The 60,948-nt window shown below is 37.9% G+C and overlaps 5 protein-coding genes across 7 annotated transcripts in view; 4 read left to right on the top strand and 1 right to left on the bottom strand.

The window, feature by feature from the left end:
- LOC149078134 (uncharacterized) overlaps window positions 1–663 on the top strand; it is a 60,413-nt gene extending 59,750 nt beyond the window's left edge. For both annotated transcript variants that reach the window (XM_089241719.1, XM_089241720.1), the window contains exon 19: window positions 1–663. This exon is cut by the window's left edge and continues 3,913 nt beyond it. In XM_089241719.1, the coding sequence (XP_089097845.1) occupies window positions 1–84 (84 nt within the window). In that variant the 3' untranslated portion in view covers window positions 85–663.
- Window positions 664–11,161: 10,498 nt separating this feature from the next.
- Window positions 11,162–12,854, top strand: LOC149078135 (uncharacterized). The gene has a single exon (XM_089241721.1). The coding sequence runs from the start codon at window positions 11,307–11,309 to the stop codon at window positions 12,420–12,422; it is 1,116 nt and encodes a 371-aa protein (XP_089097847.1). The 5' UTR covers window positions 11,162–11,306; the 3' UTR covers window positions 12,423–12,854.
- Window positions 12,855–23,168: 10,314 nt separating this feature from the next.
- LOC149078136 (pre-mRNA-splicing factor syf2) lies at window positions 23,169–25,903 on the top strand. Its single transcript, XM_089241722.1, has one exon. The coding sequence runs from the start codon at window positions 23,278–23,280 to the stop codon at window positions 23,947–23,949; it is 672 nt and encodes a 223-aa protein (XP_089097848.1). The 5' UTR covers window positions 23,169–23,277; the 3' UTR covers window positions 23,950–25,903.
- Window positions 25,904–30,983: 5,080 nt separating this feature from the next.
- Srp68 (signal recognition particle 68) lies at window positions 30,984–53,239 on the bottom strand. 2 transcript variants are annotated; one of them, XM_089241724.1, is made up of 13 exons: window positions 53,046–53,239; window positions 52,816–52,932; window positions 49,110–49,176; window positions 48,410–48,523; window positions 44,926–45,121; window positions 43,131–43,213; window positions 40,122–40,317; window positions 39,121–39,360; window positions 35,673–35,885; window positions 35,456–35,550; window positions 35,171–35,291; window positions 32,677–32,805; window positions 30,984–31,290 (listed from the first exon to the last, which is right to left on the bottom strand). In XM_089241724.1, the coding sequence occupies exons 2-13, from the start codon at window positions 52,916–52,918 to the stop codon at window positions 31,063–31,065; spliced, it is 1,785 nt and encodes a 594-aa protein (XP_089097850.1). In that variant the 5' UTR covers window positions 52,919–52,932; window positions 53,046–53,239; the 3' UTR covers window positions 30,984–31,062. The 2 variants fall into 2 exon arrangements, with proteins under 2 accessions (XP_089097850.1, XP_089097849.1); XM_089241723.1 differs by having other exon boundaries at window positions 53,033–53,092.
- Window positions 53,240–53,770: 531 nt separating this feature from the next.
- On the top strand, window positions 53,771–60,602 carry RpS2 (ribosomal protein S2). Its single transcript, XM_089241725.1, has 4 exons — window positions 53,771–53,996; window positions 57,328–57,609; window positions 60,105–60,264; window positions 60,395–60,602. The coding sequence occupies exons 1-4, from the start codon at window positions 53,772–53,774 to the stop codon at window positions 60,556–60,558; spliced, it is 831 nt and encodes a 276-aa protein (XP_089097851.1). The 5' UTR covers window position 53,771; the 3' UTR covers window positions 60,559–60,602.
- The last annotated feature ends 346 nt before the right edge of the window (window positions 60,603–60,948 follow it).

The raw sequence follows: 60,948 nt of genomic DNA on the forward strand, positions 1-60,948 counted from the left end.
AATAATGACCTCATGGGTCTCGGTGTCAAGCAAGCCGGACACAGACTGAACATGGAGAGATCTATCAAATGGTACCTGAAATGATTCACTTTTCCGTTGTTATTTTCTGTTTCTAGCCTCACTGCCAAAAATGGGGATATGATAATAATAACAGTAATAATAATAATCATCAATAACAACACGACAGGACATCAAATCACGACACCAGTAGTGTTGAGCAGCAGAAAACAAAGAGAAGGCAAATCCTCTTACTCCGTTGGAATTATCCGTATTTAGTAAAATGGTGCGTCTATTTCTTACCGTCTCTAAGAGCTTCTTATTCTGTACCCGGCAGTGCCAAGCCAATCGCATGAACTAAAACTACCCCCCCCCCCTATCGCTTGTTTGTTATTACCATTAGTAATGATCTCGAACATGTGCAGCGACGTCGACGCAACACCAAGCGAAAAAATTTAGGACTCGAACACCCCCCCCCCCCGTGTTGCCAAAATTTCCCCCCCCCCTCCATATTGGAAATTTTTCCTTCTCTTTTTTATATCATTGAAGAAGAAAAAAAAGGACACTGTTTACGCCACTGTTACGCTTTTTAAAAATGGTTTCACCATTAGCGTTTGTTTTGTTTCTACGATCCACGGAAGCACTCCTTCCTCCCCCCCCCCCCACCCGCCCACGGGCTGTATCTAGACGACATTTTTGTCAGCGGCTGGTCTTTGTAATGATGTTTATAATTGGAAGAAAAAAAACTGAAGTAGGTTTTTTTAATATTGAAAATGTATGATTTGTCCTTGAACTTTGAAAATGTTTAAAAAAAAGAGTGTATAGAGAGAAAGGGTATCAGAGAGAGAACGATTAGGAAATGAAGTGTTGCTTGAATGGTCATCATGGCATACGCATTACTTCGCATGCGTAACAGATTGTTCGGTGCCCTGTGATTTCATTCCTCACGGTATTTTATGTTTTTGGAAAAGTGGGGAAGTCTCCAAAAACCTGCTCCAATATCATTACAGCACGAAGCTACACCATCCAACACCGTCATTAACACAGCAGCGCCATATTTAACAAAGCTATCTCCTCTCCGGTGAAAACGATGACAGTGATGCGAAGCGGATACCCGCCACACAGTTGCCCCCCCCCCCCCACCCCAACACCAGACGGGTACGACACCAACTGCCATACCCTGCCTCATCCGGGAGCTAGGATGGTCATGCTACCGGTCAGCCGCACCACCAGACCCAACAACCGATGCCTCAGCAGCAGTAGCAGCAGCAAATTCTCCCAAACAGCAATATCCCTCATCCGAGACCATCCCAGCACCTGTTCTCTCACCACGGACGAAATGTCAGGGACGACCCCCCCCCCCCCCACACACACACACATGCTCGTGAACATACCACCGCAGAAGGAGTTCCGCAAATAATACCTCCTCTTGGAACATGAAGGACGCATCAGCCACGCTACCAGACCAAACAACCATATCATTGCACATTAACGTTGCAAGTAGTAAATTTTGACTTTTAAATCGATTCTGGGGGTGCTCGGACACACTCCACAGATATCCGTGGGTGCTTGAGCACCCACAACAATCTCGGCTCTGACACCACTGGGCAGGGATTCTTGAGCTATCTATTCTTTCTTATGGGTCACAACTCAAACTTGATTCTCTTAGGCTTCAGGGATGGGTCGTACAGATCCACTTACAGCTAGGAATTCTTAAGCTATGTGTTACAACATAAACTTGATTCACAGCGACTTCCTGGATGAGTCGGACAAATCCACACACAGTTCTGTTGTGTATTTACACAACAGAACTGTTGCGCTTATTGCACTAATTTCGAAAGACAAATAGTCTCATGGGGGTCACGAAATTGATCTTGTCCACGGCTGGAAAAAGGTTAAGAACCCCTGGTGTATGGCAACCAACAAGCATTTCTGCAATTTTCATACGAGAGTTACTTTGGCAGGGATATACTAGTTTTGATGTTTCCAAACCATCTGGTTAGAATAATTCTTTTCGCTACTTTACACTTGATACAGATGTCGTGTCATCGAGTGTTCTGTTGCGCTGCGCATTAATGCTTTGATGTCGTTTGATCTCACAAATACGGTATATGGGTCTAGAAAAAAAAGAAGAGAATGATTTTATTACTTGCAAACTATCAGCTATTAACCCAGCTTCAAGGTCCCCATTTATTCACACATGTGTGTCTGCCATTTTTCGAAGACATGCTGGAACCCGTCTTTTGACATCGATTTTGGAAATTGTCGCTTTCAGAACCACCGTTGATGAGAGAAATGCTTTTAACCCCTATTAGCTCCGATTTCATTCCAATCATAAGATGCAGTCAAATCCATTGTCAGTGCGCAGTGCAAAGTCCTCATTGACTTACACGCTCTTAGCCCAGCGTATCCACGTTATTTCAAGGACTTTCTGGAACTCGCGTGTGATGATTCCACTTGAAGTTGTGTGAGTCCCTTTTTATTTATTCTTTTTTTTTTCTAAGTGGTCGTCGTCGTCGTCCCCATCTAAGCCTACATGTCTGCCATTCTTCGAAAGCATGCTGGAATCCGTCATTTGACATCGATTTTGGAAATTCTCTTAGGTCTTTATTCAGGACCAGATGTGATGAGAGAAATCATTGCTCCCCTACTCTCCTCCTTGGCTCCAATTTTCAATCCAGTGATAAGGTGCGAAGTCAAATCTGTTTTTATTCAATACACAGTGCAAGGTCCCCATTGACTTGCACCCTCTTAGCCCAGAATGTCCACCGTCCACCATTTTGTAAGGACTTGCTGAACTGGTTAACTTCATTTTCGAAATCTTCTACGTATTAACCAGATCATGAGCAAAATTTCGCTGACTAGATCAAGTTTGTATGGTCAGTGCAGCATACATTATACAACCTCTCCCCGACTTACGGACTTTTCAACGAACCGATAGATTTGGCGAATTATAGATTGACCTTGGCGGTATTTGGAAAAAATATTTCAACCAGACCTGCATCCCTCGTATATGTTTCTGATGCCGAATTATCGAATCGGTGTCAAAGTGACATGATTGCGACTTGCTAGGGAAATTCTGAGAAAGTATCGTGTTCGTAAGTCGAGGAGTGACTGTTGGTGGATGTTTTGTCCAGGCGAAATTGTAGTAGAGATAACAAAGCAACATGAAGAGATATGACAATTTCACTATTTCGGATTTTGAAAAAGATAGAGGTGATTTGGGTAACGATGTCTACAAGATGGGAGGTTCCAACATGTCTTCCAAGTGACTGACAACCTGAGCAAGGGCATATAAGCCAATTGGGAGTAATGCATCGGGAAAATCCAGCCTTCCACGTCATAACGTTGTTTATTCATTGTAATGAAAATGGAACTAAGAGACTAGCAATTCCACTCATCAACGGCGGAATCGAAGAAGATGAATTTGAAAGTGATGTCAAAAGACGGGTTTCAGTGTGTCTGTCGGTAATGGCAGACGAGCTGGGCCTCAGATATCGCTCATCAACGGTGGTTCTGAAGAAGACGAAGGCAATGTAGAAAGTGATGTCAAAAGACGGGTTCCAGTGTATTTATTAGTAATGGCAGACACGCTGGCCCACCAATTCTACAATTACACATCAACAACGGTTTCGAAGAAAGGGATTTCGCAAGTGGTGTCAAAAGACGGGTCCTAGGGTATCTATCAGTGATGGCAGACACGCTGGGCCACCGATATCAACGGTGGTTATAAAGAAGACGTAGAAAATTTCGAAAGTGATGTCTTTTGACAGGTTCCAACATGTCTATCAGTGATAGCAGACAAGCTGGGCCACCGATTCCGCTCATCAACGGTGGCTCCACAGAAAACGAAGGTGATTTCGAAAGTGATGTCAAAAGACGTGTTCCAGTGTGTTTATCGGTGATGGCAGACGAGCTGGGCCTCAGATATCGCTCATCAACGGTGGCTCCACAGAAGACGAAGGTGATTTCGAAAGTGATGTCAAAAGACGGGTTCCAGTCTGTTTATCATATGCTGGGCCATCGATTCTGCTCATCAACAACTATCTCGAAAAAGGCAATTTCGAAGGTGATGTCGAAAGACGAGTTCCACGCAACAATAACGGACACGCTGGGCTAAGTGCATACAAGTCGATGGAGGTCAACTCAAAGCGTATCATCATGTTAGACTTAAATTTGAAGTTTGTTGAGCAATAGAATCGTTCTCTTTCCTTTTTTAGACTGGTCGTCGTCGTAAATGGGAACGTTATCGCGAAATTGGCTAAATAATCCCCTACTTCTCCCCCCCCCTTTTCAGTACAATACTGTAAATAACAAAGACGCTGATGATCCATGTAATTAATTAATTAATTGCGTAATTATGTAATCGAGTCTGGTGCTTGATTTTGTTTGTTGTTGTTGTTGTTCCGTTTACGATCTTGTTTTGTTTCTCTTTTTTTTTTTGTCTTTTTTTTGCCGGCGGTTTTCGACTGTAAATTTGTAGCCTAAGCGAGTACATAATGTATGAAACACAAAAAAAAACGCCGTTGTATGTTTGTTGTCTGTATATGTAGCTTTTCTCACACACACACACAATACTGTCAATGTTTTATTGTTCCGTTTTTCGCCTGTTTATTTTGCTATCGTCGTATATTTGGACTGTACAGTGAATGAATGTTTGAAGCGTTTTATTCCGAATAAATGAGAAATTTGTGGGAGAAAAAAAAAAACTACTATTCTCCAGAAAAGAAGAAAAGAACTATTAAAAAGAAATCTGCTTTAGACACTTTTATATACTTTGTCTCATGAATCATGACACTGAACAACAGTGAAACTGTATCATTCTGAATGGTTTTCACCTGCTGAACATGAAATATCACCATGAAAAAGCTTTATTGGCTCGTATTCTGAGATATATATATCATTGTGTTATTCATTATTACTATAGCGCTGTAAAACAGTGTTCTTCAACCTTTTTTCTACTTGCGGGAAGATTAGGTGAACAATTTCGCGGACCGGGATAAACGGGGGAAATAATTTGCGAACTAGCGGGGGAAAAAAGGTAATAAGAAGGGAAAATTTATTAACCTTATAATTTTGTTTATCTTACCAAACGAGAAGCTTAGTGGAACTGAAACCCACGCTGCCACCTATCAAATAAAAACGAAACTATTTGTAATTTCTTCAAGTAAATTTGTTGTTGCTCTAAACCAGCGTGCGGTATGACAATAATCTATATCGACATATTGTACTTGCATGTACTACACTTTGGTGTAAATTTTATGCGACATAATACCGGTTGCTATGTTTATAAGTTTATCAGAAAATAATTTTAGTGGCGCATAAGATTTACATCGGGAAATGGACAACGTATGGTATCGTATATTGGTATTGTATGGTATTGTTCATTTTCATGCTGCTGCGCACCTGTGTAAAACCAACGGTCAATTTTTCCTTGAAGAAATGTGACAAATAGTTCTTTTCTTATTTGATTGATGGCAGCAGGGGTTCCAACACAAAGCATCTATATTTAAATCAATATTTATGCATATTTCTCTTTCAACCCGAATTGATACTGTACAGCCACATAAGAATTAGATCTGAAATTTCAGAAAAAAAACCGTAGCCAACTCAGCTTCTTTATGGTCAAATTTGTATTCAGCACGCCAAGTTGCACATGAGAAATGACTTTTACCTTCGAATGCAGAAACTTTGTCAACATTCGTCGTCTAGCGTAATTATTCGAGACATAATCCTTCGGCACTATAAACAAGGAACCAACGATAAACGCAAATATCAAGGGCAAAACCATAAATTTCCCAACGCGTTTTCGACACATTATGGGTGGCCGTATTCAAAGGAAACACAGGGTGCCTCGGAACTCTACAGCCAAAATTATAGTGGGGCTGATAACACACGTTAAGAAAAAAGATTTTCAATGGAGAATAATAAGTTCTGACCCACTTATTCGGAGAATGCGTTCATTGTCCCACTTCCTCAATAACCAAAATATATCAGCCATGATGATGGCAATTAACTCCTTTACGATCACTTCAGACGAAATATTTCGTCGGAACCCCTGTAGAATAAATTCTCTGCGTTTGTTTTCTCACCATCGCGAACGAAGCTTTATTGTAAGCATATGAACGAAAGTTGTGCTTTTTTTTCCCCTCTTCCAGTTTTTTCTATACTCCTGTTAGTGATTTCTTCCCTCTCCCCCACATAAAAGGAATCTTCCTGCTATATGCATGTAAGAGCGAAAGAGAACGCATACGGTGGGTGAAGGTGAAAAAAGAAATCTACTGTATAGTCTATTAGTCTACTTATCTCTCTACACCGGTTTTTTCTTCTTTTTCTCTATTTATTTGTTTTTTCCTTCCTTTTCATCTATTTTTCTTTAGCCCTTCTTCTTCCTTTTTTTCCCCTTTTCGAACGTGTGTTTAAGTTTGGAGAAAAGGTTACCAGGTTTATCACCAATTCGTCAAATAGAAATGTTCCAAATTTGTTGCCAAAAAAAGCATGTACGTGAAGGGGTTAAAAATGTCAATCATGAGAAGCGACAGGAGAATTAATTTTTTCCAGTCACGAGAAATTACAGAAGGAAAAAAAATATCGTCCCTTTTTCACATGGAAAATTTTCCTTTCCCCTCTCACTCTCAGCATTTCCGCCAGTGGCATATTGTTTTCCCTTTCCTAAAATACGCTGAACATGAAAGTCAATTGCGACCCTAGGTTCCATCGCAAAGTAGTAATTGTTCGTCTTGAAGTGTGGTATCATCCCCTTTCGTTCTGGGTGGATTACTTAAGTGACCCGGAGCCCATTAACAGATCACTTAAGGAACCTGTTGCACTGTTCCAGACCACTTAACACTTTAAGCGTAGCAGCAGAAATCCCTAAACCCTTTTCGAAATTAAAATTTTTTTTTTAATTAAGTAGGTTTCTTTCTCCGATTTTCAACAGGTGCAAACTAGGGGGTAGAGGAAAGAGGGTTTCATTGAGAAAAATCAACTTTACAAAATATCTAAGCTTGTCATTGCTAAAATAAGAGGCTTTTAAGGAGGTGAAATATATCGTCAATGCCGCTTTAAGAGTTAATTAATTGGCCCGCGTGACACGTTTTTAAATCCATGAAGTGGCCCGAACTCTCGTAAAAAAAATTTTGAACACCCTGGATTTAGCACAAGGGTGCTCAACCTTTAGGAGAGCGCGAGTCACTTCATTGATTACTACTACTAAACCAGACATGCACCTCGTTCATATTCGTCTGCGGAACTTCTAACGAATTGGTACATATTGGAATGTGTGTGTACCTATAGTGAACCTTCCGTGAAGTTTGTTTCTGTGTAATGCTTGTTATGTGTAGTGCTGCCATCTGCAATCAATTTTTTTTTAAACTATGAGTTTTTTTTCTAAATTCATAGTGATTGAAGTGTAACGAATGAATAATTGTAACGTTGTTGGCCTGTTGCTCTCTGCAAGGAGACTTTTTAACGGGGGGGGGAGTCACTTCATTGATTGGAAAATGTGTGACAGGCCACTTATTTAAGTGATCTGTAAGTGTTCCGCGGGCCACTTAAATGGTCTTTTAATCTTACCATCTTACCGCGTAAGTGATCTGGAAATGTGCCGTTGCTGCAGTTATCTGGAAATATGACACGTGACACTTGAGTGACCTGAAATATGTCACGGGCCACTCTAGTGATGTGTAAATGTGCCTGTTGGTTCATTTTCTATCAAAAGTAGGTTCGACCTCACGGGCCTCATCAGATGCCACACGAGTGATTTAGTAGCTGTGGTGTAACGCATCCTTCAACGAAGTCGAAAGCGAACCATTGACTAAAAGATCAACGTTTCCGTTCGATACAAATACTGTAATATCGGAAGATTGTGAGTGTTTCTGGGGTGTGTTCCGTTTACGGAACGTCAATCAAACTCACCGTGCTTGTAGGAACCTAAATAAGGAAATTGTTGTTTCTTTTGGGGGGAGGGAAGGAAAAAATACATTCTTCTTGAATTGGTTCGTGGTACATAGGGGGATACAGATCGATCGATCGTTGGAAATATATATATATATATTTTTTTTGCTTTGAGGGCCCAAATGACAGAGAAAGAAAGTCCGGAATCTAATAACACGCACACACAAGCACAGGGGACTGGCATTAGTATAGGTGCTATTTATGTAGGTAACGTGATGGATTTCGCGTCGAAAAATCACAGGATCGATCACCTGCGCTGTTGTCTTCAGACACACGCGTGTAGAAGTAGTGGTGGTAATAATCTGACTCATCTGTGTATGTTAAGGGGTTCTTTCAAGTGACTGGTATGACCAGGAGATCGATTTATGGTTCGCCTCCAATAGACTATAGAAATGTTGTCGTTCTTTACCAATTCTAGTTTAATTTCCTTGACTACTCATTCCTCGAATTTTCCGCCTTTGGCTATAGCCCCCCCCCCCCCCCGTAAATATGCTTCTGTCTCAAAGTCATTCCTCTGGTCACTCATACGCTTTCACACCCTCTAGGTCACTCTTTCACATCCCTTGCTCAATAGTGTACTCTCATGCTTACCTACGACCATAGCCTACCCCCTACAGGTAGGGCTGGGAGGGTCCATGCCCCTGTAGTTCTTGAATTTTTCTTGTTTTCTCACACTAAAAATTTACCATTCAGAGGCCCGTGAAAGATCTGTACTAAGACCCACAAAAGATCCAGCCTGAGCAGCCCTGCTATAGAACGTAGGGGGGGGGGGCATATTCATGCATACGACTTTTCTAGGTAATCACCTCTAGGTGACCTGACTGTTTTAGTCGTTCACTGACGCGATTCCTCTTCTTCTAGGGCAGCGGTTTCTTAATACTTTTAGTCATGGACCCCCAAAATACCTTCGTGTCTGTGCCAGGGACCTCTACTTTTGGATGTGGACCCTCAGAACTCTTGGTGTCTGAGCCCTCTCCCCCCCCCCCCTCCCCATTTATAGAAGCAGGAACTATAGCCATCTATGATCGAGGAGGTTTTTGAACAATGGGAGGACATTCTATCCAGTACTAGTAAATGAGATGCGATATCAATGTCATCAAAGGCAGGGCGCGATACGGCAAGTGACGCAGGATGCATCTCGATGCGGATTGGTTAAAAACCTGAATTTCAAGTTTTTCAACCAATCCACGTCGAGCTGAATTGCTTGCCTTAGCAAACGAACTTAACGTTTCATACGCCTATCGAGAAATGTCACCACAAGTGCAACTTTTGTCAAATCGTAGCAATATACAAATACAAATACAAATACGACACCACAACAGGCAATTGCCCAACGAGGTGGCTGACTTAAGAACATCATGGATCCCCGAGCCATTTTTTGGAGGCCCTACCGACTACTGCTACACCACATTCTCTCATCTTTGGGACATTGTTATCCAAAAATATAATTTTGAAGAGTACAGTCATTTCACTTCCTTCTAAAATTTTTAAAGTAAGTGTGTGTGTGTGTGCGCGCGTGCGTGCGTGCGTGCGTGTTCAATGTTAGAGTCGTATTTTTTTCAATCAGTATAAGTAATAATTCTATTTAAGAAAATTACCTAAAATTTGAAACGGTATTTTCGCTCCCCAACGAAATTTGGAGGAGGAATTCCGATGAGAGTACCACGCATCTAGCTTAGGCTGACCATATTTCCTTTAACAAAACACGAGAAAATATTGGACATCGCTAATTACCACTAAAAATGATCCCAAAGGTGAGCAAAGTTGCCAAATATTGCATGAATCACTGAAAAATTGCCAGTGGCGGGAAATGATGCACTACTGAAAATCGCAGTAGATTAAAATGAATTCCACGAAATAAAACGTTAACCATGACAAATAATATGTGAGATTTACATTCTTATTTATACAGTAGAACCTCTCTTAATGGACACTCCCCGTTAGCGGACACCTCCCATTAATGGACACTTTTCGGATTCCCGGTCCTGTGAGATAGGACTTTAATGTAGGCTATTCCACTCCCCGTCTGCGGACACGCTCGATAACGAACAGTAAAATCAGACAAACTTAGCATAAATCGAGAATTTATCATAATCAACGGTGATTATGAATAATTCCAAGCATTTATCGGTAAATATGACAATTCCTCAATTAATTACCTGATTAACTTAACATAACTATGGTCCGGGATGCTGATTCCGAATGGTAATGTTGCTTTTGTTTGCACATGTTGATATGTGTGAAGAAAGCCAACATAACTGATAATGTTATGAACGTTTATTCCTTCTTGACACTTATTTTAATTTAATTTTTATTGCAAAATATGTGTACTGCACATACCATGTAAGGGTAAAAATAATTAATGGATTTAATGAAGACAAGAAAGATTATAATTTTTTACATATTTATCAGACTTTATTTGGAAATTATGCATAATCACTGTGTATGACATACAGTTACGTATAGGAACCAATTGCGACCGAAGACAAACGTCGTTTAAATGTGAAAGTTGTATAAAAGAAGTTCTACTGTTCATCGTAACTCCGCAATAGTGGACCAAAGTTTTGGCCCCCATGGGTGTCCGCTATCGAGAGGTTCTACTGTAGTTGTTTGTAATCATAGGTGGAGATAGACTTGGAAGTCTGAGGGGCACGGTCATTATTGCTGGGGGGGGCACGATGATGATGATGTCAATTCATATATACATATAAACATTAGATCAGCCGACTCCACCTTTGACGCTGGGCGGGGGCAATTCCCCCCCCCCCGTATCTCTGCCCATGGTTGTAATTACCGCAAAGTAACTTAGGAGTTGGTAAACAACTTCAATCCTTGACTTTAAAAGAGATAAAAATTCAAATGGGATTCGTTGAAACTCCGTGAAAAACCAGGATATTTTCCCAAAAAGTCGAGGCGGTCAAAATTACGTGAAAATATGGGAATATCACGGGAAATGTTAGCAAGATATTCATTGGCGAACACTATTTTTTAATCGATCTTGGCGGCAATTGGCGATATACCGTATTTTGGATCCGAAGTTACCTCATTTTTTTCCTCAAAAAATATGTTCAGCAAATAAAAAGCATCACCATTTCATCCGCCATTTTAAAGACATCCTTGTAGCGCCATCTGCAAAATAAATCCCACATCACGTTGTTAATCTTTTTGAAAGTTTACGGTTCTGCGTCTGGCAACGATCCCCCCTCCCGTGTATTATTCCGCCGTCCGTGAAAACTTGAAATGACCGTGTGATGATTGTAAAAACGTGATTGATCTGAATGATTGTGGCGGTTGCAGTTCATGCAAATTTAGATGAAATTTTGATTCGATTTGAGATTTAAGAAATAACAACCATGAGTGACATCACCGAAGACGCCACCAGCACCGTTGCCAGTGAGGATGTCGAAGAAGAGGAGGAGGAGGAAACGGATCGAGGAGTCATTCAGCTGGTGGTGTGCAACGATCCGGCCCAAGAGAGCACCGAGATGTTCACCGACGGCGAGACCCAGTACATTCAGATCGGCGAGGACCGAATCCTCGACGAGGGACAGGTCATACAGTTACCGGAAGGGCATCCGATACCCGAATACTACATCCAGGTCGACAACATGGGCAACGATTGCTCCTCGGACAAGGCCGAGTTCATCATCCAGGATGACGTCGATACCGAGTTCATACAGGTCAGTGATCTCTGTAAGTTACCCATCCTGAAACTCGCGCCTCAGGAGACGACCTCGGTCGAGGCGCTGTGCTCGTCGGATAAGCCCTTTTTCTGCGGCTCGTGCGACAAGAGCTTCAAGAGGAAGCGGGATCTCCAGACCCATTTCAGAGTCCACTCCGGGGAGAAGCCGTTCAGCTGCGAAATCTGTTCCAAGACGTTCACCCAGATGAGCAGCTTGCAGAAGCACCGGATCGTCCACTCCGGCGAGAGACCCTACGTTTGCCACATATGCCACAAGGACTTCACGCTGAAGGAGAACTTCTCGAAGCACTACAAGATGCACGCAGGCGTCAAGCCCTTCAAGTGTCACATGTGCGGTAAAGGTTTCACGTCCAAGTCCACCCTCAACAAACATTACATAACGCATTCGGACGAGAAGCCCTACGTCTGCGACCTTTGTAATAAAGGCTTTTCGCTCGTCGAGAATTACAACAAGCACAAGCGTATCCACCTCGGCGTGAAGCCGCACGTTTGCGGGGTTTGTGATAAGCGGTTCACGTTGGCGGGGAACCTACAGAAACATATGATGATTCACATGGGTATAAAGCCGTATATATGTGATGTTTGTGGAAAGGCATTTTCTCAGTTGGGCAGTCTCGAGCGACACTATTTTATCCATACTGGGGAGAAACCGCATGTCTGCCGAACTTGTGGTAAAGGATTCATCCAGAAAAACAATTTAGATAGGCATTTGAAGACTCACGAACAAATTAGCCTACAAATTATTGATAGTTTTAGTGTCGATTGATGTTGAGAAGAAATAATCGTTGGCGTAGATGTAATAATAATAATAATTTAAATTTTGCTAATGTTCTTGTATTTTTTTTTGTTGTGCTGTAAACCAGAGCTATAGAAATCACAGGTCGCCATGGCATCTAAGAAAATTGATATTGGCACCTAAACCTTTCTGTGTATGATTGCCGGAGCTTGACATATTACAAAAGGATCTAGTCACCAAACATTTCTTTTGGTCGAAACTAGTATTTTTTTCAACTTTTCCAAGACATAATTACTGTCTGCTATTGATAGATATGCGGATATAAATTCCAAAAATCTTGTATTGTCCTCCGATTCAAATTTTAGTAACCTCATATAGAAAATTTTAAGTGCCGATACTAATTGTTTTTTGTCAGACCTGGTGATTACTACCTTAAGCAAAATAAATACTCTTGGCTCCTCATTTTCCATAAATGTGGTCACCGCTAACAGAAAGACTTTTTTTTACGCCAAGCAATTCAAGAACCACAATTTAATGCAAGAATCAATCTAATAATATGCGGTAAGGGGTCATTCAAGTATTATGTTGGCATCGACTAGTGTGACTAGTTTTTCAGGTTTGCTGCTGCTGCTACTACTAAAAACCAGAAATGCACCTCCATATTCCTCTGCGGAACTTCTAATGAATTGGTACAGGTTGGAATGTGTGTGTGTGTAGCGCTGCCATCTGCAATCAATTTTTTTTTTGAACAATGAGTTTTTCTCAACTCGTAGAGTGAAATGGAATGAATGAGTAATTGTAGCGTTGAATTTCAGGTTTTCTGGCTTTTGATGATGGGACGGAGGTTGAATGATGCTTTCGTCATCACCCACCCTTTATGAAAATATTAAATATTCTTTATGGCATCTTACTCTGCTTACCAAAATCAAAAAAATCCTTTCCCTATTTTGTGGGCGCCTGTGAACTAACATATTCTCCCTATTGATAAGTCCTCTACAGCAGTGTTTCTCAGCTGCTGGGCCACCGCCTGGTACCAGGCCCTGGCAAGAGTCAAACCGGGCCGTGAGTGATTCATCACTTCATATATCCCTGTTTGTTTTCCATTCGCCATGTTTATGACCTGGCCTTCCGCTCAGAAAAAGAATCCTACAGAGCAACAGTCTTCCACAGGTTGAGAACCACTGCTCTACAGAGCCACTTTAGTGATCTCTAAATTTTTCATGTATCCTTCAAGTCATCTGTAACGGTAGGGGGTCACACAAGTGATCTGTAATTATGCGGCCGAACACTTGAGTAATCGGGAAATGTGCCACAGGTTACTTGAGTAATGTGGAACTGCGCTGTGGGCTGCTTAAGTGCTCTAAAACTGCCACTTAGGGGCTGTTCAAGTATTACATCATCATCGATGGGGGGTTTCCGATTTGATGACAAGGGGGGGTGGTTGGATAATGCTTACGTCATCAACCACTCTTTATGAAAACATGAGTTGGATTCAGAAATTTTGCTGACGGGGGGGAAGGGGGTCAAAAATAGCCGAAAATTTGCTTACGTAATACTTGAACAGCCCCTTAAAAGGATCTGTAAATGTGCCACGTACCGTTTAAATGCTCTAGAATTGCGCCATGGGTCACTTGAGCGATCTGTAATTATGCCACTTAGTTTTTATTTTTATAAAACTGAGTTTGAGATGGTGGGGGTTATATCATCAGATAACCCAGAGGGCCATGGGTTTAGCATACATGGCTTAAAGCAAGGCTGTAGCAGGAGGGGGCCCCCAAAATGTGAGAAAATGTCCGAAAAGATAGCCAAATCTATATCACTTTGCCTGTGGGTAGAGAATCTTTACATTATAATTATGTTGAAGCAATAATTTGAGATCAATTATCTCTGTGTGAGATTTCGAAGGAAACTGATATTGTGTGCACATAGACGGCGATTGACTTGGAAGTCTGGGGGGGGGGGCACGATGATGATGTCAGCTCATATATATACATTAGATCAGTCGACTCCACCTTTGACGCTGGGGGGGGGGGGCGGCAATGCCCCCCAACCCCGTATCTCCGCCCATGTGTGTGCAAGAGCATATGTACAATTTGATTTTGCAAGGGTGGAAAAATATTAACTGTCTGTAATGTGGTTTTCAATGATATAATTACTAAGAAATTATATAATTTAGAGTGATATTGAACGGTTTCGAATTATACAGGGTGTTCTGTTAATGGACCGACAAACTCAGGGGGTTAGTAGGCATCAAGAAGAACAAAAATTGCAGTAGAACATTGTGTCGTAAATCATGAGAGCGTGAAAAACGCATACAGGTGTCGACGTTGCGCTGGAACGAACAAAAAGTGTAATAAGTACAAAAAGATTTATTTGATTAATTTTTACAAGAGTTGTTGGAAAAGTGGTGGCCGCTGTCGTCATTGCACGGTCTACATAGACGTAAAAGTAATTCCTACAATACTACCGGAATAGTGCTAATTTACGTCGTACGCAGCACGTGGTCCTACCCCAGCGCATGCATTTCGCGACGCTGCTTATGTAAGATATGGTGAGCGAACCCACGGGCGCGGTAGCTCAGGTCTATAAGATACTCGCCTAAAGTACCAAAGGATGTTTAGAGGTGTCGCGAGTTCGATACCCGGTTCGTCCTTGTCAGAAAACTTTCCCGACAACAGAAACGGCGACATGACCACAGAAAAAATTCCAACCCCAGGGAGTCTTCATCGAAGGGTTAGCGCACCTCTGAGTCACATCTCGATGAGTATAAAAAACAAGCCTGCCATTCGGAATAAATTGCAGGTCCCGGTCTAAAATAAGCCCTCGTGTGCAGAAAATGGCCGTGGTGCGACGAAAATGATCAAATGAGTGAGCGAATGCATTCAGCGATCAACTGACATCCACTTTTCGTCTCCTCTGGACACAGCCTGCATGAGTTTATCGCGATTTTCACCCTCTCGGCGTGGTTTGCGACACCAATGTTCGATTGCAATTTTTTTTCCTCTTGATGCCTATTAACAACCCTCTGAGTTTGTCGGTTTATTAACGGAACACCCTGTATACGGTCGGAGAAATGAATTTTGCTGGGAACCCTTTATTATGAATTTATGGTGGGAAAAAAAAAATGACGAGAATCACACCCCCCCCCCCCCGTGGAGCTTCCATCATAAGATCTGGAACAATTATTTTATGAAAAATATGTAAATTAAGAGGTGCTAAAACCTCTCGTTTTGCCCTGGAGCTATGATGCTGTTGAGACGATAGTAGGAACACGCTTTTTTCGGATAAATACTCAGAATTTGTTTCCATAGAACAGTTTCATTATCAACAGGGGGTTTCACGAGAAACTTTACAGTGGAAACCAAACCTCAGCTGTAAAGGGAGGGATTCCCCCCCCCCCCCAACATTTTACTTTTGCGACACCCCGTGTTATCTTGAGAGGCACTTCAGTGGGGTGGGATACGGAATTTCCTTTTCCTTAGCACCAGTTTTTTTTCCCCTCCAGGAACCACAGCCTTATTATTACTTTCCATATCATTTTATTGCAGAAATATCCCTTCGGGAAATCACTGCTCTAAGGCACTAACCACTTTACGATCAAAGGACCTAATATTGCGTCCAAACGCCCGTGGTATTGAATTCAAACAAAGTTCACTGTTTTCTTTCCTCTCTACTGTTCATCTCGCATCTTTGTTGCAACCTTACAAATTTTTTGTTTTGTTTTTGGTATACCCCCCCTCCCCCTTTGATAGTGATTTTTTCCCCCTCACATATGATGTATCTTTCTTATAAGAGTGAAATAGAACAGGGGTAGGGTGAAGGTGGAACTTTCTGCTTGCATTCTTATCACTTTATCGTTTACACTGTCCTACTCTTTTATTTGAGTTTTTTTTTCTTCCCTTTTTCTTACGTGCGGTTAGGATAGGGGTTACTATATTGGATTCTTCGAATAGGGAGCATCCGAATTTTTTGCCAAATCACTTGTAAGCGAAGGGGTTGACCAACTTTTATGATCACGATAATCTCGCTGCAGTGTTGAGCTGGTTGAACATTTTCAGAACGCGCATGTGCGTTATGAGAGGACAGGGCCGTCATTTCAACTTTTTCGGGGGGGGGGGGGGGGCGGCAAAGAAAATAAAATGTACTCAAGGTATGCTTATATATATTTGTATATATATATTACCATTTGTAGTGTATTTTCAAAAGCCAGGGGAATTTTGGGGGGTAGTTTACCACTTTGAAATACAAATGAAGCATTTTACTGCACTGTATTGATATACATGCGGGTTGTTGAAGAATAAGGACGGATATCGGTTGCGTCTTCGAATGAGGGGCCGTATATATCGAATTTCGGAGTTTCTATTCTTCTACGGGTTTTCTCCCCCTCTGGTTACATACTGGAAATTACGGTACTTTCGCGGCTATCTACTGGCATTCGAGAAAATGGGGGAGGGGGGGGCTTACAAAAAATACTTATACACTTATTTGCCATGATTAGGCTGACCATATTTCCTCGAGAGAAATACGGGACATTGAGATTCCAAATACGGGAAAATACGGGACATTGCCAATTATCGCCAAAAATGACGCCAAAACCAAGCAAAGTTGCCAAATATTGTTAAAATTACGGTAAAATCACAATGGTGGGAAATGAAACATTACTGCAAATTGCAGTGGATTAAAATGAATTTCACGAAAAAAACGTTCACCAAGACAAATGTGGGAGATAAATATTCTCATTTATAGTTGTAATTATCATAATATAGTTTATTAGTTGAAAAATAATTTCAATCTTTGACTTCAATAAAGAATAAAAATTCAAGTAAGCGTCGTGTAAAATACGGGAAAAACCGGGACACTTTTGCGAAAAAGTCGGGACGACCAAAAATACAGAAAATACCGGGACTGTCCCGGGAAATACGGGACGTATGGTCACCCTAGCCATGATAATAAATCTTTTCAAGAAACCCGAAGAGAAAGTCGGCCCCGAGGAGGCACGCCACGTCCCTGGGTGGACCCCCATAGACTCCTTCCCACAAACAGGGTCGATGCTTGGTCAGCGGGGGAAGATCACATTTTGGCGCTCTTTGTATTGTTTGGTGCCCGCTTGCCCACCCCCACTAGTTGCGGCCTTTCCCACAAGAGTAGGCAGGACTGCAACCAGATGCTTAGTCAGCTGGGGTAAGGACGCATTTTGGTGCCCACCCTCTCTGATCCGACGCCCGGGTCACAAGACACGCTGCTCCCGAGGGCCGCAACTAGAGGGGAGCAGACACGGGACGATAATTATCTTTTTATGTGTACTTTCCCACATTATAAAGTTACTACAGAGGCGGGGGGGGGGGGGCATAAAAAGTTTGGCCTGGAGGCGTACCACAGATCTTAGCCTAGGAGCCATGCTGTAGGATATGGTATCCATGTTTTTTCTATAAATTGGTTACAGAGTAATGAATATATAATGAAAGAGTATAATGAGTATATAGAGCAGTGCCCATGTGCGGATCCAGACGGGGAGCGATCGCGCCTCCCAAGAGCCGAATATATGGGAGAAATTTGTCTGTCCAATTAAATACGGATGAGCCAATGCACCTACACAGGAAGTCGCTTGGATCTGCCTGCCTTCACTCCATTCGAAGCTGAAGATGTCTGCCGCGGCTTTATTCGCAGATAAAGATATCTGTCTCGGCTTCATTAGCAGCTGAAAATACTTGCGTTCGTTCCATTCGCAGCTGAATATTTCTGCCTCCACTCATTTCGAAGCTGAATATTTGCCTCTGCTCCATTCGCAGCTGAAGATGTCTGCCTTTGCTCAGGAACGGATCCAGGGGTGAGGGCGATAGGTAAGAACCGAATAATATTGGAAAATTTTCTGTCCCGTAAAATACGGGACGGTCCAACGAACTTACACAATTCGCTTCTCCCGACACATCGACCTGGATCCGCACCTTGGCACCTGCCCCATACAGCCGCGCAGGTCGCACGGCCAAAGAACAGTCCCTAGTTAAGAACACCGATTATGGTTTCTTTAATGAATTGTTTCCAACTCTGCTTCAACATTACAAGAGGGTGCCAAAATGCGTGCATGACACAGCTGACCAAACCTGTAGTTGTGGCCTTGAGTCTACGATGGTCTTAAGGTGGCCTTGATGTACAAATGGGTAGGGACAGAAAAGAGAAAGGAATCTCTGCCCGTGCGGCATCTATTTTTGGTGCCCCCGATGACGTTTCTTAGCTCAACAATTTTTTTTAACCTTCCAACTCGGATTTGGCACCCCTTCCTAGAGAGGTGTCGCATGTGGCTGCACAGGTCACACGACCTTTGGGAGGGCTAAAAGGCCTGATTTCCTATAATTTTTGTTTTTTTCATACCACAAATTCTTTATCGAGGGACCAGTGGAAAATCTGGCCTCTAAAGTCCCAACAAAGTTCCCAGCTTAGCGACCTCTGCTGCAGAACGTGGGTGCGGTAAATTCATCCAATCTTCCCGACTAGTCCAGTACGTTCTATAGATATTGTATCTAGGAAGTAATGAGTCCCGTATATACCGGGTGATTCGAAACGTTACGCCGTCCGCCCCAATAGCAGTTTCTTTTTTTTTTGCCTTGTAGCATTTGCAGCGAATTCACAATAGCACTAACAATTTTAAGAGAATTATAATCAATTTAATACTCTAGAATACACTTTAAGACATTCATTTTTAAAAACATTGTTGGTGCTGCTATCTACTTTCAAAATCTGAAGTGCCTTATGTTGTGATGACGAAGCTCAGATATAAAAAACTAAATTCTTCGTTCAGCTTTGCTCCTTATAAACAAAGCTTATAAACTGACCAGAAAGATCAAACTTACAGTTCAGTAATTTTTTCAAGACCCAAACATCCAAAACAAATTACCTCCACATAAGCAGACGACAGGTAAGATCGTAAAAAGTGAATTTTCTACTCTTCATTTTATAACAACGTGCTGCCATCTAATCTTAAATTTAAAAGTGACTCATGTGGTGATGATGAAGTTTAAAGTAAAAAAAACTATATTCTTTATTCCGCTCAGTTCCTTGTAAAAAAAAGCTCATAAACTGAACTGGAAATTTAATCTAAAAGTTCGGTTAATTTATTTGAGCATAAGGAGACGTCCAAAACAGAGAACATCTTAATGAGCAGACGACAGACAAGAAGTCGGTTCCCTACAAGCTAAGCTCACAAACAGAACTGGAAGTTTGAACTACCAGTTCAACTATTTTTTCAGAACACAAGGAGACGTGCAAAACAAGTAACCTGGAGAGAAGCAGACGACAGAGATTCTTAGGCTTGCATCGAGCTCATATTACTCACTAAAGCCAGATTTTCCTAGGAATAGGTTTTTTGCGCCGCGTGAACCGAATTAGACTATTTCGCGCCGACAGAAACGAGTTACATAACCACGCTACGCGTTTGTGTTTTCCTAGCGAGGCGCGTCAGATCAGGGCGACTATATAAAGTATATGGCTTTGGCATCAGCTACTCTGTCGTCTGCATGCTCCGGTTTGAAGGGAAGGAAAAGAAAACACACAAGAGTGAAGAGAATATCGGCAAAACCGCGGCGCACGAGGCATTTGACTCCTCCAGAAGCAGTGGGCCAATCACGCCCGACGTAAAGCGCTGTCGTGAGCCGTATTGCGCTCTGTAAGAAAACAGTCATACTGTTTTTCTTATTGGTGAGTGGACGGCGTGTCGCGCTGTGTGATTCACGTTGCGTGCGGCACGGAAAACCTGCTCTTAGGAAAACCCGGCTTTGGGGATATTACTGGAGGGAGCATCCATCCGCCGCGACGGCAGCGACATCAAATTCAAGGAAATCACGTGACTCGGTGAAAACAAAGTTCCCGCCTGGCAATTTGGCCATACAATACAAATACAACGCCACAACAGGCAAATTGCCCAACGAGGTGGCTGACTTAAGAACATCATGGATCCCCGAGCCCCTACCTACTACTGCCAAACCACACACGAATTTTTCGAGAATTTTTCAGGTAGAGTCTTCAAAAAATCCCTTGGCTCGGGGGGGGGGGGTGTTGGGCATGATGCTGTTAAGACGATCCTGCCTGTCAGCCCCACCCTTGTGGGCGTTATGGAATTCCAGGACTTGATTCCTTTACTATATCAATTCTATTTTTTATAGATTCATATTCTCAATTCTATTCTATCAATTTACATTAATTATTACAAAAACAGCAATAAAAAATACGAAAAATGATCAAAGTTATCGAATTGCAACGTATATTTGATAAAGAGATGATGAAGCGCTTTAAAAGTATGACAAAAATTTATGTCTTTTCAATATGGTTCGAGCCACAATACGGCAGGTGGACCACGCTAATTATTATTAATAATTTATGAATTTTGTGAAATTAATTTAAATGCCATTCCCTCTCAATGGTTCGTGTTTGATTACGATCCAGACTATCAATGCGTTCCTGGAATAATGAAGAAAAATGAGTGTAATAGGATGCTTTCTTTGTGAAAAAAAATTTCCCGTTCAAGATTTACGTTCGTAATTCGAAAAGTTTGTAAGTCGGGGAGCAACTACATAAAATTTTTTTGAGGGGGGCTACACAAATTTTTTTTTCCATTGGGCAGCGAAATTCTCTAAAGCCGGACCTGTCTCCGATTTTTGAATTTAAATATCTCATGGAATAATGAAGTTAAAAACATGTAATTTGTTTGTCGAGCTCAGAAGAGAAAGAGCAACAACTGTCTAATTGGAGGTTAGGGACGGGGGGATCGTATAAAAATTTAAATTTTTTATTTTGTGTACACTGTATTTTCATCTTCAAAACTCGTAAAGGGTGATTTCTGGTCACGTTTTGAGAATTTTTTATATTAGAACCATACCACTACGACGAACGGTTGATGAGATAAAGGCTGTAACAACACTCCAAGGGGAAACCATTGAATGTTAGAATGGCCATAATATTACCAATAGGCAGGGCCGCAAGTAGTGGGGGGGGGGGAGGAGCAGACGGGTCTGGTGTCCCGGACGCATCGCAAAAAGGGGGGGGGGCAATTTCACCATTCCACCTATCCTTCAGCATTACGAGGGGGGAAGTGCCTAAATGAGTGGTTGCCCCGGCTAACCAAGTATCCAGTTGCGGCCCTGTCAGTAGGTATCTTATTTTTTCTTTTAGATACATTCTCAAGTTTGTGATTTACACCTGGTAGAATTTATTTTACTTCTATAGATCAAACTACACAGTTGATCTACTAATGACCCACAAAAATCATGTCCTTATTCTGTAGACCTTGGTATATTGCATGGGCCCCATCTGGGCACCTGGTTCCGATTTTGAAGAGTAAATATGCAAATAGGTAGGTAGGAATTTTTAGCTAGGTTAGTAGTGCCTCTCTCAGAAAAATCGCTGTGTTATGTGGGCGTATGACAATGTTAAGACAGCCCTGGGCGTACTTTATGAAAATTGTTAAAAGCTAATCAAAAACTCAGCAAAATAATGTGGTCTAGTTTTGCAATATTATGAGTTTCTCATCTTTTGTGCCATCCTTGTTGATAATGATCTTCAACTATACAATCAAGTGTTCTAAAAATTTAAAATTTTAGGATCTTCTATCGGATGATCGATGTTAAAAAACAATTGTACATTATAAAAAATACCATTTGATATATTTTTGTGTGGTGCCCCTTTAGTACTGATGCCCTAAGCACGTGCTTATTTTGATTAATGGTTAATCCGGCCCTGCATACGGTGTGTAAATTCGCCTCGTTCCTACAACATTGTGAATACGCAGTTTTTGAACAACCTTAAATGATTTTGGAATGCTCATTCAAATTGTAAAAAATTTTCCGAGATCGTTGAAAAAAAAAAAAAACAGACTCTGTAAAAACTCTATCTTGAATATCCACAGTTTTGTCATTTTGTTGCTATGCGGTATAGTCACCGTTTCGCATTGCGAAAATCATGGGGGTGTGTACGCAGAATCCGCGTTTTGAAGGACACAAGGATTTCTTCCACAGAAATTGTAGATTAAGAGGTGTCGCGAGTTGATGTATTGATGCGTACCCATTTGCTTTGAAATTATTCTTTTCTAGATAACTCTAGGTGACCTCGGGCAAACGATGACCAGGGCTGTCTTAAGAGCACCATGGGGCCCCCGGGCCAAGTGGTTTTTCTGAGGCCCTACCGGGTAAATTATAGAAAATTTCAACCAAATCTCATTTTGTGAGGCCCCTCTTCTCTTGAGGCCCCCGGGCCGTGCCCGGGTAGGCCCATGCGTTAAGACGGCACTGACGATGACAAGGTCGCATTGCAAGACCGAAGTCGTGGGTGAAAAAGTAGAATCACTGGCTCAGCCACGACCACCTAGATTATATAGGAGGTCGTGGCCCCCTAACAAAATTTGTTTTTGAGGTGGGGGAGGGAACTGAAATGGCGTTAACCCCTAAAATTCAGGTATCATGAACCCGTTGCTCGTGAGCAAAATATAGTCAGAAAACTAATCTTGATCAGTATGACCATATTCTAAAAACCGGCTCGTTTCATTGACTTCTAAAGTGCATTTAATGATTGAGTTCATGATTGATATCTTTCCAAGTAAATTTTGCCGGGTTACTTCTTTACAAGATGAGCATTTTCACTAAAGTGATAAAATCATCGAATACTATACATTAAGCAAGAATTGTGGGACGTATGGTCAATTGCATTACGAATCAATGTATCATTTGATGACGTCACATTTCTTCTATTTATTTATTTTTCTATATTTCGTTCCAGTTTTTACAAAGGCGATAACACCAAGTATCTTTCTTTCGCTGTTTATTTATCCGCCATCTTGTGAGTAGTCATATTTTGACGTCTTTACTATTGAAACTCGTTGGCATAAACGTTGAGGAACGTCATGTCTAATAAATACACAGTTCACTCGGACCGGATGAGGAAACTGAAAGAGCTCCACGCCCGACGCAACGAGGCTCGCATGTTGAACCATAAAGAGGTCGTGGAAGAAGATCGTCGCATGAAGCTTCCGTCGAATCACGAGACCAGACAGAAATGGGCCCAGCATTTCATCGAAGAGGCCGAGAAGAAAGAGCAGGCCGCCGCCAGGGGCGAGAACTACGATCGTCTGAAGCTGCTGGAAGTCGGGGCCGAGGAAGCCGAGAGGCTGGAAAGGCTTAAGAGGAAGAAGAACCCAGACCCGGGTTTCTCGAGCTACGAGGACGCCGCAGCGAGGCAGTACGAGAGGCTGACCAAGACCATGAAGAAGCCCGACATCGAGGCCTACGAGAGGGAGAGAGAGAAGATGGGAGAGGAGTTCTTCTACCCCACCAGGGACACCATAATACACGGCTTGCATAAGGACAGCAAGGAGAGCATAGATCGGCTCGTCGAGGACGTCGAGAAACAGATCGAGAAACACGCCAAGTTCAGCCGCAGGAGGCGATACAACGACGACGCCGACATCAACTACATCAACGAGAGGAACATGAAATTCAACAAGAAGCTCGAACGCTTCTACGGCAAGTACACCACCGAGATCAAACAGAACTTGGAGAGAGGAACCGCAGTGTGAAGTAGCAGTGTCAACAACACTATTTGCTATCTCATCGATTTTTTTATTGTAAAATAACTCTTCGTATGTCATAGCATGTATGAGACGGTGTAGGATTTGGTATATTTTATAGCGATGCTGATGTTTATACAGTGGAACCTCCCATAACGGTTCTCCATGTTAGCGGACACATTTTGTGAGAGCTATAGTAAAACTTCCGCTGCCCTTTGGTGGGAAAAATGTTCAAAAGTATGAGAAGTCGCCGCCAAGAGCGAGACAAGTCATGCTTTCATATGTCTTTCTTGCCAAAGAAGAAAAATTGCCAATAAGGTATAACATTATTACTGTCAAAATAATAAGAAACGACAAAATAATATTGTCAGATTAAATAAAGGATTCGAGATCAAAAATATAACATCTTAGACCAGATACGGAATTGAATATAATAAAAACCAGGACTCGCGTGTATATATATATAAACAGCCATCTCTTTCTTTTGATATAAATAAATATCTTTAGTATAAAATAATCTACACTCGTTCTCATGACCCCACGTCATAGTGAGTCTGCATGCTTTTGTATGAGTAATACCCTGTATGTATTCCAGGGGGCACCAGAAAAAGTTTTTAGGAGCTAAAAAAAATTTATCAACTAAAAACTGGTTCAAAATGTTATAACTTTTTTAATTTTTCCAGGGCACAGCTGACCCCTTCCATGTTGATAGATATGGGTTTCAAAAACTGTGTAGTCTTGACTCCAATTAATAGCTGCATATAGGAAATATTAGGTGCCATGGCAACCTGCCACTTGTCCAGCCCTGATGTATACCTATAATGTCCGTTTTTGACAGAACGATGTGAGCATTGACTGTGTAAAACTCAGACTATCTTTTAAATTATGCAGCGATCAGGGCAGAAGAAAAACTCTGGGTTTGGTCAAAAATAATCTCTGGGCATAGACAGGCTAGAAAAAAAAAGAAAAAAAAAAAATCGCCAAAGAAATACGAGATTATAGCCTAGCTGTTCTCACTTTTTTAATAGGCAGAGGATATGTATATTACATGAAGCCAGACGTTTATTCAGTGTATGGTTGAAGACTTACAGCGATGTCATGCTCCTTGCAGGATCTTTTATAGACACATGGGCACCAGACTTTCATTTGGTGTACAGCAGATTTAATTGTCATGTCACTGGCTTGCTGTATCTTTCCAAAATATAAAACAAATTGTTATCACTCTTATATTTAATTTGCACAATACGATTTCGCTTGTATTTTATCATGATGACACGCTCAGGACCGATGGCCGTGCTCAGCTCGCTGATTCACAAGGGTTGCTAAAACTATCAAACACTTCATCGGCTATGAAGATTGGCAATTTTGGCCCGAAAAAGTCACCATGTTGATGCTGATCCCGCTTATGAGAAATTAACCAAGGCTTACGTCGAGGCGGCCCTTCGAGGATGACTGGGTGTTTATTATCAGCTTTGTTTTTTGCTTGAATACAAGCAAAAACAAAAATGAATTAGTATGATTAAAAAAATCAAGGACAAAAGTAAAAGAGGAAAAGAAAACTAGAGTTTCGACCAGGATTCGAACTCTCAACCTTCTTACTGCCAGATCTATACTGTACAAATTGGACTAACAGTACATTTTAGCCAAAGTCCTTATTTAGTTTATATTCTTGAACATTCATTTGTCATTAATGCATATGCACTCTCAGAATGGACAAGTGGTTTCACTTCTTGTTCTGCCATACACCGAATAAAAATGCCCAGTTTCATATATATCCACAGCATCTCAGTGTATTTTACTAACCTGTTTGCAGAGTTTTCTGTCCCATGGGTGACCGTTATTGAGAGGTTCTACTGTGTGCAAAGATTGTATTATCTAATCGTTGTCTAGTGGAGATGCAAACATTATAAAATTAAATTATGAAGCTTTACACCATATTAAACAATAGCTTTATTTTACCGTATGTTTTTTAAAAAGTTTTTGAATTTTTGACTGATTTCACGTGAAGTGAGTGTCAATTTGGCAAATTTTAATCATGCTAATTCAAAAGCGATAGATTCCTAATGTTCATGGTATACCACTGCTTGATGACTTTTATAATGGCAGAACCGATTTGGCCAAATTTGTTAGGACTACCGGCAGGACGATAAGAACAAATAACATTTGAAAAACCCGCTAGAACAATGATTTTTGGCTGTTCTTGGCACAGAAAATTTGGCAATAAAAGGCCAGTTGGGAATTGGCCCAAAAGGCTGATGTACATACACGACGTTGTGTGTTTCTTTCTGTGTATGGCGGCTGATTTAGCAGAAATGTCATATGGATTGTCATACTTTTTAAAAACAAAGTATGGTATGTACTGCTTCCAATGGCGTGTCGTATCTTTCAAGCACTTGAAGTTAAACTACCTTTCAAGCCAGCATTAGGTGTACCACATAGATTATAAGCCACGTTTCTACAGGTTTGTGTGGAATCAGCACCAATTCCAAAATGGTCTACAGCATAATATGTAAGTAGCAAAGAAAACTGCTGAGAAGGAAAATCGAAGATTATAAAAAACCAACTAAATGAAAGGAAGAGAAAAAAAGCAAAAGTTACAAGGTGTATTCGCCCACCAGTGGGCCTTGCATGCTGACCTCCAAGCACGCTGTCACCTGAGCTAACTGCATTTGCCATTAGTAGTTCTAATGAAACATTCCATATCAACTTTGGCAGCATGAATATTACATCACTTCCACTTAGTCTTCTGCTGTACACTGGATAAAGTTACATATCCACAGCGAATTAAATAATGAGTTAGTTCCTAACATGGTTTACCTTTTCTTCATCAAGTTATTTGATTATCCCAAAGCTGCAATGTCCCCAACATCGTCTTTGGAATATTTTCAAATGTTAATGGGTGTTCCTATTATACCACCTGTGAACTTAGCAAATAGAAATAATGCCAAATCAGGTCTGGCGATAAAAAAAAAAATAGTCGTCAAGCATTATGCAGTGTATTGGGAATGTTAGTTTATTTGAGGCTTCAAACCCAGTTAGCGGCACACTGGTGAACGACTGAAGTTGGTGTTTTTTGTAATTTCCTAATTTCTAGGTGCGAATACAAGCCAGTCTTCCATTTGAAAAAAGTCTCTTCACAGGGAGCAGGCAGACCTTCAATGCGATACTTACATGACATGGTAATTCAAGCATTCACTTCAAAATATGAAAAGCAGATGGCAGCAAAGGCACAATTCTGACTATATAAATACATTAAGGCTACACATGCATGCACAACATGTTTCGACGTGTATTATTTTGCTAGAGAGGAATGTGTAAGAGGTGCATATATGATTAAGTAGTAACACACATATTTTGGGAATCGCCCAAAAATGATAAAAAAATAACATGCAGTGAAACCCGGTCACAACAACACATCTCTGCATCAATTTTTTATCAAATCTAGTTAAAGAATACAGGAATCATTGTTGTCCTGTATTGAGCTCCTTCAAGTACAGGAATATTCTGTACAATAAATCTCTCTAAATTGTTGAGATTTTGAAATCCCCACAATATATATATTTTTTAAATCTCGGAACAGCCTTCAGTATTTAAACTTGTCACACATACAATCGATTTATCATTTTCGCTACAAATTAATTACCTCAAGGGGGCCACGGAAGAAAATGGAGCCGTGACATGTGGTTTAGAGGGCTTCAGAGAGCTGAGAAGAAAAATTAAGGTGTGAAGAAATAAAGCTTTTATATTAGTGACATAAACACTTACAGAATCCAACAAAACCACCCATAAAACCAGGGCCGTCTTAGGGCAGGGACCTACCCGGGCCTCACCGCCTACATTTTACAACAAGTTCCCTAGGATGAAGTTTTTCGCAGGTCCCTGGCTAGATTTTTCAGACCCTCTTCTCTATATTGAATTATATTGTGAAAAATAAAAAATGATGAAAACCATATCAGGCCTCGGGCTGCAGCTCTGACTGTCCCACTCTTGTGAGGGGTCATGTCCGGGGCCCTCATGTCCATAAGTAAGGTAGGTAATATTTGTATGGTACAATAAATTTTGAAAATAAGTAGGAAATGTGTAGGCTGTTTATTTCCAGCTAAGTATGGGACTAACATAGCATCACTTTGCCTGAGGGGGGGGGGGGCAGCGTTGAGACGGTTCTGATAGAACTCGCGGGGAGATCAATAAATTCTAGGCCAGTGGTCTTTATGCCAATTTTCTTTGCAAAATTTTTGTTCAGTATAAATTCAATGAAAAAATTATTTCAACAAGTATAAAGGATCTTGCTTCTAGATGGGAGTTGAAGACTCGGGTAAGGCAGGGGGCCACGGGCAAAAAAAGGTTAAGAAACACTGTTATAGAGGGTACATAGCCAACACCTCATCACAAAAATTACTGGTGAACTGTTGATCCTAGAGGCATACTTCCAGTTAGAAAAAATATCCAAATAACATGTGGATTTCACAGACATGTCATTCATATTGCAAGGGGTTTTATATTTATTAAAATAAAAAAAACTTTTTATACAGACACAGTGTTCAAAAATCCAATTAGAAAGTTATCCTGTCGCTCCTGAGGCCAACCGAAAAAAAAATTCCATGTTTCTAAGCGCATTGCAGTATTTACTGAAATATTTGAATTCAAAAATCAGAGAAAAGTTTGGAAAGACCAGCATAAATGAGGGAAGAAAGTTTTTTTCTTAACCCTCCCCAGTTTTTGAATTATAATATTTCAGTGTGTATTGCATTTAGAAACATGGAATTTTCTTGTTGGCCTCAGGAGTGACAGAAAACAACTTTCTAGTTGGGTTTTTGAGAAAAGGATGTCCATATAAAAAGTTTATCTTAATTCAATAACTATACAACTCCTTGCAATATGAATGACGTATCTGAGGTCCCAACGTAATTTGGATACTTTTTCTAATTAGAAGTATGCCTCTAGGATCAATGGTTCGTCAATAATTTGCAGCACATGATGTTAGCTATGTACCCTGTATAAAGAAATCAGTTGATAAAAATTGATTTAAAAAAAATCAAGAAATCAGATTTTTTATATATTTTTGACACCTTGAAATATTGACTAAGTAGTTTTCATAACAGTTATATAAACTGAATAGCCAAAAAAACTGGTACAGGCATGCGTATGCAAATAAAGAGATATGGAACCAATCAGAGTACAGCGCTGCAGTCGGCAATGCCTATATAACACAACAAGTGTCTGGCATAGTTGTTAGATCGGTTACTGCTGCTACAATGGCAGGTTTTAGAGATTTAAGTGAGTTTGAACGTGGTGATATAGTCGGCGCACGAGAGATGGGACATAGCATCTCCGAGGTAGCAATGAAATTTGGATTTTCACGTACGCCCATTTCACGAGTGTGCCGTGAATATCGGGAATCCGGAAAAAAAATTAAATCTACGACATCACTGCGGCCGGAAAAAGATCATGCAAGAACGGGACCAACAGCGACTGACGAGAATCATTAAACGTGGCAGACGTGCAACCCTTCCGCAAATTGCTGCAGATTTCAATGCTGGGCCATCAACAAGTGTCAGCATGCGAACCATTCATCAATATGGGCTTTCGGAGCCGAAGGCCCACTCGTGCACCCTTGATGACTGCACGACACAAAGCTTTACGCCTTGCCTGGGCCCAACAACACAGACATTGGACTGTTGAGGACTGGAAACACGTTGCCTGGTCTGACGAGTCTCGGTTCCAATTGCTTCTAGCTGATGGACGTGTACGAGACAACCTCATGAATCCATGGACCCTACATGTCAACAAATGACTGTTCAAGCTGGTGGAGGCTCTGTGATGATATGGGACCCCGATACAACTCTGACAGGTACGTAAGCATCCTGTCTGATCACCTGCACCCATTCATGTCCATTGTGCATTCCGACGCACTTGGACAATTTCAGCAGGACAATGCGACACCCCACACGTCCAGAATTGCTACAAAGTGGCTCCAGGAACACTCTTCTGACTTTAGACACTTCCGCTGGCCACCTAAATCCTGGGATACATGTCTGGGATGCCTTGCAACGTGCTGTTCAGAAGAGATCTCCACCCCCCTCTTACTCCTACGGATTTATGGACAGCCCTGCAGGATTCATGGTGTCAGTTACCTCCAGCACTACTTCAGACATTAGTCGAATCCATGCCAACTCGCAGGGACCCTACACGATATTAGGCAAGTGGACCAGTTTTTTTGGCTCTTCAGTGTAGTTCTCTCATTTTCATTTACATGCTATAGTAAACTTAGAGATATTTCTTTTGAAAAAATCCCATTAGCATACCAAACTACTAAAGATCCCATTTATCATACCAATGTCAGCTAACAGTCTACATTTAAAACAGTATTGAAATTTGTACTTGATAACAAAAATCCAAAATGTCGTATTATGTAACATTCAGTCATTAATTTAATCAATTCAAATATTCTGCAGAAAGGCCTTTATAAAATATTACTTCACTTTGAAAAAGAACCGCCTTGAATGAACAAAAGTGTTTATTACAAGCTGTGAAAAATTTCTATGTTGCAGCATGATCAAAAAGGCACGGAGAGGAAAAATTAGGGTTGTGAAAAAATTGTAGAGTTTTATCATTGCTTTTGAAAAGAAACATGTTTCCCATCTTCAAAAATTATTTCCCATAGATAGTGTATTACCTCCTACACAAAGCCTGTAGTAAATTCCATTCTAGAGATAGAAATCTGTTCATACAGCTAACACTTCACTTTCTCCATAGGAAAGAAAGTTCTTGGAATAGACTCTGGAGAGAAACTGAATTTATCCTACCCCCAACCTGACTACTCATCCAAAAAACAAATATCTATCACATTTAAATATTAATTAACATGTAAGTAATTAAAATATGAATCTTACCATCTCTAATTTATTTGTATTACATCATACAAGTTAAAAAAATTAATCAAAATTGTTTGAAATATCTAAAGTATCTGATTTAAATCAGTGATTTTCTTTTTAAATCATGCAATTTAAATCAAGATACCCTGCAAGAAATCGAAACAAAAGTCGGGATATAAAAAAATTTTATTCATTTTTGCCATTCTTAATACATCTTAATCAGCAAAAGAAAAAAAAAAGAAATTGATCATTTCCAACCCCCTAGCCACCCACGAACCAGTCCAGTGATGCCTCCACCTTTCTTCTGTTCGAGTCTATCCTCGAGACTTGGGAATTCGACTTGATTCAATGCTAGGTCGAAGAAAAGAGGCTTACAAGGAATCGGTTGGTAGTCAGGTGGGAATGGAGCTATTTGCGGCTGTCTTGATGTCAGTTTTGGATCTTCATAGTAAAGGTCCAAGCGTTCCATCAGAGTCTGAAAATTGTTAATGGAGAATGAAAATAATGAGTGGGTGGGATAGGATACAGACAATGGAAAAGACAGATAAATGTTTTGAATATTGAGAACATTCCCTCAAGGCAATGTTTATTTTTCCTCTGGCTGACCATTCTTTTGACGAGTCAGACAACTCACGAGAAAAGCTCTTCAATTGACGCACATTCTTGGGACACCAGAAGAAATACAGTAATACTCTGACTTATGGCATCAGTCTTGGAATGAATTGCCTGATTAACATCAATAATTTGTTAGTTCAAGACTAAGTCGATAAATTTTTCCACTGATAATGCCCCATCATCCTCAGGAGAGAAGAGAGGGGAAATGAGCAGGTATTCTTATCTATTCATCATTTTGAAGTTACTCATGCTGCAAAGAATTCACATGTATTTTCCATTCACCCCCCCCCCCCAATCTGTTGACAGTCAACTCTTGTTCACATTTTGATATCAGGAAGTGTGATAGTGTTCAAAAAATATGTATATCTTCCTTTCCTTAGGGTAATACATGAATATACATACGGCAAAAATAATAGGAAAAAAATTCAGTATTTCTGGACTTAACCTCAATTTTATTTTGCTTAGAGTTGGTGGGGGGAAGCATTATCACCTGCACAAAATCAGAAGTTTTCTTCTTAGAAAAAAACAATGTTGAACCTATAAAAGTGAGAATTTTGCATCCCGAATGGGAGGGGGCACATGACAGTGTTCTAATCCAGGGACAGCAAATTAATATTTTTTTACACTGTAAATCCCCTACAGAATAGATCGTAAAAACTTCTAGCTCTCAAAAATGATCCCAGCTTGGGGACTTGGCTCTACTCTATTTGCGGGTCAACATCAACGAAAATGCACAAATTTTTTTTTTTCTGTAGGATGTCTAGCCAAAATGATTTAACTTATTCACATACAGTCTTTTGGCAACATATTCAGAATATCTCTACTTCAAGTATATCTGAAAAAACTAGTTTCCTTATTTGCAGGTTCGAAAAATGAAGGACAAAAAGAAATATTGGGGAAAGGGGGGGGGTTATTACAGTAGATAAGAGAGTGCAATAAGACTCTTTTGCTCTTGCCCTCTGTTTCTCACCCTTTTCTATGAGTTATCTTTCTCTTATATACAGTATATATGGGGGATCACTAAACAGGACTATAGAGAGAATGAGGATGAAAGAAAAAACAACTCATGTTCACATGGTTACAATAGATCTTCACGATAATAAAAAAGGTAAAAAAAAAACAGCCGGAATGAATTTCTTCAACTTGCATTTGGACGAGATATCTCATCTGTGAATATTAAGGGGGGGGGGGGGGGTTAAGGCATTTCTCATGAATATAATACGAATAAAATTGAATGTGTTCATACCTTCTTCTGAGCTGCCACCTGAGGAGTTTGATCTATACTTTCATCTGCACCCAAAATACTGGAAGAATATGCATTGTATCTATCTCTTTCTATGGACGTCCTTAGCTCTTGCAAGGATGTCATCAAATCCTATGAGAAAACGTTTATTAAAATTAAGACGAAGTGATGAATTTCGCATGTAATAAAGCCTTGAAATTAGTTTCTTGACATATGATATGAACCTTTAAAAAAAATTCATAATTATTTAACTCTAGTATGTACTGGATCATCTTTTTCCTATCAAGTTTTTGAGTAAAAAGGGAAAAAAATCCCTTTTGAAGTTTTTTCCAATCGTATCACAACCTCAAGCTTTTGTTTTGGGGGGGGGGGGATTTTCAAAATTATATTTTTGAATTTAGCTGGTATGGAGACAAAAAAAGTCATCTGCAGGACTTTGGCTAGTGTTATTTTCGAAGATTATTTTCCAGGTAAAGAATTTTGATGATAGTAAAAAAGAATGGAAGCGAAATTGTGTGTCTAGGGTTTGATGAATCAAAAAAAAAATTATGTGCCAACCAAATTTCTATTTTTCAGAGATGATTTTTCCTGTGAGATGAGGACATTATTGCAGAAGTCTGAATCTTAAAATTGTGATTTACCTCTGTGGTCTTGTTCCAGTTATGCATGACATTGTATACCCATGAATTTTCTTGGGGGGGGGGGGGGAAGGATAAGTCCTCTCACAAAGTATATTGGGGAGTGGGACCCAGAGTCCTCGGGTACCAATGCCTATGCTCAACATGGTGTAGGTAAGATGAACTTCTACCAATAATGTGTACACACAGTCTGCATTGTGATAGTCAAATTTATGACTAAAAAATTTAAAACTCGAAAGAGTGATAAACTGAACATTTTTACAAAAATGAAAAGACAGCCAAACAATGTTTAGCAGGAATGACAAGAATGCTTGTGTCCTGTGAAAACAAGGCATATGGTCTGCGTGTTAAAATTTATAGAAGCTTCATACGCATCAAAAGTAATCTTGATTGTTGCATGGCTTGGAAAAAAGTTGGCCAACCTGTGCATTAAGTCCACGTATATACAGGGTGATCAGCGAATAAGCCCTTATTTCAAAATTAAATATATCGACAACAAAGATCAATAGAATTATGCGGTAAATGGTACATTTATTAGCAAAACTGTAAGAATGTTGTACAAAAATTTTGAAAATTTAGTTTTTTTTTAATTTTTTAAAATTAAAAAAAAAAAAAAACTGGAGATTTTGGGGTTCCGAAAATCTTCATTTGTGTGGAGAGAAACCACTGCATTCGCCTAAAGTTACTGCATGGGCTGCGGTATGCGCCACAGCCATTATCGGCCCCTTCTTCGTGGGAGAAACGATTACTACTGAACGTTACGTTACAATTTTGGAACAATTTGTCAGCACACATGGCGCATACCGCAGCCCATGCAGTAACTTTAGGCGAATCCTGAAAAATCACGCTAAGGCTTGTATTTTGGTAGAATAGCTCCTTCTTCTTGAAGATATTTTTGAATGATGGTTACACAAAAATCGACAAAAAATTATTGCAATGCTGAACTTTATAAAATGTCTCTGGGTGTCGTTGTTTTAAAATAAACAAGAAGTTCAGATTTTCAAAACCAAATGAGGCAATATGTCCATGTCAGCTGCTGGAAATACTCGTGTGCTACATTCGGTGTGCTCAGTGTCGAACTGAACTGGTTGTTTACTTATGACAATAGCATTCGTTGGGCAGCCGAAATACGTCATATGTTGGTTTTTTATTTATCATCAGAAGTACTGTGACCAATAAATTTTCTCCATTTTCTTAGGTAAAAGCCAAAGGCTTAAATGTATCTGTTTATGCAGGTGCTCACTTCTCCTTCAAGGATGTCTACTTAGGTATTAATGAAAATTAAATTGTTAATTTAACAAAAACTGGTTATAATTTAATTTTTAAGTATTAATTCAAATGACATCATTTACTTATATTTTTATTTGAGAATAACTAATAATAAAGCATCATTTTGTTCAACAGATCCTTTGTGTGTTACAATGACATACTAAATGTCTGATTGAAGATTTTAACTTAGGTTTACATTTAGAAAAACACTGTAGTTCGGTATTGTTTCTTTCAATGAAATTTTATCGAATCTGACTTTATCAAGTTCCACAATACTGAGTCCATTTCCTTGGGGAATAATGCAAACCATCTCTAGATGGGCAGTCAGTGGCCATGTTTGTCTGTACTTTCTAATGTCTGTTAATAAGGGTTGAATAAACTAGGTTTTATTGTATTTTGTGGATAAACAATGAACTTTATGTACATCAAGAAATAAAAGGCACAAAAAACATGTAACCAAAAAAGCAAAGATTATTATAAAAAACAAACATTAATGATTTATTTGATATTCCATAGAACTCAACTATAAAGTTTTAAAACATGTCAAAGAAAAATTAATGAAGTGCATAAGATGTCAAAAGAAGACAAACCTTTTTCAAAACAGAATTATTGTCTAAGGCAGCCTTGGCATATTCGTCAGCTCGCCCATAGAGAGCCATAGCTTCAGACCATTTGTTGGCGGAGGTATACACATCAGCAATGTAGTAACATCTGTCGAAAATAATTAGTATCACATGATATTCTAATACTTATTACATCTAACAAAATGTTTACATATAGTTATATCACCTTTCATTTCGTGGTGATGGTGGCAACCATAAATATCAAACAAATGCAAAACATCCAGTAAAAAATTGAAAAATATAGATACCAACCTGTGTGCTTTATATGCTAATATCTCTGCTTTTATTTTCTCCACAAACGTTGAATCTTGATCGACACCTGGTAGCTGAGTCATTTCTTGCAAGTTCTGATATGGCAATTAAAAAAGAACTTTCATGTTAAGTCTATTTCAAGTATTACCAGTATGTCAGGAATAAGGGCAAAACGTATCTCAGATTCGGAACTGAATACTTCTTTGCTCAAAAATACCTGTATCATTATCTCATAAGGTCGCACTAGATCCTGCGGTTTCACTGGTTTCTTGCTTTCAACAGCTGCCGAGCCTCCAGACTCCATGTTTTGTTTCAATGATTCAATGATGAGAATATTTCTCTCCACAGTCTTCTCCAAGCGAATGTATGCCAAATAAGAATGCAGAAAAGTGAGGCTTGACTGAGCTGCTTCTGATCTTGCTTTCAAAGCCTAAAATCAAATCAAATTGATAACCTAAATATTGCATAAAAAATAGTTTGTCCGAAATGATTAAAAACTTTGAGATTTTTGTGTCAGCTTTGACACAAAATAGCATCATCTTTATCTTCTTCAGCTTGAAACAAATGCAATATTGAACAGGTAAAAAAATTCTAGGGCTTTCTGCTTAATGACATCAATATACAGGGTGTTCATAAACTGTTTGGAAAGAATTGGAGGGGTAATAGTACCAGATGTGTTAACTTCTGGAGTCTGGAAATTCTTCTGGGAAGAGGGAGGCCCTAACTGACCACTCACTATAGCCCTGATTAAAAAATCAATGAATTAAAGAAAAGTGCCCCTCTCCTCCACCCGCGAGGTTCCACGTACTTCCCTGAGCAAAATATAATATTCAAACAGCAAAACATCTGCCACTCAATTTTATGCTATCAAGAATTCTCCTGAGAGAATGCCTGAAAAAGTTTTATTTTCAATATAACCTTATCACTAGAGCCCGGATTATATGCACTAAAAAAGTCGCAAAATATGCTCTAAAAATATGCACTGAAAAATGCAAAAATATGCACTGAAAAATGCAAAAATATGCACTTAAAATACAAAATATGCACTTAAAATACAAAATGTGCACTTAAAATACAAAAGTAAGCACTTAAAATGTCAAAATGTGCACTTAAAATGCCAAAATGTGCACTTAAAATGTCAAAACGTGCACTTAAAATGCCGAAATATACACTGAAAATGCCAAATATACACTGAAAATGCCAAATATACACTGAAAATCCCAAAATATGCATTAAATACTCCAGAATATGCACTAGAAATCAGAATATGCACTAGAAATCTTGAAAAAGTCAAAAATTCCGAAGTATGTACAAAAAATGAGAAAATATGCATTAAAAAAAATTACCATGCAAAAAAAAAGCAGATGTGTTTTTAAAATGCATCTTTTCTACTTTTAGTTCGTTGTAGTTGCTCAATAACGAAAATACCAGTAACAAAAAATTTCGACACTATTTCTAAAAAAAATTTAACACGACATATCTCTAGAAATAGCCTTACCATAAAACGGCTAATATTCGTAAAATACTTTATAAATATGCATTAATTCACTAAATTTCCCCTGCGGGAAAAAAATTGATATTATAAAAACATTTATTTGAACAATATATTATTTATATGAACAATATTTATTTGAAAAATTATAGAAAAAATTGAGTGAGTTAAATAAACCTTCAAAATATGCACTTATACTGAAAATTGTTTGATTTTATGCATTTATATGCATTAATGCTAAAAAAGGACAAAATATGCAAAAGCATATGCACATATGCATTTGCATATAATCCGGGCTCTACTTATCACTCAAGCTTTTCCTACAGCGACTGCACCAAGATCACTGCAGCTACCATAACCTATGACAGTCGCTAGGTTGCAGTAGACTATAAAGCAGCATCCAGACCAGTCGTGCTGTGATACACAAAACCAAACAAAAACTGATTTAGAAGCATGGGTCATTCTGATGGCATCAAAGAACTAATGAAACGGGGGCAGGGAAAATCTACATATACACTGAATCTAGCGTTCTCACAAGAGAGAAATTAGTATTAGCTGGCGAACTGGTTTTTCAAAACATCATGTATAAAAAGGGAAAAAACAGGTTTTAGGCTGATGCCAGACAAGCGATTATCACTGTATGCCGAAGATGATAGAATGCACCACCAGTTATTGTCAGTCCGGTGCTGTTTTTCATGAAAAACCTTTTTTGTAATAGCAAAAAACCACCCGTCCATCGAGCTGCCCAATTTTTGCTGTTGGGGGGGGGGGGGCCCCACATCCTGGAGCTAGGACCTTTGGTGGGCCCCATGCCAGCCTTTTCACAGAGCCCCCCCCCATAGTTAATTCGTAGTGGGAAAAAACAAAAAATGACACACATCCCAGGGCTGGAGCCCTGTCAGCCCACCCTTGTGGATCACGGCCACATTAAAGTACTGGTATACAAAACACCCATATACTCTGTGGAGATCTCACCTACCAAGAACCCTTGTTGTAGCGGAATAGATCAATACGACACCATGAGTCTACAAGATAGTGCACCAGCCTTTCATTCTTGATGCAAACTGAGCAACGAAAAAGCAGAAAGTAAATTTGCCACATTGAAGTTCGAACAGTGTGAAAAAAGAAGAAATGTAGCAAAATCATAAGTTGCACAATCCCATGCAGATCAGCAAAAGGCTCAAAGTGATATCCCTTTAGTTGAGCCTCCCACTTTGAGCTTTTGCTGATCTGCATGGGATTGCGCAACTTATGATTTTGCTAAGTTTCTTCTTTTTTTATACTGTTCAAACTTCAATGTGGAAAAATTTACTTTCCGCTTTTCTGACACTCTGAGTGGATTGCCACCATAGGTTTCATAGTAAATATTCTGGGCCATGATGGGTACTATAACCCTTCCAATTTTTTATGAACGTCCTACATATGTTACTGTCCATTTCAAACATCTAGTGCCTTTGTGAAGTTGGGCAGTACCTGAAATCTGGACAATGTGCGAAGTGATAAAAAAGACTAGATTTCAAACTCGGACCATTATCACATAACAACCCCCTTTTATGAAGCATTTTAATATTTGTCGAATTTAATTTTTTTTCATCAGATGCGCGCAACAAACTAGTAATCCAAGTTATGAGTGGGAAAAATGTAATCAAAATATATCTTGTAAGCAAATATTCAACCAACACATATAAAATGTATAAGGAAGAGCTTATTCCATATATAAAAGCCAAGGTGCACTTTGAGCAAATCAAAGCAGACAAGGTTTGTGGAAAGTACAGTGTACCTTCTTTAAAGTTAATAAAGCTTGGAGGTTATTTTAGTTCAGCAAAATTATTTTAGCTTGGAAGACAGTGTATTCAACCATGGTAAAAATTTATTTCTTGAAAAAAGTGTCCAATCTCATTTAGCATGGGATGAGAAAGAGTTAATATTTTGACTCTGAAACAAATTAAAAGGGATCTCTATTATTTATGAAGGAAAGTTTGATATCTAGTGAGTTGAGATGCAATTGTATCTGTCAAAAACATTTGGTAATCTGAGTAAGCCAATACAATTGAAATTAATCAACAATAGATATTAAAAGATATTAAATATTTAAAGATATTAAAAATTTAAATATCAATAGATATTAAGAGTTAATAAATAAATAAATTAAAAAAAAAAATAAATTTGCTACCTGATCAGCTTTAATTTCATCTTTGATGGTCTGCAGAGCATCTTTACAATCCAGAAGAAGCCGTTCATAAACAGCAATTTTAGCATCAAGGTTTGGAGCCTTATCAATCTCACTTTTGGTCTCTTGGACATTCAATAAGAAAACCCTAACTTTTTCTTGCCTCACAGGTATTTTACGGCCGAGCCACTGTACTTCAGATAATGTTACAGCTTGCTTCTCTCTTGTCTGTGCGATCAGATTCTGTAAAAGATGCAGAATAATAATAACAACAACAATAATTTGTTAAGGGAAAAAGTCTCTGGTTGGGATATTATATTACAGGGTGGTCCGGAACTCCACCAATAACTTCTAAAGGTGATTGTATACATCAAGACAAATAATTTTTTGCAATGGAAGCTTGGGTTGAAACTCAAAATACATTTATTCAATCCGAAAACTAAGTAAGTGCAGAAACAGCTGCAGGTTACTAGTATTAGCAGAAAATAAAACACTAATGTGAGCACTCACAGTAGCTGCTCAAAGTGGTGTCTGAAGGTAGTTACACAACTGACACTGATGGTTCAGATACACACATATCCAACAATTCTTCATTAGTATAGTTGTTGCTATATTCTCATAATACGTACTGGATGAACGTTGGGCAAAGCTGAACTCTAACTGCAGAATTTGCCTTGCATCACTTGGCAAGCATTTTATAACTAGTTTTCCAAACATGCAATTGAATCTATAATCTGTTTTACACATATTGCCTCTTTCTCATTGGATGTGACATAATGCTGCTTGTTCTCCATAGTCAATGTTGTTTCTGACTAAATAATCGTATTTCGATCCAAGGTTTCCTTTCAAATTTTTTTGTCTTGATAAGTAAGATCACCCCTACAAGTTTGTCGGTGGAGTTCCGGACCACACTGTATACACTTGATACTATGTTTTTATAGTTTGTTCATAGAAGTTTGTGAGTGAAAGCTAACAAAGATTTTAAAGTAAATGCATCTCCTTACATCTAATTCTGTGGTCAACATGTTCTGGTCAGTCGTTTTCCCAGACAGTCTCATCTGCATTAGGTCATTGATGGCAGATTCGTCACCGATATTATAAGCACAATAACGTATGTTTGGAGTGAGTTCTTCTACTCTCTGAGTGTACAATACACGTTCATCTTCATTAAGAGCCTGAGAAAGCTTCTCATAGATTGTCCTTGATGAGAGAGAAAGAGAAAATACAATAAGTATTATATCTGAAACTGCGATAGAGAAGCTCAGATTTTCATATAGGAGAGAACCTCATATTTACACAAGAAGACAAATTTAATACACATTCACAACATACAGTAAATTTATTAGAGCCAGCTCTTGCTAATCTGACACATATCAGACCAGGGTAAGTCAGATTAATGAAAGTTAGTTGAAAAACCCCATTTAAATACAGTCGAATCCCAGTATAACGAACTCCAAGAGACCGGAGAAATCACTTCGTTATAATGAAATTTTGTTATAAAAGAATTCCAGGTTTTTGCATTGTTCCATTTAAACTTATCTGAGGGATCAGAAAAGTGTTCGTTAAAACAGGATTCAACTGTAATACAAACTTCTGCGTACAGACATGCAGTGACATGTTTCCCTCCTCTACACTCAAAAAATTAAACACAGGATTACTGGACGAGCTGGACTAGTGTATGACCGGATTATTGAAAGTATACTGTAACATTATGAGGAATGTTTTAAGGATAAGAAATGTACTACATTATATTTTTATACCACACACCTCAGTAATTTTACACCTGTACAGTATCTTTTTGTGTACAAACAGATCTGCATCCTGCTTCTGTACAAACACATGCCATTTTGAACCATATTTGATAGCACATCTTTATTGTACTGCTATGTGATTATGAAAGTATTAAGACTTTGCACTGCTAAAGCCTGGGTTTGATTCCCACAGGTGAATATTGGTATATCTGTCGTTAAACATTCCAACCACCAATCCAGAATTCATTTTAATTCACTGTGATGACCAGCTGGAGTAGGGTTTCTTGGGGTTTTCAAACCTTGATGTGTAAACGTAAGCTATCCTCTACTACAGGTGCCAATTTACGGACTTGAAAATTCTGTAGTTTGTCACATGACAAAATATTTCAGTGCTGAATAAAACATGTCATACAGTGTAGTAATAACTCATGGTTCATCCTAGTCATCCCGTTGAAAATTGTAATGGATGGACCACAAATTATTAATACACTATAAATCGACTGCTTTGACACGGGGACACCAATATTGATTGGTATGGGACAATTCCAGGTTGTGGTGTCATAGGGAATTTTTCCCCAATAGGGTTGTGAATAAATAGAACAGCTTATTCCCTGGGGAGTCGTGAACTCAATTGGCTTGTTTAAAAAGAAATACAATATCCATTGGATACTGGTAAATCCAGTATCCATACTTAGATAAGACAACCATAAATTTTTTTTATGGGTAATATATTATATTTTATCATAATTATTGGTTTTTTATTGCTCTTATTGGATTGTTGTATTTTTGATATAGTTTAAATGTCCTCTATATTTGACATCCATATTTTTTTATGGGCATCTTTTTCAGCCATCTTGTTGGGCATTTTTCCTTTTATGGAATTGCTATTGGTATATTTGTCGTTAAACATTCCAACCCCCCCCCCCCCCCAAGAGAATTCATTTTAATTCACTGTTTACTGATTTGTAGTTTTTCAATTCCCCCATTTGGATTTTTTTTGTGATTTTATTAGCAACATTGCTCACTTTTAGCACAATATTTTACGACAATTAGAAATTTCCCATATTTTTCTCAAGGAAACATGGTCAGCCTAGGATTGCAAGGACTGGGTGATTTTTCATTTCAGAAAAGCATAATTAGGATTCTTCAATTAAGATATGAAAAACTGGAAGAGTCTGGTTTCCAATTGGAAGATTTTAATAAGGTAGAAAATCTCTGGAGCATTGACACCTGTGTATTATTTACAAAGTAAGTATACACGCTAACGGGGAAAAAAAAATTATTGAAACTCTAAAAAATTCATGGACCTACTACTTCCATGTCTGATGAAAACAGATGGCAGCATGCCAAACACATAGCACACACCTCAGGCATATACAGTACAATTTTTTTCATCTGCCCCCTAAAAAAAATCCTGTTCCTTAACAGAATATCACCTGATCTTCCTAATTGTGGGCTGGAAACGTTTAAAGAAAAAAAATGAAGTAAATTGAGCAGCCTGTTGTCAGTGGGATAAGGTTAATTGCCAGATCTATGAATATAAAGTCAGGATGCCATGAACATTGGCAAATTTCATGAAATAGGCGAGAAATTGCTTAATCCTTAAAGTATTCCGATTATCTACAGATGATGAGTGTAGTAGCCTGCTAAATAACCTTCTGATGATTTCAATTGTGTGTTTTTTCTTTTAAGAGATGAAATTCTCAAAATAATGTATAGATGCCATACATATACATGGTCCAGATTTTTTTTAAAATTAGGATTTCACTATTCATTTTACAGGTTCCAATGTACTGTACGGGATGGATGCACATAGGATAGTGTAGTGGTAAAGTGTCAGCCTCCAATTCATTTGTGTGTCTGTGACAGTGGTTTCAAACCCAGATTTTGTGTCACCCATTTTTTTTTTCTTTGCTGTATTGCATTTGCACTATCCGAGTTTAATATTCACAAAAGAAAACTGAAAAAAAGAAACTTTTTTTTTAAGCTCCAGCAGAAAAGAGAAGCATTTCTCCAACTATCCGCGCAGCCAAAGTGTTAAGGAAGACCGGAAAAAAGAACACGTAAATCAATATGTATATAGCATTTGCAATTATAGAGAGTTGGTTTGAGCTCTGAGCGTGTGGTTTGTTTCACATTCTCCCGATATATTTTTTAAGCATATGAATACTTAAAATCTAATCATAACAATTTTTAATTTGAACTTATCTGGCCCTTACTAATAAAAATGAAGAAAATCCCATATAACGATTTAAAACTCACTGAGACAAAGAAAAATGTTCCATAGCAGTTTGCCACGATTGAAGTTCAAAATGCAGTACTCCTTTCATCCATGCTCCATAAGCCTGTTTGAAAGAAAAATGTGGTGGATCAATGAAACTTCACACAAGATATTCAAGATGAAATAACAGCTACAACAGCAGCATTAAAATGTAGTAAAAACCATCAAATCCAGGATCTAAGAGATCTGTGAGAATCTAAAACTTTTTTTCAGGTATTATATCAAACTTTACTTTATGAGGATAGATGAAGATTTATGATACTCCCAGATTTACAAACACATTTGAATTGGACACTTTTCGAATAATGAACCAAAATATTCTGTGCTCTTGGCAAATCCTAGATTGACTTTGACAATATTTTGAAAATTTTTCTTGTTCTAACCTGATGCACCTGCAACCCCCCCCCCCCCCCCCCCCATCATTCACAGTATTGACTGCCTAATTATGAAAAGAATTGATATAACATTAATTAATACAGTGAAATTCCTATACAACGATACTCACAAAGGACTGCGGATACATATCATTATAGATGGAATATATTAACATTACGAAAAGCGTATTGGAACCAGATATTAATATTGTTACATAGTAAATTACTGTAATATAGGAGCATTGCAAAAAAAACTTCAATTCAGACAAGAGGGGGAACAAAAGTGCATGAAAAGTGTTTGGGGGGAAAAAATACTCAAAAGATCTGTAAACAATTTTGAAGACTTTAAGGATGAAATTTGTTGAAAATGTGTTAATTTGAAATGAAGACAGAATCCTTCCTAACCAGCATCCATGAGCTGGATTGCCTAAGGAAAACTTGATGGAATTAGAAGCTGCTGGAATTAGAAGAAAAAAAAATGCACAGAATTGCTAGAAAAATGTAGCTCTAGCTTTTAGTGAACAATACACTAGCATGTAAAAAAAATATACGTAAAAGTATGAAAATGTGGCTCAATTTTTAAGAAAGATCAAGGACCACCTAGCACTTTATGGGCAAATTTATATACAGAGTGATCATAACATAACTTTTTTTATATACAAGCCCCTAATGGCCACAAAAATCAATGAATGCGAATGAAATTTGACATGTCTTTGAAAGTATGTGCTCAAGAATTGAGAACATGGAAACCGTAACTCTCAAGGTTACGGTCACAGCAACAAAATTTCTAAAAATTTGAATGACAACTCTCATTTTTATACATTGCTAAATGATTTATGCAGTGAAAAATTTTGAATGCATTGGAACAAAAAAACGATCACACAGAATGCAAAGAAAGATCTCACCAAGGGGTTGGGGTGTTAACCCCTCTAGGAGCGGGAACTTCCTGTGGCAGTAATATAATTGACATTAGTTGTTTCTTTGTTTGTGTCGTGCACTGGCCTTTATCACACTACAGCTACCATTCTAATACATTTATTGTTTTTGACTGCACCAACCACTTTTAATATATATTAACTGTGATCATAACATTGAGAGGTAGGGTTTTTCTTTTCATTTTTGAGCATGCACTGAAAAACTACCACAGCTCAAATTACATTTGCATTCGGCAATTTGTACAGTCGCTAGGAACTTGTACATTGGCAAATTTAGTTTATGACTACCCTGTACATAAAAAAAAAAAAAAGGAGATATGCCTCTTAATTTTGAAGCTTTTTTTTTAAATAAAGCTATTAAAATATCGAAACACAACATTTAAAATAATAAAGATTCCCTACCCCCAAACGTTATTTTCACATCAAAATAGGTGAAATTGGTTTTTGAAAATAAATGAAAATCTCACCTGAGCCTCAAGTTTCGTCCTCGCATCACATTTTGTGCTCTCGCATAATGCTTCGAGCTCTGAGGCTAACCTACTAGCCTTATACAAGCGACTTATCAAATGGAAGCGCTTCCTGGGTTCAGTATTAGCTTCTTGCTTCAACTGCATGGCGTAGCTCCAAGCTCTCTCTGCCATCATCAATGGTATGTATAAAAACCTGAAGAATGTGAATGAAATTAATACATTAGTGAATGAAAATAAACAGCCAAAAGGATAAATTTCAAGGGAATATTCATCTGTATACATTATTATATGCTTATTATTCTCATGTCACAGAGGAATGGCAATGCAGTCTAATCTAGTTACAATGAACTTCAAGAGATTGAAAATGTTTTACGCTAACATTCCATGGTACAGCAACAAAAAATTCTCTATGTAATATTCAAAGATTTATCATATCCTTGGTTCAACTGCAATACTTACTTTCAACAAAAAAAATTAACGTCTAATTTCTTCGGGGCCTGGTAGCACAGGTCAATTACAAGTCATTCAATCTACCAAAGGCAGGGGTGGGAAGTGACTAAGTCCATTTCGGAGCAGCTTTGGAGCAGCAAAATTCAGGATTTGGATCAGTTTTGGAGCAGCAAATTCAGGATTTGGAGCAGCAAATTCGGGATTTGGAGCAGCAAATTCGGGATTTGGAGCAGCAAAATATGAGATTCGGAGCACATATTTATAAATTGGAACAGTGAAATTAACAAGAATATTTTCGTTAACCCTCAACCCTTTTCAAAATAAAACTGCACTGTCTTTTGTTATTAAACATCTTTTCGTCAGCTTGATTTTTGTATTTTAGGCTTTTGACACCTTGTATGAAAGAGCGGCTATCATATTATTTTTTGCACCCGTCTATTTAAGATGATTTTTGCTTACTGTGGGCACTATTTGCTGCCTTGAACAGCAGCACTTCAAATGAGCTAAAAAAAATTTATAAGTTTTTAATTTTTTTTATACTTGGAAAGAAATTGTTGCAAAATGGGAGAGAATTTCGGAACAATCAACTCGATGCTTGGCGATTCAGCACTCATTATCTGGCGAGATTGGCGATCTGACATTCGCTATTTGGCGAGATTGACGATTTAACGCTCGTTATTTGGCGATATTGACTATTTAACGCTCGCTATTTGGCGATATTGACGATTTAACGCTCGTTATTTGGCGATATTGACGATTTAACGCTCGTTATTCGGCAAAGTTTCTAAACTAACATGCGTAATTCGGCGGACATGCGCTTTTTACTCCCGGAATGAAAATTTTTTTCACGAAACATCGGGATTTAACACAATGACAATCGACTACAGTAATTTCTGCTGCTTCCAGTGACGACTTTTTTTTTTTAAACGGAAACACTCGAATTTGCACTTTAAAGCTGAAAGGCATTGTAAGCCATCTTCAGTTCCACGATCACGGACAATATCGGGGTTTCGCGATGGAAAGCCCGATCAGGGGCCGATAGTTTAAGTATAGTGGAATAAAACACGCTCTTCTGTCTCGTAAAGAAACGTTTCGTGGCTAGCAGGAACAAAATTTTTTTGGCGTCCTTTCCGAAATTCCGGGCATACTGAAGCGAAGTTCGCTATTTGGCGCAGAAAAATGCGAAAATACGCTATTGGAGCAGGATGGCGCAAGATATTAGTTTTGGCGCAGTGCGGCGCAATTGGCGCAGAGTTCCCACCCCTGCAAAGGAATTCAGAGATTGCGTAAGAAACCCTACTGTGTGTATCTTTGTTAAAATTGTTTTTGGAACAAGTACAACTTATATGGAAGAAAGGGGAGATGGTGATGGAGACAGTTAACTTCACAACATACTGTCACCACAGTAAGTTTCTACACCATGCAATGAGCACACAAACTCTTTGGGAGAGACATGAAAGAAAAAAGCTATTCAAAATAGAAAAGGACTAGACAAACGCAACTTTACATTGGGCGAGGTATGAAAGCACTCCATGGGATTAGGTGTGTGAAATTACCAAATAAAAAAAACAATCTCTTCAATCTTGAAAAAATAAAATGTAGCAGCGAAATGAACACCAACGGGCAACTAAATCACAAGTTTCCATGTCTTCTACATCAAATATTCAAAACAGACAGGTGGGTGAACTGTAGGGGCAGTTATGATTACCCCTCATGTGCATAAAATCATTGTGGCACAATTAAAATTATAAAATTTCTCAAAGGTTTTTGTTTCAGTAGTTTGAAAAAGTTTTATAAATGCTTAAAGTTTGACACAGAGTCTGTATTTTCAAAGTTCTGTGAACAATATACACACACAACCGAAACACTATACTTTTATAAAATAAGCAAAAGGTTAGTATTTTGAGAAATATACACATTAATTCCAAATGAGAAGAAACTTCAATTTTATTGTAGATTGTGATACCTACTGTATGGCATTAAGCAGAGAAATTGACTTCGGCCTGCTAGAGCTCTAGCCCCAAATCGATTTCATTTAGCTTTTGTTATAATACCTAATCACATAGGTATTAATTGAGGATTATTTAGCTGAATGTTTTGCTTAGGGTTAGGGTTTTGGACAGGACACATGAATTTTATTGCACAAAAGTCTTAAATTTTGCGTATTCTTTGACTTTTCTTTTTTGGGACTAATAAACTTTTTTCCCCATATCAGCAGGAATGCAGACATGATTTCTGGAAATTTTGTGCAGTTTTTAACCCTCCCCCCTCCAGTTATCATACATGAAAAAAACTTACGCGGCCAACTGCCAATTAGTTGGGATTAGTCATTGGATATTAATTGGGATTAGTCAAGCCCTGATCATTAGAGAAAACTTGAAATCAAAAAATAAGTCATAAAAAAAAACTTGATTGGTTTTAATGTCATATTTGGGCATTTTAGGACAACTTGTTTTCTAATTTGTTGGAAATAAATTTTTAGAATGTTACTTTCATTAGAAAATCTATTGGATTCCATGCCATATCTTGACCTTTTCATGTTTTGGACAATCAAAAACCTCAACCCTGCGTAAAGCCACAATATGACATGAAGAGCGATAGTACTGTGTATAATTGAAGTAAAACTATCATGTACTAAAAAAAAATCCATTCAGAGCTTAAAAATACTATATGACGTCATCGATAATAGATCTTAAAGAAAAGGGCAAAAGTGTGAAATGAAAAAATGGCTACTTTTCCTTTTCCCCATACTAATACTTGAAGGAAACCACAAGCATATAAAACAATTGTCTAAATTTAAAATCGGTCAGAAAATGTAAAAGTATCTGGAAAAGTGGTTTGGTGGAGGTGTTTTGTTAGCCCAGAGGCCTGTCCAGCCAAAATTTGAGAACGTTTTCCTGATCTTTGAATGTAGAAAAATAAATTCTTGCATTTAAACAAAAAAAAAAAACATGTTGTGTAACATTTTTTGTTACACAATACAGAAGAAGAAAATTAAACATTATATAAACTTGAAGACTGGCAATCCTACCTAACATCAGTTAGAGTTTCTTCAGTGACTTTTTTCCCTTGAAACTTGTGTTTTGTTCCTTGGACAAAATGTAATGATTTCCTGAGCCTACGAATGCGTCTACTGCAGTAACTCCTATTTACACAACAAAATGAAAAACAATGTTAAAGTGTATCTCTTAATCAAAACAATTTCAGAACTTATATAGCCCATTGCTGTCTTAATGCATGGGTCCAACCGGGCATGGCCCGGTGGTCTAAAGAGAAGAGGGGCTTCAGAAAAATATAAATTAGATAAATTTTTCCAGAATTTGACAGGTAGGGCCTCTGAAAAATCACTTAGCCTGGGGGCCCATCATGCTCTTAAGATGACTCTGATACAGTCTACAGTGGAACCTTGTTTATATGTGTAGCTCAGTCATATAACTTTCACATTTGTATGATGGGTTGCTTTGGTCGCATTGGTTCTTATACATTTTGTTAAAATAATTCATTTAGGCCTAGTTGGTACAAAACTTCAATTATTTGACATTTTCACTTGGACTTAAACTCCAAATCTTTTTAAAAAACATTTTTTTCCCGTCAAATGCGTGCAGTTTCTAAAGACAGCAAGAAGAGCCATTTCAGCAAATCATCATAGCAAAAGCCATAAATTTTAAAGTGGTATGGAAGATTATTAGAGTGAGATCAAATTATAATGAATTCTATCATGTATAACTAACCTGTAACGCTGATAATCTCCATGGCGCAGACCATGTTGTTGCTGAGCATCCTTGATTATATACAATACTAAATTTATCGTCAAAGATATACATCATGTTATCAAGACCCATTGAACTATTTTTTTTAATGCAAAACATGCTATAAAAATGCAGAATCACTGGAAAAATGATGAATACAACAGACAGTATCAGAGCCAAACATTACTTTCAATATAAAAAGTTGAGAATGCATTTGTAATTACAGTAGCTATCACAGTCCGTTCATTCCTTTGGGAAAGAGTGCAAACCATTTCAAGATGGTCTCTCTGGGTGGTCAGTGGCCATTTCTGTCTATCTAATTATAGTATTGCATGAGTACCAGTGTCGAAAAAAAATATTTTTTGAGGTTAATATTATATAAAGGCAAACCTGCTGCACCAATCCATAAGACTTAATTCCCCACATAATTACTGTTTCCTCTTGTATTCCATAAGCAAATATAGTTTATCCTGAATACAACAAAGTCACGCGAGAATGTGAAAAACATTCCTAATCTATTTTCGGACGGGTTAATGTTACAGTGATGTAAGTCACAATTTTCAACAATTCTGTTTATGCCCAGAAATGTGATCTAGAAGTGTTAAACTCTTGAAAGAAACAATGAACTAAGTCACAGCTTCAATACTTCACCTCTAAATTTTGAAATCACAAAATTTTTTAACATGCAAACCCTATGATAACAATTCTAGTAAAACCTTCTTTTTCTCAAAATGAAGATTACTGACTTACACCACTGTAGCTTTATCCTATCCATATATAAAATTAATTTTCTGTGTGTGTGTGTTCTCTATACCAGGGCTAACAAATCCCAGGTGTCAGATCAAAATTTCAAATTAAAAAAAATGGGAGTGGGTCCACGGCCAGATCTTGAATCTTGTGAACTACGCCGCCAAAGAAGGTGCCAACTGAAAGAGGGTAATTTTCTAGGGTGCCAACTGAAGGGAAGAGATTTTTTTTATCAACAAAATATTATTCTCTTACATTTGAAAAATGTCCAGAACCAGCCCTGTTGGCACCCAACATGTTCCATATGTGGTTACTAAATTGGAGTTGAGACAACACAAAATTTCTGGAATTCATATCAGCGTATCTATCAGTATGAAAGGGTACTTGTAGGTCCCGAAAAAGTTTGAAGAAATGGAATTTTAGACCTGTTTTTCTTGGAAAAAAAAATTTTTGGCTCCAAATATTTTTCTGGTGTCTAGATTATTTTGATTTGTCAAGCAACAAATCTATAGTTTTAGACAGATAGCACCAACTTTTACATGTACACAAAAAAAGACCCGACTTGAATGATAAGCTAGTTTGTCAGAGCAGGGCAAATGCTCAAAATGGATGAAAAACCATTGGACAACCAATGCGTCTCACACATATTCATTACTTTACAATGGTTTGTCCCTTCAATGTTTCAACATCACACCATAGCTTTTGTTTTACGCGGCCATTTGAATGATTTGTGAAAAACTGTTTGTGCTGTTTTTCTTCATTCCCACTTCCCTTCCGTGTGTACGGAATACAGCATGTATGTGGATTGGATATCATTCTATCAGGTTGTACCTTTAATATTTATTACTTTTTTTGCATACCCTTATCGGTTTATTATTTAAAAGAGTGTCTGGGTTTTATTTTTTTTATGCCAAGAATATTTATACAATAGAAAGGGCTGTTGTTTACCTAAAAGAGCTGGATACCTACCTCATGTTGGTTTCTATTGTGCTTTCCATGGTGGTGATTTTTTTCTCAGCATCAGACAGCCGAAAAAAAAGTCACTAAAAATCACCAAGTTTGGCCTCATACTAAAGCTGTTCCACACTGCGTCATACAATTGCCATCTGGGAGCAATCAAATTCATATGTGCAAATAACAGAACGAGAGTTCAACAGAGGACAAATGTCTGACTAGAAAAAGGTCTGATTTAATTCGTTACCATTCGGCAGTGAAAATGTTATAATGCAACATTTGGGCCAAATTAAAAGGAATATGGGTGACAACCTCATGATCCAGGCAGACTCCAGAGCAATAGGGCAAACAATAAGTGTCCAAATATTGAGACTGTGTAAAAAAAACCCTTCTTTCAAACCCCTAACAACTCCGGTCCCATTGCCATGGGCAGTTTACTACTGATTGAGTTGTGTTGAAGTGTACGAGCGGGAATGTAAACGCCTGTTTACATGCATTAAGTGATTAAGCAGTTAACTAAGTTTTAAGTTAACAATTGTTCAAAAAGTGTCTACATGATAAATGATTAAGTAGGTCCTCATGGGATAATTTCTACGAAGGTAAAGAGCAACTAGTGCATGTGTGCTTCAGTCTACTCAAATCAATGGAGGGAGAGATGCAACGAGCAGGAAAATAATATAGTAATAATTTCTTATATATATTATACATTCAGAGAGGTGTTTTTTCTAAAGGTCATAGCTTCTGCAACAATGGACAAAGATGATCCGATAGAACTTATGAATATTATGATCCGAGCCATATTTATATATTTTAATGGAAGTTAAAGAGGAGATAATTATGTAAGCCGAAAAGATTATGGGAGAAGATTCGTTTGTAGGAAATTCTAAAGGTTCATTGAACAAAAATAATTTGAAATTTCATTTACTTTTTAATTTAATGCAGATGCTATCTTAATGGTAGATACTTGAATATATATTTTTACCAATAGATGGAAGCAAAATTGTTTTGGATGATGGAAATATTCCAAAAACCCGTCCAGTTTTTAATGTATAATAAATCCTCCCCACCAGCACCCAATATATTTTTTAATATTAAATTTTTTTCAACTCCTGGCAGCACATGGACCAAATATCCAATAGCTATTTCCAACACTGATTAATTTTTAGCTTGTTTGTTAAGGCAGTTTTCATTTCTATAGTTCAATAAACACTCATGGCGAAGATATTCTTCAACAAACTTGAAGCTTGTGTCCACTTCACCATCCTATATTTCAGCAGAATTCTAGATAAACGGCAAAAGACGATGGAGCATATATATATATATATAAGCAGGTTCATGCTTGAAATCAAAATAACCCCCACCCCCCCCCCCCCAAGAGAAAGCCAAAAGACCCGCTTCAGGAGCAGCAAGCAATGCCTATTGGTCTACTTAGCCAAAAAATACAATCATCTTTATTTGACGTAATCACTTACCAACTAAACCTGTATGAACGGTCCTTATTGTCTACAAACATTTTAAAGTACTTGACAACTCAAAGTTAGTTAACTACTTAATCGTGTAAACAGGCTTTAACAGTCTGGGTGTGTAACTAGAGTTGTATGTGAATTTTTAGTGCTGCCATCTATATATCACCTAGGAACCCTTTAAGACCAGGAAATTTCGAAAACATGAATGTTTAAGTATTTCACCTGCACGATCCATCAAGTTCAGTCTTTAAGGGATATAGATGGCAGCACATATCACACCTAATTCGTCTTATGATTTAATCTATATTTCAAACTACGAGTGAAGTGTAATGATTCTTTTTTTTGTATCGTTGTAGGCACTGTTGCTCTGTGGCAAAACATTTTAACGGGGGAATATCAGCTCACATCTCTTTAATAAAATTAGAAAACAAGTTTATTTGTAACTATTCAGCTTATAGTTACAACTATAAGTTTAATTGTAACTATCAGTACAAATAAATATTGAAATGATTGAAGGATACCCTCCAAAGTGAATGTTAATTGATGTGCATTAACATCTGGCGCTTTGGTTCCATGGGAATCTCCTCCACCGCCGCTCTCTTCAACGGGATTCGACACCACCATGTTTGTGTTTCTAGCTAAAATTTAATAAACAAAACCAAAAAATCAAACTCAAGTGGATTGGAACAGTAAAACATACACAAACACAAAACCGTCTTATGATTTAATTTGGTTTACGGAAACACGTTACCACTACAGTTTGCTGATCAAGATCGGCTGTGTGGGCTTATAGAAAGCCTACAGAAAACTGGTTTTATCCGCCATAACATTTAATATAATAAAGATGATGATAAAAAAATCATGGAAGTTTGAACTAATATCCGAAAAAATGAGTTAAAAAATTTATATTTTTACATTCTTATGCGAAAATTACAGTAAAAATGCAAAATTGTAGTGTTTACCATATATACGTAAACGAATTGAATTTTATAACATTCAACACTATAAAAATTTTAATTTACTAGAAATTAAGGTTTCATTAATTATTTAAGTCTTTAATCTATTTTAAATTTTTCGTAGTGAATAGTATAACGTTGAACGTGTTTTGCGTTTGTATATTTATGCAAATGCTCCCCCCCCTTCTGATTATTGACTAATCACGTGACTTCCGAGGGAAGAAAAGTCATTTTAAAGGCATAAAAGCCAAGTTTTGTGTTATATCAGTACGCTATTAGACTACGTGAGTATCTGTCTCTGAATTATCTAATTTAATCGTTAATTTATTTTGTAAGATCGCTCTAATTATCTCGTATTTTAATAATTTGAGTTCCTGAGATTTGTTTAGTTCGATTATTTTGCGTATTAATCGTAAATTATATCGAGTTGGTTGGTTAATGGTGCCTTGCACACTTATATGCAGCTTGCTTATTTTAAAATCTTATGATCTTTTAAATTTCCGATTTTTTTTTTTTACAGAATGGCGGACGCTGCTCCAGCCGGTGGTCGCGGAGGGTTCCGTGGTGGTTTTGGCGGCGGTGGACGAGGAGGTCGTGGCCGTAGACGCGGCAGGGGCCGTGGCAGAGGACGCGGCCGTGGTAAGGAAGAGAAGGAATGGGTGCCCGTGACAAAGCTGGGACGTTTGGTTAAAGATGGCAAGATCAAGACCCTAGAAGAGATCTATCTCTTCTCTCTGCCAATCAAGGTTTGATATCTGTACTCAGTCTTTGTACGCAATTGTGATCTCCCTGTGCGCACCTGGAGGGGGGGGGGGTGTCAACAGCGGATGCTCTAGTACCTATGGCACTTCGTGGCATAGGTGCGAGCTGTCCGAGCTCCCGCAGAATTGAATAGGAAATTAAGATTTCCCACAAAGAATAACACCCACAGAGATGCGTTTCCCTGGTATACAGTTGGCCATGGCTCGTGGGCTGGTCCAGTGGTTCCTCTTTTGTATGAGGGGGAAAAAAAGACTCCTCTATGTTGCGTTGCTCGGTATTGTGCCTTCCCTGGTGCTCTAAATGTCTCCTATTTCGGCACTGAACAGATTCAGTATAATCCAGATCGCCATGGCCAGTGGAATGGCTCTGCACTGCTGTAACTGTTTTCTAAAAGATGATTCGTTTTGAGGAATTCGGATATGATGATATATATTATAGCACATTGAGTAATTATTGCTATGATGTGTTGCTGGGCAGTATCTGATCCGATTTGCGGTCCTTAGAAATGTTCGTCATTAATTCAAATGGGTGTGATACAAACTAATTGTAAATACACGTACTGGACTATTACACGGTTGGTGCAGTCCTTGAAGAAAAAAGTTTATTTCAAATCTTTAGAAGTCCTTGAAAAAAATATAAATGATTCTAGAGTGCTTATAAGTGCTTGAAGAAAAATGTTTTCCTTCTATTTTTGTCCTCTTCTAAACCACATTCCACTGGGGTAAAAATGTGTAGCACAACAATGCCAGGAACAGATGCAGTATGGTCCGCCACGACTTTGGCTATTTTTTTCTCACAATAAGTCGCCAAGATAGTCATAATGTTTCTCTGGGTTGCCGTACTTTTTAACACTTGTTCGTTAGGTTATACTAGATGGCGCTGGCTTCACCAAACAGGATTGTGGGGGGGGGGGTTTTGTTCGCCGTGTTTTTTCAAAAATTCTAAATGGCCGTTGTTCTATTTCCACACACTACGGACGCCGGGGGAAAAAACAGCGTGCAAAACATAATAGAAACCACCAAGTATAAATCAGGAATTCGGGGCATAAATAAATGTCTATATTCCTCTGTGGAATGTCTAACGAATTGGTAAATGTTTTAAATGTGACTGCTGTGAACCTAACTTAGCTTGTTTCTATGTAATGCTTGTTATGGTGCTACCGTGCTAACCGTCAACCCATGAGTAGAGGGTAATGTTTGAAGATTTCACTGTTGTATGAATGTCTTTTTGCTATAACACTTGTGACTTTAATGCACCGTGCAACCGAGGAGATAAGCTTACATTTGCACTTCGAAGTTGAGAACCACAGGAAAACCAATTTCCGCAGACTACCACTGTGGTGGAGGTTCAAACCTGGTATCTCGCTATAGGGCTAAGCACAAATGAGTCATGTGCAGCATTCGCAGGTGGGCACGACCTTGGTGCGATGACGTCCATACGCGTATCGAGGGGATGTGTATATTGGAACAGTGTTCCCAATACACAAGTGCTTTTGGAAAGAACCTTCTGGGGGGGGGGGAAATCTGGATAGTATATATATTGGTCACTAAAGTTGGCATTAATGAAGACTTAACATTAATTACAATATAAAGTACGGGAATGCGTTGAAAAATGTACATTGAAATGCCGTATATAAAAACGTGAACACAGGGAAATAATAAAAATTAAGATTGACAGTTCAAAATTAGTGAATAATTAAACTATTGAGAATTCAGATGTTTCTGATGAATTATTTCTTAGATTAAATGTACATAAATTGATCAAAGCTGAATTAAAGTAAATTTAAAAGGGATAAAAATAGTAATGAAAATTTAAGGTTAAAATTAATAAAAATATATTTAAGAAAGTTCAAAGTTTTTAGAAAAATATGATACACTAGATTGTTATATAATTAATCAAAATTAGAATAAATATTTTAAATTTTTATTATGGGATTAATATCAAATTCCATTAATTTCAAAACTTGTGAAAAGTTAAAAAAAAAAATTGATCAGACTTTGAAAGTATTTCTATACTAGAAATTCGTATTAATGGAAAACTATTAAATTATTTCATTAATTCTGGCATTTTATAATTTCAGATTTAATGGAAAATTATTCTATTGATAAAATATTGTAATAAATATTCAGAATTAAAGCGGAATTAGAAAATTTGAAAAATATTTCGTAAGCTATTGAACGAAAATTGGTTTTTTCCTCTAAAAATTATGGATACATATAGATTAATGACAATTTATAAAATTTGAGATCATGAAATTAATGAATTCTATGTATCAATAGAAGTCCCGAAATAATTGAATCTTATCTGTTCCGAAATTGTAAATAACTATAATGAAAAATTTACCTTGGAAAGAATATTTAATAAAAAAGAATATTTAATAAAAAAGGAATAATTCAGGAATTAAAGAAATCGATAATACTGTAGTTATATAAACATTATAAGGCATTTTTCGTAAGAGAATGTGAATTCTCAAAATGACTGTTTAATTTTTAAAAAGTCCTTACAGAGTACGGAGAATCGTGTGCATGGGGCACAAAAATTTACGGCTCAACAGCGGTGCCAACGAGTGCATGCGATTAGCGTAGTGTTGCCTTATGTCTTAATTTGCACTTTCCTATTGATTTGCATTGGTTGCAAAACAGTGTCGTGAATGGGACTAGATTTGTGTTTGGCCCAAGGCTGGGATTACACTAAAATTTTTATAAAACTTGAAAAATGCAACTAATAAAGTGAACGGATACATTCGAGAAAATACAATAGTTTAAGGTTAACTATTGTATTTTCTGGAATGTATCCGTTCACTTTATTAGTTGCATTTTTCACATTTTATAAATGAGCTTTTATGTATCTTTTTTTTTTTTTTAAATTTTTTTTTATAATATAATCCCAGCCTTAGAGTCGGTCACTATGACCATCACAGCTGCACACGTACTAGACTAAATATTTTCATTGGTAGATGGCCATAGATTTTAAAAGATATATTTCTTTTCTAAATATCTTGCCACTGGTTCTTAAAACTATATTTAAAAAAATAGAATTGGCCAAAACTATTTGAATTATTTTGTGTATAAAATATTGGTTATTAAATGACAACTATTTAAAAGTGAAACTGTAAATTTTTTAACTTGTTTCGGATATGATGAGATTAATTTTTAGCACATTGAGTAATTATAATTGCTATGATATGTTGCTGGGCAGTATCTGATCCGATTTGTTTTTCAGAACTTTTTAATTCAAATGCAAAACAATACACTGTTTTAATTGTAAAGGACCTACTTGTTATCTTCATATGGTTTTTTTTTTTCTTTTTGACAGGAATGCGAGATAATTGACTTTTTCCTTGGAAGTTCATTGAAAGATGACGTGATGAAAATAATGCCTGTCCAGAAACAGACTCGTGCAGGTCAGCGAACAAGATTCAAGGCTATTGTTGCGATGGGCGATCACAATGGTCATGTCGGTCTAGGAGTGAAATGTTCCAAGGAAGTAGCAACTGCTATCCGGGGTGCTATCATGCTTGCTAAGCTGACTGTAATTCCTGTGAGACGTGGGTATTGGGGTAATAAGATCGGTTCCCCTCACACTGTGCCTTGTAAGGTAAAAACTAGTTTTTATTTATGATTAAAGACTAATTTTGATTTTTATGAAATTCTAAAGTTATTTGCAAATGGCTATTTAACCTATGATGTATGTCACATGGGCCTGATATTCTATGAGGGCCATTTTTCGTCACTACCTCTGAGGTTTCTTATTTGCCATGTCGGATCTTATTCAGTTAAACAAAACTGGTTTCTTCAGAATGTGTGTCAAGATTTGATGTTTTTAATATGGTCGTTATTTATTCTTAAAGGTGTATTGTTTTCGGAACAGCTTTGGTATAAAGGACAGGTTGGCGATTTTCGGCGACTTTTTTTTCCCGGCGCCAAATATGTCAGACGGCCCGAGAAAAAGCCGCCAGACACTACGTGCGCCAGAAAAAAAATTTGCTAGCATAGAAAACAGTAAAAACAAATGGCATAAACAAAAATAAGCTGTGGAGTATTTAAAAAATAAAACTGGATAAAAAAAAAATGAAATCAGGGTTTAAATAAAACCCGGACCGTTGTGAATAAATAACGGTCCTGCTGTATAAAATAAATAAATAAAATAAAAAGGATGCAGGGGCATCCTGCATGTAGAAAAGAATAAATATTGGAAAATATTAAAGGTACAACCTGAGGGAAAAGATGTCCAAAATAATTCCAATTAATCCGACACACACACTACATCATATATACGGAAGGAAGAGAAAATACGAAGAACTATCCCAACGGTTTTTCAAAACGCAGCGGCTATTAAGTGACGTCATTTGGAAGAAAAAAAGAGGATAGAATGAGGAAAAGAGAAAACCAGTTTGAAAAACGTGCTAGGACGCTAAGAACACGGAAAAACAGTCAGCGCCACCGACTGGCAGAATTCTACGAACATTCTGGAACGACAACCCAGCAGAACAACAAACCAGAGCGCGCCAACAATGGCAACTTATTGCCGGAAAAAAAATCGCCAATTTGGCGTGTCCCTTATACCAAAGCTGTTCCTTTTTGGGTAATCCCAATAAAAATCTTAATTCTGTTGCAGAACATGTTCTGTTTTGGATAAGTCTTTCATTTATTAAAAATCTATTTAGCAGAGTTGGAGACAAACCCTAGTTAAAAACAAAATGTGTGGTATATAGAAAACTTTGTTACAGATTAAAGTTATTAGTACATGAATGTCACTGGCCTAATATTTTGTGAAGGCCATCACTTCAGAGACTATATATAATTTGTCGCTTTTTGATTTTTCTCCATTTATATAATTGCTGATTTGCTTTAGAAAAATACTTATTGAATTGTAAAACAGCACAGGTTGTCAATTTGACTTTGAGTGACCAGCAGTCTTGAGAAAGTGTCTAAAAAAATTTTAATTTTGATCTTTTCCCACTTTTCAGCAAAAATACTGTTTTCTCAAGCTTATTTAATTTTGCTTAAGGCAGTATTCAGACATGGTTTAAACTATAGTCTTAATTTTTGGATAAGAGATCAACATGGATTGGTTAAAGTTTTTAGCCAATCTGCCTATCATTAAACAAATTGACTTTAACCCATGTCTGAATACTGCTCTTAACTTTCTACAATTTGGTCTCCTAGACTAATACAGGTCTTTATTTTTATTTAAGACTATTAATTTCGTCCTGAGAAAATCTTATGGGACTCTTATGTCTTTAACATCCCAAAAAAAACAAATTTTAATCAAATTACTTTTTATAAAAATTTTAATATATAGTTAGACTGTAAACCTAAACAATTTACCAAGAAAATAAATTGGTAAATTCCTTGTTAAAAAATTTAGTTCTGTATATAAACAAGACTGACCAAAAATCCTGAAGTTTTTCCTACATTTTTTTTTCTTCTATGTTTCAGATTTGTTTATTAAATAGTTGTTTTTATAAGTGACTTATTAGTCTAATACCTTTTTTCAAAACTTATAAAGAAATGTTTGTCTTGTGTTAAATCAATGGCTTATTTAGATTTGCTCTGTAAATATGTATCTGAAAAATGTGGGTTTTTGTTTTTTACTTAACATTATGAAAGCAATAATTTAATCGTGGAATGCTAGTTTTTCTCTCATTCTATTATATTCGAGAACATGGACCTTTTTATGTGTACACGTATGAACTATTTAACCTATGATGAATGTCACATGGGCCTGATATTTAATGAGGGCCATTATCGTCATCATCTCTGAGGTTTTAATTTGTCTGATTTTTAACATTTCAAAATATTTTAAATTGTAATTGCTAATTTTCTGTAATTGAAATGTGTTCATAATATGGTTACATACTTAATGTCTCAATTGAATTTTGAATAATTTTTAATGCACCAAACTTTACGAATAACCCATGATGAATGTCACATGGCCTGATTTTTTTTCCCATGAGGGCCAGTTCGTCACTATCCCTGAGGTTTTTTTCCTTTAGCATTTGTTTAATTTATAACTAACAATTTACCCACATGATTAAGTCTTAGAATAGCAAACACTACTGCCGATTCTGATTTTGTTTAATCTTTCAGGTGACTGGAAAATGTGGCAGTATTCTTATGAGGTTGATTCCAGCTCCTAGAGGTACTGGTATTGTGTCTGCTCCTGTTCCAAAAAAGCTGCTCACTATGGCTGGTATCGAAGATTGTTACACATCAGCCAGGGGTTCTACTGCTACTCTTGGAAATTTTGGTAGGTGTTTTTTGAAAGTTGGTTAATTTTTAATATAACAATCCTAGTTTCTATTAGTTTTGTGTAATGTTTTGAAAAATCTTAACTTGTATTGAACTTGCGATACTGAATTTGGTGTTTTTCTTCATAGCTAAAGCGACCTATTTGGCCATCCAGAAGACTTACAGCTATTTGACACCAGATTTGTGGAAGGAGCATGCCTTAACTAAATCGCCGTACCAAGAGCATTCGGATTACCTGATGGAGACCCACAGACCTGTGGGTGGACAGCAGCGTGCTGAAGCTTCATCATAAACTGTTCTCATTCAGCTTAATAAATATCTCAAGGAAAACCTGAAGATTTTTTGTCTTTTGAAATTTCTTTGCTTTAGAAAGTGGTGTATCTGTTTAAATGTATTTATTTCTCTTTATAAGAGTTCTGGGCATTTACAGCAAATTTGATTTTAAAGAAATATTTTAGAATTTCCTTAAACCTGTAGTTTCTTAGCCGTTCTTACTTATTACGGCATAACTGCAGGGGCAATTCTTATTAAAATAAAATTGTTTTCTTCATTCTTTCTTTCCCTAAAAGTCACTTTTTTTTTTTTTTTAGAAACTGGTCACTTTTATTACTTATTTTCAGGCCCAGGTAGTTTTTACTTTTTTAGCAAAAAAAAACCTGTCTCGCGCGCTTTTCTGTCAGTG

This window comes from Pholcus phalangioides, unplaced genomic scaffold (genome assembly GCF_987345545.1).
Source record: "Pholcus phalangioides strain wild (caught in Gottingen) unplaced genomic scaffold, Ppha-v1.0 ptg000014l_1, whole genome shotgun sequence".
Classification (NCBI taxonomy): Eukaryota; Metazoa; Arthropoda; class Arachnida; order Araneae; family Pholcidae; genus Pholcus; species Pholcus phalangioides.

Bases quoted from the DNA above. Each gene is read 5' to 3' on its own strand.
- LOC149078135 (XM_089241721.1), top strand. From the start codon at position 11,307: ATGAGTGACATCACCGAAGACGCCACCAGCACCGTTGCCAGTGAGGAT.
- LOC149078136 (XM_089241722.1), top strand. From the start codon at position 23,278: ATGTCTAATAAATACACAGTTCACTCGGACCGGATGAGGAAACTGAAA.
- Srp68 (XM_089241724.1), bottom strand. From the start codon at position 52,918: ATGGTGGTGTCGAATCCCGTTGAAGAGAGCGGCGGTGGAGGAGATTCC. The intron at 40,318-43,130 runs GTGAGTTTTAAA...TCTCTCATCAAG, and splicing joins GAACATTTTTCTTTGTCTCA to GACAATCTATGAGAAGCTTT. The intron at 35,886-39,120 runs GTAGCAAATTTA...ATTTGATTTTAG, and splicing joins ATGAAATTAAAGCTGATCAG to GCTTTGAAAGCAAGATCAGA.
- RpS2 (XM_089241725.1), top strand. From the start codon at position 53,772: ATGGCGGACGCTGCTCCAGCCGGTGGTCGCGGAGGGTTCCGTGGTGGT. The intron at 57,610-60,104 runs GTAAAAACTAGT...TTAATCTTTCAG, and splicing joins CTCACACTGTGCCTTGTAAG to GTGACTGGAAAATGTGGCAG. The intron at 60,265-60,394 runs GTAGGTGTTTTT...TTTTCTTCATAG, and splicing joins TGCTACTCTTGGAAATTTTG to CTAAAGCGACCTATTTGGCC.